At 38.2% G+C, this 72,089-nt stretch overlaps 1 protein-coding gene across 1 annotated transcript; it reads right to left on the minus strand.

Annotated features, from left to right (window-relative positions):
• Nucleotides 1-7,086: 7,086 nt before the first annotated feature.
• ZNF438 (zinc finger protein 438) lies at nucleotides 7,087-17,132 on the minus strand. Its single transcript, XM_069458726.1, has 3 exons — nucleotides 16,902-17,132; nucleotides 8,936-10,772; nucleotides 7,087-7,751 (listed from the first exon to the last, which is right to left on the minus strand). The coding sequence occupies exons 1-3, from the start codon at nucleotides 16,906-16,908 to the stop codon at nucleotides 7,136-7,138; spliced, it is 2,460 nt and encodes an 819-aa protein (XP_069314827.1). The 5' UTR covers nucleotides 16,909-17,132; the 3' UTR covers nucleotides 7,087-7,135.
• Nucleotides 17,133-72,089: the final 54,957 nt, after the last annotated feature.

The raw sequence follows: 72,089 nt of genomic DNA on the forward strand, positions 1-72,089 counted from the left end.
ACCCCGACAGCCTGCAGCCCCCACGCAGCCCCCATGCCCGGAAGAGCAGCTCTGGGGTGGCGACAGCGTCATTTCCTATTTACTGTCTCGACCCTTCAGTGAGTCGTTGGGTTTCCAGGCCCTGGGCTTTCTCCTCTGGGACTGTCAACAAGGAGGCCAATTAGTGTCCATTACAGCGATGGATTTTGTGATGTGGAAAGTTTTCCAATTGTAACTGGACCGAGATCCCCAATTAATCCCACAGGGTCCAGAAAAGCATCGAGTCCTTTGTGATAATAGCTAAGTTTGCAATAGTAAAGGCCCTCGGAGTTAGAACAATTATTATTGCTGGGATTATTTCCCGTATGAGACGAGGAGCCCGTTTGCGGTAGGGTCAGCACGCTGGCGCAACCAGCGCAAAGTGAAAACATCCAGCTACTGGTTAATATCGGCCACTCCTGCTGCCCTGGTGCGTTGGACTGTCACTGCAAGGGCCAACGATGTCCCGTGGACAAGCGCAGCTCCGCGGGAGCAGCTCGCGGGCAGACCCCCCGCCCGGGCGTCCGGGAGACTCCCCAGGCCAGGGCTGCTCTGTGCCGGGCTGGTTCTTCAGGTCAGTGACTCAAGTGCACACGCCGGGCGGCCCCGCGTGTAGCCTGAGGCCCAGGAGTGTGAGTTGATCTGGGACGATCCCTGGGGCATCTGTGAGTTGTTCCGTAAACGCTTTTTTGCCAACTTGGGACAGATTTAAGCTGCTATTAAAAGGGAAACCAGACCTATTTTCTTTAACCCACACATTAAAATTGAAAAAGAGGGGCCTCTGAGGAACACACACAGGAGCATGTGACTTCACCAGGTGTTGCCTTGAATGGCTTGGGCCAAGTGACAGCTACACGAAGAGCAGAGTTTCCTCTTCACAGTGGCACTGGGCATGTGGCGTAGGAGATGGCAGCAGCATTTGTTTGCCTCGATGAAAGACGCAGTCTGATTCCAGAACCACTCCCTGGAGACATGATGACGTTGGAGAGCCCTTTGCCGCGGCCACGTTCTGCCTTTGCAACCCGCAGGCCGGGCACGTGGCCGGGCGGGGAGTGAGGCTGCGAGCAGCGGGCAGAAAAGCCGGCCAGGCACGGGCTTCTCAGGGGAGCAGAGGAGACGGGAGAGCAGAGAGGAAAGGGGCTGGTTCCTCAGAGGGCTGGATCTCTGCCACATGTTTTTGTTTGAATTAGGGTGAGAAACGAGACGATTTCAAATCCAACACAAACCCGAAGAGCTGGTAACTCTAGTCAAGCAACACTTTGAAGAAGGGTTTCTAAACCCAGCCGCTTACTGGGGTGGCCCCAGACGGGCGGCACCATCTCCTGGCAATGGCCTTGCCCTTTGCGGAGGGGCAGCGGAGATCAGCTCAGGGTCTCACTGGGCGGCACCAAAAGGCCTTCCTGTTGGCCACAGGGTGTCCGGAATTCCCAGCATTCGTTACCCCTTTGGCTTGAGGCCACCCTTCCAAAGGCCCATGAAATGCGTATTTGTGGGGAGAGAGGAGAGTCACCCGCCAGGCTCCTGACAACAGGGATCTGCGGGACCGTGTGACAGCCCAGAAAGGCCATAATGAAGCAGGGGAGGGGCCAGAGAGTCACGTCTGTAGCCATATATTTCAGATTGTATTTGTTCATTGGTGGTTCATGAAATCAATCTGGTCCAAGGTAGCCAGCCTTTGAAAAATGAATTAGAACAGAACACATCAGATGCAATGTACATTATTACGTTTACTGTATTTTTATGAAAGCAAACCTTTTGTCTCGGTTGTGGGTATCTGTGCACGTGTACACACCCAGACAGACGTGTCTTTCTCGCCGTGGGTCATTGTCCTTGCAGGACTGTTACACAGCTAGGGCTCCAGTGAGAAAATGCTTCAGGGGCACCAAAGTTGAGAGGCTAAGGCAGATCTTCCGTCCTTCACAATTCTGCCCAGGCCAGCCCTAATGATAACAGCACGGCTACAGCTTAATCTGGTAAAGCCATTTTTCAACTGAAAAACTAAAATGCAGCAAAAACGTTCCAGAAGTGCGTTCTCCTTCCATAACTTTCTATGCATATACAAGCACATGTGCATTCTCCCTCCTCTTTAAAAAGCAAACGGGAGCGCGCTCTACAGTGCTCTGCACCTGGCTTTCCTCACACAACGCACACGGCAGCACGCAAAGTGTGCTTCAGCCTTCTTACGACAGCATGGCATTCCATCACAGGGTATACTCTAATCTTTTGTGCCCAGCTCTGATGGGCATTTGTGCCCAGTCTTTTGGCTATAAACAATGCTGCAGCGAACATCCTCACACATCCGTGTATCTGTGCAGTGGTGTCTATAGGGTAAATTCCTAGAAGTGGAGTTCTTGGGTCAAAAGGTCTGTGCGTGTTAGATTTTGGTAGATGCTGTCAAATTTCTCTCCATTGAGGTTGCACCGAAACATTACGGCATTCATTGTGCTACCTGAACACTGGAGCCAGGGTCCCCCACCCCGACAGGGCCCCACTGGGCCTTCTATCACCAGAAGGCTCCCCGTGCCACTTCCTGACATGGTACCCCTCTTGCTTCTGCCTCCCCACCCTTAACTTCAGAAACAATAAAGACTGTTTAACTTCCCTTGGGTATAACCGTTATCAAAAAGGTTTGGTTCAATGAATGTCTTATGAAAATCTGATGTGCTTTAATTTGGATTAGACTGGGGAAAGGTAGTGTGTTAGTTTCCTAAGAACATACTCTTAAATATCACTTTTAGAGACAGCCAGAGCTTTGGGATGGATTTCAACTCATGTGTTTGAGTCACCTGGATCTCGTCCATGGCCAAATGTTTGTAGTAAGATATGCAACTCGGGCAGTAAGCAGACCAAGTTCACTGCTGTCTCTGAAAACGCCCGTAGACTGCCCACTGGTCTCCTTGCAACTCCACGTAGAGATTAAACTCATATTTAATGAAAGAAGGCAAAATCTTTTTTTTTTTTTTTTTTGAGCTTAGTGGCAATTTATCAAAAACATGACCTATTATAATTCTAATAACTTGCAATTTTGTTTTTGGAACATACTAAAAAAGGCAAGTGTTGTCATCTTGTAAGTGAATTCTTTACTGCTAAGCTAACAGGGAGTGGGGCAATTTTGAAGACAGGAACAAATTTAATTTAAAGAAACTGGTTTAGCTTCACATCAAAATTAGAACAAGTAATCTCCACATTTCTTTTAGTTGTCACATTTGGTTTCCTTCAATGAACAGCATTTTTCCTATGCTTAAGCAACACATTGAAATATTTTCACACTTCAGTGTACGGAAAATGTGTCCTCCTAAGCCAATATCTGTATATTAGACACAAATTTAAAATATGCTTCAAAAATTGTGGCTATAGTTTTACTGTAGGGATAACTATGACCATGACCAACTGTGGGATACAATAAACATCTCACCCCAAAAGTTAACATTCCTGAAGAAGTGGAGGAATACATGTTAGATTGAACCACAAGCCCAGCTAAGCTGCTGATGGTCTAACGTTGCGAAGTCAGCATGAACGTGATGCTAAAAAGCTGTCCTGCTAAATCCCAGTTCATCCTTAACAGGACGTTTTTCTCAGAACTCAGTGAAAGGGGAGACTCTATAAAATATCTACCTAACAAAGCATGTCAGCGGCTCGAATAGAGCAAAGCAGTCCAGATCTGAGCATTCTAGGGAAGAAATGAAGTTGAGCATTTCCTGCCAACCACCCTATCGCTGGGGCCGTGGAAAGCCGGAGCCGCACAGCTGGCGAGGGGAGGAGTCCGCAGCCAGGGAAGGCGATGGAACGCACCCAGGGTGGATTATTTATGGCGTGCTGATGAAGAGACAACTTTCCATATGAGGAGCAGCTTAACAGAGGAACACTCGAGCTAAACTAGGAAGAGGTCCAAGTGAGAGACAGAGCAACAAAAGGGGACATGAATAAAAATGACAGGTAATAAAACAATACAAATGTAAAATGCTGTAACTTTCAGAAATAATTTAGGGCCAAAAGAAAAGAAAAAAAAAATCTAGTTTTGCTGGCATTGGGACAATTTTCCAAGAAGCAAAAGACATTAAGCAGAATGAATGTGCTGAATTTAAGACCACATTTGCCGCAGTGTCTTTCTAGCTACAAGTTTGGTTGCCTCCGAGGCTGGTTTATTCATAAAAAGGAAAGTGGCAATTTTTAGCTGTTTTCAACAAATACCTGCTGTGTACTATTCCACGTCAGGTACTGGACCCTCCAGGGCTCCGCGCTGACCCTCTGTTCACAGTCTCTGCCCTCAAGAGGCTTCCAGTCCGGTGTAGGAACCAGGAAGTTCACGGTCAGCGTCGGGACAGTGGGGTGACGGCTGTGACCAGGGCAGGGCAGGGGCTCGGGAGGGGCCGGGGGCGGCTGCCGGGAGGAGGTACTGCCGGGCCTGAGACCTGAGGAATATAAGCCCCAAAGTGGAGCCTGAAAGTGAAAGAATTTAATGAATTTTGCTTTCTATATTGATTGAATAGACACTTAGCAAGTCTCTGTGCAGTCCAAATCCCGGTTTTATTAGTGAAAAATTAAAATACACTTTGTATGTAAAGATGCAAATTTGTGTGGTTCTCAGTGGAGTTTTCACCCTTGAATTCTGGCGTAAGGTCTACCCGAGCTGTTCTGCGTCATCTTTATGTGGTGTGACACACCTCTTCTGCCAAGGCTGGCCAGAAGCAGGATGAACACCAGCCACCGGGCACTACATGGCCCAACACGCCAGACAGGTAATGCCTTTTTGACTCTTCACAATGACGCCTTGAGGTGGGGCCATCCCCACTCTCCACGGGAACGGAGGTCAGAGAGGGGACGCTCTTGAGGCCACACAGGAGTCTCAGGGCACTTCATCCTCACCACACGGCCTCCGGGTCAGGTATACAGGTCAGGACTGTGCCCGCGACACTGCTGCACACAAGGCAGGCTCTGAGCTGTTCCCAGAGTTACTGCAGCTAAATTGCTCCCTCTTGTCTCCCGCCCTCCCCGACAGCGTCCCCTCTTCCCACCGTTCTCACTGACGCAGAAACGCTTTCCCCTGGGTGGCACTGGGGCTGTTCCCACTGTAGTGCGGGGAGTGTTTCCAGAGGCTGAGGACTGTGCCGCTGTCTCACGAGTGAACCCACGAGCGTGGGCACCCAGCGAGGACCCCATGCACCCCAAGCTTCCTTCTCCCTCAAATGCTGTCTTAAAGATGAGTGCTGTGCACCACCCCCCCCACCTCCACGGATCGGCACGCTGATGAGTTGCCCTAATTTAGTCAGGACAGGGGCTGCTGCCGTTAAACGGATTCTGGAAGGGGATCCAGTCGGACACCCATGAGCCCAGCATGTGCTCTCCCTGCCTTCGCTCTTTTCCCCGTTCTTACCTGTATTTCTCCCCAGGGGCTGCCTGTGGTCTGGCCGGAAGCATATGAGGTTCAACACTGGCCACAGGCTGGCGCCCCACGACCCAGGGCTTCAGGCTTTCCGAAAGTGCTGAGTGGACGCCTTCTGTCCTCACACCTTCGTCTCCACGCACACTCCAGACCCACTACTCTGCCTGTCACCAGTATTCCCAAAATACCCCTTAGCATCTGAGGACTGGGCAGTCTATAAATTATTTCATAGTTTGAATTAAAATTTCTTGTTTTGAATTCAGGGAATACTCTTAGAACTCATTTGGTAACGTCTTGAAGACCAACCTTCCAAAACGAAAACTAGGAACTGCATTAAATCGTAAAGCTGCTTCATTACTAACCCAGAAAGTTCTAAAACTACCCAATAGCGGAGGTCTGATAGTCTCTTTTTGAAACTGGCTGCTCAATTGATAAATTATGGCACAATCTGTCAGAGATTTCCAACCCCACCCTCTTATTCTCAAATTTACAAATGATTTGCAAAAAGGCACGGATTAAGTTTTCCCTTTTTGTACTGTTTGAGCCAAATTGTGCCTATTGAATACTTGCTTTTAAAACTGGACATTTGAAAAGTTAAGACCCGCTAGCTTATCAATGAGAATTTCAGGTAACTTCCGTCAGCGCAGCACCGAGCGGTGAGATGGCCGGGCGCGCAGCAAGAGGGCTGGCCACGTGCACGGAGGCTTCACCACAGTCCGGATGCCAGCAGGGTGGGTGCTCAGCTCCCCCTTCTACGAAAATGCGTCTGCAGTCAGGATGGCCAAGGACGTCGAATGGCAACTTTACTGATTCAAGGAAATTTCCCGGGAATTTAAGAGGCCATCACTTACCCCTGACTGTCAGAGGGAACCTGCTGGAAAGGCACAGTTGCATCCAACACTGCTCAGCTGGCGACAGCCCTCTGAAGTCGCCTGGGAGAGAGGAAAGCCGCTGAGACGCTCACACACCTGGACCGAACTATCCAGCTCACTTTCCAGCTTGTAAATTCTCTGGCCCCCAAGACTATTTGAAAATAACTTTTTACCAAGAAGGTATATTTTTTTTTATTAGCTGAAGTACTATTTTCTTTTATCATTTTGACATGGAACACTGTAGCCACAAGACTTGCCAACAACTAATCTTCAAGGTAATGCACATTTAAGAAAATAGCAAAATTACAAAAACAAAACCACCTAAGTCCTGGGAACATGGATTTTAAATTACTGTAGATGACAACCTTATTAAAATACTACCCTACAGCATATTCAAATAAACCACAGTATTTAATGAATATCAACATTTACCATCTAACTTAACACTAAGGTTGAGACTAAAATGGTTTTGCCACCTGGGAATTTTTCACATTTGTTGATCTACATAAGCAGAAAACATCAGAACAAAAGGACACACACACACACACATACACAGACACACAATTTTTGCTGAAAACTGTATTTGAAAAACAGCCTAGAATCCTTTATATTTCACTCTCAAATTTTGGTCTTTTTATTTATTCTGAAATAAAGTCTAAATATTAAGAGTCAATACATAGAATTTTAAAATAAGACTGCATATGGCTAGAAAAATATGCATCACGAACATATATTTTATCTGGTAAGAAAATAAAACTATGTACAAAAATCACTTCTGTTCATTAATGCTGATCCTAACTAATTTGATCTAATTAAGCGCCATCATAAAGCACAAAACTGTCACGAAGCTTGTCTTGGTGTCTCATTTTTTAGTTTCACTGGCAAGTTCGATCACCCCCTGGTTGGAGAACGTATTTAAAATAGTCCACAGTTTGGAGGGGTCCTCACAGTTATGCTGGCGTTCCCAGTGCAGGAGGAGGTCCTCTTTCCTTCCCAGCATCTGTGCACACAGGAGGCAGTTAAAGCCCGAATGGGACCACAGGAGAACAGTGTGGAGGCCGGGACCCCGGGGGTCCTGGGGGCTTTCCCTGCGCTCTTTGGTTCCTGGTGAGGTGCCTTCATTTTCCGTGAGTATTTCCACACCATTCTGATGATGAAGGTAGAGTTGCCTTTTTAGTTTAGGAAATGCACGTAATTCCTCCTCAGAAGGACAATGCTTCGCCAGCTTTCTTCTTTCGGGATGCTGTTTGCAGTCAGGAGTGGCGTGTTTAACCGGTGCTTCCTGAGCCACCTTGCTCCCCGTTAAGATCCCCTCTTGTAGCCTGCCCTGAATTTCCTCTCCGTGAACATAAAGTAAATGAAACTTTATTTCAGCAAAAGACTGAGCCGTGATCTGACAGCGGCCACATTTGATTTGTAATTTGACTTCGTCTGCCTGGTTTAGAAGGAAGTCTTCTTCCAGGCTTGACTTACTTTCCCTGAAAAGGGCAAAAATAGGATATATAAGATTTCATGGAAAAACGTAACTGGAACTTACTGTTCCAGCTCTTAGTCTTCAGGTTCCTAAGCACACTCAGTGATGACGAGCACTGAGGATGGCGTGGATGGCGAGTCCGGGAAGACCTTCAGCGAACACGAACCATCAACCCACCATGGCTCTCCCTAACCTTGCGCACAGAATGCAGTACGGACATTATACCTAAGATTCAAAATCTAACTATAAGAAAACAAGAAGTGAGGTTTCTTTGTCCATTAACAGAAAGCACAGAAGTCTGAAAGAGGACAGAAATGCCTAAGAAAAGGAGGGAGATTATAGAAAAGCAAGGAAGAAACAGGATAGGCATCCTTATTTTTATCAGCTATGACAGAGTAAGCCAAAAGTGAATGGAAAGTATCTAGAGCAATCGGGGCAGTCATGAACAACAAAGCGCAGAGAATCGGAGCGCTGGAACAGGTTTGCTACTTCCAGTGCTGACGAGAACTGACGGCAGCGAGATGCCCTCATGCCACCTCAGCGGGCAGTGGACACACGGCCCAGACTGAGGGTGTTCCCGGGTGAATTGCTGCTCTAATGCCTGTCTGCCAGGCTTTCAAATACTTAGCTTATTTGTTTATAATATTAGGGAGCAGTACCTGCAAAAAGGAATGACAAGGAAAAAGTTAACGGAACCTGATGGGAAAAACGGGGCAAACGTAGAGGGTGGGGTCTGGGAGCTTGAGGGTAGGTCCACATGGCCGGCCCCTCCGAGTCCCCACCACGGGTCATGCCATGGCCGGGGCTAACGATGCTGTTTAGATATAAATTCGGTGGATGTGATTTTTTGGGGGAAATTAGTGTAAAGACGATCAGAACTGTATACAATAATTTACGATTTCATTTTCAGAAGCAAAAATAATCTTCTCCCACCTAGCTGTCCCCAGCACAACTGGAGCCGGCATGTGTGCTCTGGCTCGAGTAGGTTAGTGTAAGTGAACACGGTGACCGATCAGAAATCCAAGAGGAATGAGATCATTCTTCACAAAACAGGAGGAAGAGGTAGCTACCTTACGAATCCTAATCCAAGAAATGTTTTTACAAACGCTTCTTTCTGAATATGAGATCCTACCCTTGCCCCCAAATCACAACGGCTTCCTTGCCCGGCTCCCATTCCAGCGCACTCACCTCTCCGGCGCTCCCGCCGTCCCGCGCACGCCGGCCTCTCTGTTCTTCGGGGCGTCTCCGGGCTCACTGGGGGAGGGCTCGGTGCTGATCACAACCCTGTGCACTTCTTTCAGATGGCCAAAATAGACTCGGACGTGACCGAACACTTTGGCACAAAACTCACAGCACACGAGTTTCTTCAGACGGCTCTCGCCGTGGTGAAGTTTCATGTGTGTGCTCAGGCTGCCGGAACGAACGTAGGCCTTGCGACAGATCCGGCAACTGTACGGCCGTCTGTTGGTGTGCGTGTTCATGTGGTCTCGAAGGTGCTGTTTGAACTGGAAGTGGTGGTTACAGACGTGACATCTGTGCCACGGCTTCTTAATGCCAGAGAAGCCATTTCTGAGCACAGAGCTGGGCTTGGGGGAGGGGCTGCTGTCCTGCTTAGGGCCGAGATACTTGGGAGTGGCTGAATTATGTGACAGCGTGTCCTGTCCGAGGCCCCCGAGCGTTTGAGATTGTAGTGTAGCTGCAGGAGGAGCCAGGGGAGCCAGAGCGGGCACGACAATCACAGGTTTGGGCATAATGCTACGATACTTTTTCACAGCCCCAGGTTTTTGGTCTCTGGGTTCTTGGGAATCGGTTTTTACTCTTTCTTTACCATCTCTGCACTTATTAATGCTGCATTTTCTCCTTTTTCCCTGAAGTGCCAGAATCTCATCTGGTACCTTTCGTTTTCTTCCACTTCTCTTTGCTGCCCCACTGTTCAGTTTTGTTTTGTGGCTGGGATCTGGCTTGGTGGCCGTACAAAAGGCATTTTCACAGGGACCCTGCGGGGACACCTGTGAAACAGGTACCTTGCTGGCCACTTTGGTGGCTGCATCAAAGCATCCTGTGACGGGGGCTGTCTCACCGCAGCCTGCCCCGAGCCCCGGGGGAGCGAAGCCCGCAGCGTCAGCACTGGACTCCACTGTGCAGGCCGCCGCTGCCTTCATTCTCCAGTAGGGTACGATTGGCACTTTCCCTCTGGGGACTGCGGAGGCCAACTGGACCGCACGGCCAAAAATACCAGGTGACAACTTGGTCATGGCTTTTGCGAGGTCAATTTGTTCTTTAAGGTTTTCACTGGTGACGGCAGCAGGTTTGCTGGATGTATTCTTGCTTGCAAAGTTTGCTTTCCCTGAAATCTCTGGGCGGCCCTGCTCGGCAGAGGGCCCCTCTGGGGTGGATGAGGTTGGGGTGGCAGCAGGGCTCAGATGACCACAGCTGTTGGTCACTGGGGGTTTCGAGTCCCCATGGTCACAGCCACTGGTCTGTGTAGCCGTGCTGATGCTGGCTGGGGCTTGCTCTAGTGGTGGCACTTGTTCAAAGGGACTGGGCTTGTGCGGGAGTTCGGGGTGGTCAGGTGAGGAAAGGGACATCTGAGGACACACTTGGGTTTGGGCAGGAGGTTTGCTATAGCCACTCTCAGGAGGGCTCAGGATGGGTTTCTTTCTTGATTCTTTGTTATTTCTTGGGGGTTGATATCGAGGAATAGGCAGTTTCAGGTTTTCGGGCAGGGGCATTCTGGGCTTCTGAATTGGCTGAGCTGAGGCAACATTTGGCAAAGCAACAAGAGAAAATGTCCCCTCCTGGCCAGCAACCTGCATCAGAGCATAGTTCTGGGTGGACATCCCCAGGGGCTTGGAGTTGATGGAGGGTCCCAGATTCACCTGATCAGAGAGTGATGGTGAATGACACGGCAGCATTCTGGATGTTAGGACTTTGGGCACAATTTTCGGTGCAATGGTCCTAAACTGACTCCTATTCTTCAAACCTTTCCCACTTTGTATTTTTCCAGAAGGAATGTTTGATACACCTGCAAAGATAATACAACATAAAAAATCACTGTAGAGTAACTGTTATGTTTTGGAGAGTTCAAATAAGGACCTTATTTATTCTGCCTAGAACAGATCCCTTGGCCTACCCCTACCCTTCTTGGCAAACTTACGTGTCCTTCCTCACGAGCTTGAAGGTCAATTCCTGTCCACCTTCCCCAACGACTACTATTCTCTTCTAGGGTTCCATAGCCCCTGTTATAATGTTTACCGTTTTCTATAATAATTCAGGTATTTGTGTGTGTCTCTGCTACTAAACACAGCTTCTTGAGAGTGAGGACTCTGTCCTTCTCATCCTATACCCCACCTTCCTCTCCATTTCCCTGATTCTGACTCATTGTCACAAGCCAGGGAAACCCCATCTTTCCTGCTCTCCTGAGCTGCAAAGTCTTTCCTCTGGTATGTTCTGCTGTATATTTTATTTACTTTATATATATGTCCTGCTTTCCCTACTAAACTCAAGTTTTGTGACAGTAAAGCCTATATTTAATTCATCTTGATATTTCCCACTCTATCCTTGGTATGAAACAAATGTTTTTTGTATCAAACTCATTTTTCACTCAGTCTCAGGATACACCATTTGACCCACGGGCAGTGCAATTTGTTTTGCACAGGGGGTGAATTCCAGACTGAATGCTAGCTTTGTTGCCGTTTCCCCATGGGACTTGCGAATTTCTCCTCACACCTTTCAAACTGTTTATGTGTACTTTTGCAATTAAATCACCAGTATTAAAAAAGCTGATGTGACACCTTTAAAAAATTTGAACAAAACCAAAAAGATACCAAGTGATAAGTAAAGATACAAAGACAACATTAAAAATACTCGAATCACATAAAGAGCACCTTCTAGGTACGAACAGGAACGATTCTAACTGACAGAATAATAATACCCCATTCCTGGATTTATTAGCCTGACCGGAGACCAATTACTACTACCGTAAGAGAACAATTAGGGAAACACCTCGGTGCCCTGTTTCTAAGGACTGAATCATCCATTTTATTCCCTGAGGCCTCCAGGTCACAAGGCCTGGCTGTGGAAAAGTTTCTCATTTCTAAGTATCTCATATTAATCAAACCTCACATTTACTGGGCACCTACGTCATTCCAGGGATTGGCTGTTGCAAGCCCACAATCCCTTTTCTGAAACTTTTGGGACAAAATGTGCCTTGAAATTAATACTTTCAAATTTTAGAAACGTAGTAAGATACGTATTCCAAATGTTACACAGCACCCAGCCGAACCGTAGCGCACTCATCATTAAACCTATTACCACTTCCGTAGCAAAATATGTAAGTATTCGTATCAAATAGGGCAAATGAAGATTTTTGAATAGCTTTATTTCAGTTCAGCTTTTTCCTCCGAATGAGTTTGGCACTTAACTTTTGATAAACTTTTCTGTTTTCAGAGCTTTTGAGATTTTGGAGTTGTGGGTAAGGGGCTGAAGAACTACTTGTTTAGGGATCCAAAGGATAACGAGGTAGGCAGCTGACAGTCCAGTGACATAGGCAATTAAAAATTTAAAATCATTTCGATTTTAATGCCTACAGTGACAGGAATAACAATTTTAGCAGGAAGTTGATTCTTTCAGCAAAAATGACACTCCCCAAATAAATAAGTAGCATAGTATAATAGAAATAAGTTGAAATGTGAACTGACCAACTTATTTGAGAAGGTAATCAGTGTTCGGGCTGTTATGAAACTATTTCCCAAGGTAGCTTGGACTACAGTAAGAAGTAAAAGAATTAGTGCTGTGGTCTGGGAAAATCAGAGGATAATTTTCTTGTTTTCCTTCTTGGTTTTGCCAGCATGAATCCCATGGGTAAACTGAGTGGTCAATTACTTCACAGTAGTCACCTAAATGGATGGCTACATTTGCTTCTTCCTCCTACATAATTTTAAGTTTTACTTTCAGAGCCTTTCAATTTAAATGTTTTCCATTTCAAACCTCACTTTCTGATTTGTTTCTGGAAGAAGTACTAAAGTAAGTTGTAAAGAAATACATTAAATCAGGATGGAGAGACTTTGCAGCAAGCCTAAAATTACTGATGGCTTTTGATTACCTAGAGATTACAAGGTTTAGTAAATAATTACATTAACAATAATAATGGTCTTTGCATTTACACAACGGGTCTGGGGTAGGGCAGGGAAAGAAGAACGTTGGGTCATTTATCCCTAGCTCTTGCTCCTAATTGATTGAGCAGAAAATATTTACTGCAAAGAAGAGCTAGAACAAAGGCTATTTTGCCCTTTGTCAGTCATAAACCCTTCTGAAATACTGTGACAACACTATGTCACAGCCCAAGACCTATTACCTTACTTGTTTTCTCAACAGTGACTGTCCAGCGGCCCTTCATCTCACTGAGAGAAAAGCCACAGTCCTCACAATGGCCTAAAGGGCCTCATGCCATCTCTGACTTATTCCTCCACTCAACTTCCCTCTGGCCATGGGCCTCTTTGCTGTCCCTTACAGGTGCCAGATGGGTACCTCCTCAGAGCCTCTGTGCTTGCTGTGCCCACCACCCAGAACATTCTTCCTCCCATGAACCACCAGTACTTGCGTAACTTCCCTCAAGGTTTGCTCAAATGGCCTCTCCCAGTAAGAGTCTTCTCTGACTACCTCATTTAAAACTATCCCCCCATTCTGAACTCCCTACTCCCTTTTCCTGCTTTAATTTTCTCTAGAACACTTGCTCCATCTAATGCATTACATTTGTGGTCTGCCTCCCCTCACTGGGATAAATTCCTAGAGGGCAGGGAATTTGTCTATGTTTTCAGGGCCTAGAACAGTGTCGAGGATGCGGTGGGGATTCAGTAAATATTTGCTGAATATTTGTTAAGTGGTAATAAAGTGATCAAGGAGAGGAATAAAAAATTTACAGATTAAGCCTAGGAAATTTTCTAAAATACAGGGGGAAAAACGAATATAATTTAAAAGTGGTCTTTAACATTTCAAAATTTTAAAAATTAAAAAGGAAATGGAATATCTCTGGAATATTATTTTTTTCAATTTAATTTTATTCACTGGCAGAATAAGGAACTAGGTTAGCATCATGACACCATCCTTTAAAATAAAGGGGACAGGCGAGGCCAACGGAGAGCCACCTGGGGAAACAACAAGCGAGAACAGTAAATTACGCTGCTGGGGTACAGGCTGAGACAGTCCACCAAGCAAGCTCTGAAGAAGAGACTGCGCTACAGCAAACAGACACGTGCACAGAGGGAAGAGTGGGGGGATTAGGGTGAAGACGGAGGAACAACTGGGAATGGAAAACTGAACCTCAGAGGTGGAGCACAGTAATGTCAACACGAAGAGCAGAAATAACACAGAGCAGAAGACACGGCTGGAGCAACAGCAGTGGTCAAGGTCACCTCAAAGTCTCCAAAGACTTAAGCTGGGAAGGAGCTTCCTATTTTTTATGACCAAGTGTGAGAAGGCGACCTCTGACAGTTCAGGTTTGCAGAAATGAAACCAGATATATACCTCACAGAGCCATACCAAAAGGGAGAGAGCTAATTCTGATACATTTAAAGTGAATGTGCTTCCACTGATCTTCAAAAGTCTCTACGGTACAGTGGAAATAAAATCACACAGGAAGAGCAATGACGTTCAACGGGAAAGAGGCCAACTGTGGTCTGGGAGCACAGGACACTCCTGAGGGCAACAGGCTCTGTCCCAGCAGATGGGCGTGAGCAGTCTGGCAACCTGAAATGACAGAGGCCTAGATGACAGGGATGGCATCTGCCAAACTGAGTCTGTTCTCCTCAAGTTCCCTGCAATTTATTTAGTTATTTATTAGAGACAGGATCTTGCTTTGTCGCTCGCTCTGGAGTGCAGTGGCGTGATCACAGCTCACTGTAGCCTCACGTTCCCAGGCTCAAGTGCTCCTCCTGCCTCAGCCTCCTGAGTAGCTGGGACTATAGGTGCATGCCACTGTGCCCAGCTAATTTTTAAAAGAAAATTTTAAAGTTTCTTTGCAGAGATAAAGTCTCGCTATGTTGCCCAGGCTGGTCTTGAACTCATGGCCTCAAGTGATCCTCCCGCCCTGGCCTCCCAAAGTGCTGGGATTACAGGCAGGAGCTACCATACCCCGCCACTGCTGGCGATTTAAAGAGGTGGGTGCTGGGGTAGAAAAGTTGGCTTATGATCAATATCACAAGCTAATCACAAATCTGTGGCATAAAAAGATAAGGTCTTATTGAGTATATTTAACTTACTTATGCTTGCCTGGATCTATCAGAAATTTCATACAGGGTGAGGGTCTCCGTAAAGGTGGTGTTGAGTCTAACTGCCAAGAATCATTAAGTACAGAAAATGAAACCAATGAATTAGAAGAAATCCATGGCAGGAGAAAGAGAGCAAGGCCACAGAAAACAAAAGAGAAAAAAACCCTAGTAGTTACTTAAAAATGTCCATCAACAGGGTGCTAATAAAAAAATTATCTAACCACTCGATGCAATAGTATGCAGCAGTAGGAAAGAAGAATGAATTGGAGTGCTACGGAACACTTGCCAAGCTGTGAGATTCACGCTATACTATCTCTTGGATTTTAAAAAACGGAAGATGCACACACAAATATATTCCTGCATATATGTAGAATATCTCAGAAACCAGTGTTAGTGGTGGCCGTTGCTGGGCGGGGGGAGCTGGGGGAACTAGGAAGTCTGGAATGGGATAGGTGCTTATTTCCCACTGAACACCCTCTGTGCCCGGCACACAGGAGGTGCTCGTAAATAGCTGTTAAATGAATGAAAGGAAAATGAAACTTCCCCTATTGGGATCAATTTTCAAAAGCTGTATCTTTCGGGATATTAGTGATGAATATGTGTCTATACGTACATGACTATCTAGATATACACATGGAGAACGGCTCCTATATTTTTCTTGACCCCTTAATGACAAGAACTGCTAATGATCAGGGAAGCAATCTAGCAATTTCACGGGCAGTGCATAACTGCACCCAGAGTGAAGCACTGAGAAGTATTAGAGCTCATTACCTCCCAAGGACAACTGGAGTCCTGAGAATTGTTCCTGCAAACATTTGGCTCTTTAGGATAAAACAAGGCAATTTGCAGTAAAGGTCAGTTATGCTAGAATAACTACAGTTTTTTTTTTTTTTTTTTTAAGTAGACTGAACAATAGGAGTTCTTAGAGAAGTTGAAAATGCCATTAAGTTTTTTAAAACTCTAAAATACTAAGATAGTGTGATTGTAGAAAGTCTTTCTTGGCAATATAGTTACAACAGCGGTTTACTGCACTACACATTTACAAGGCCTTTCACAGATGGTGTGATCTAAGAACCCTCACCTGCACCTACTAAATTACAGATCTTATAGAATTGCGCACTAAATAATGAGAAGTAGAAATTTCCACTGACATTCATAATTTCTGGAAATCCTGCAAAATTACCCATAACACAGTTAAAGAGGCTCACAGGACTCTAAGGCACTAAACATGGACTTTTATTAACTGAAGACATAAAAGGCTCACTCAGTAAAATTAATTTTGCACAATTATTCAACAAGAATACTTAATATTAGGATTTTAAGTGTGGGCTGTTTTTAATATGTTAAGCATGTTAAAATAACTATTTTGAAAAGAGGCATTCTATAGTTAGTGAAAAACTGATCTAACTGTGATTAAAGGGAAACTAGGAGGTGTTGAGCCCTTGTTATGCTCTAGAATATGTGTTAGGTCTTTTAATTAAATCCGCACCCAAACTCTGCAAGTAAGTATTTCTGATCCCCTTTTGCAGATTTACAAAAGTTAGGCTTGAGGAAGTTAAAAAATATGCCGAAGTCTACACATCCCAGATCTGTCCATTACAATTTGAAGCCATGACCTTCCTCTCCTTCATTCTTCTCTCAAAGTGGGGGTGGGGGGAATTATATACAAAGTTGCCCTAATTAATCTCAAATTACAATACCATCTCTGAATCTTAAGGAGAAAATAAAAACAAAATAAAACTTGAAATAGAAATGGCTTGTCACATCCTAAAGTTTCTATTACCATTTAAATGATTCTTTCAGTCCACTTATTAGAGAGAATTCATGGAAAATTAATAGTCATTTGAAAGCAAAAGCAGATTTTTATATTTGAATTTGCCACTTACTATCCATAGGATTCTGACAAATCCAGAAAGGCTGCCGGACACTTGTCTGGAGAATGTGCAACGTGAGTCCTCCTCCTCCTGCTCCTCCATTCCCACCAAAGGATTGGATCTGACGGACATCGTTTGCAAGTTAGAGGCAGCAGAGGGAAGAACGGGGCTCAGTGGCACTAGGTGTCACTGTCTAACCCAGTGTTATCAAACTGTTTCACAGCGCAGCTAGCATAAGCAGTATTAAGAGACGAGTACATGAGACAATTCTCTAGATAGCTACAAACAACTCACTTCCTGATTTCCCCCGGCAGAACCAAGGCCTGCTTTGTTCCTTCTGAACAAAGTTGTTCCTGCTTGTCTGGTAGTTGGTTTGGGCAAAGTTCCATGACTCTGTCTGTTGGGGCCCACAGGCCTACTGCTAAGCGTGCAGGAGGGGCAGGCAGAGAAAGAGAGGAGTGTCCTTGTTCTTGAAACAGGCCCCCTGGATCCAGGCTCAGAATAGCTGCCAAGTCTTGGCCACTAGAGAGCCAAAACTTTTAGGTGTTGTTTAGGTTTTAACTTTATTAAACTGAAAAATCCTATTTTCAATTTTATTTGTTGCCATCCCTGTTCTCCTTCCCACTTGGCTTTCAAATAATAAATTCCAGTTGGGGTTCGAAATGTTTCCCAAGATGGTCTCTTGTTAAAATAAATATGGTAAAACCCTGGGGAAGTCTAGGATAAAAGAAATGTCTCATAACACAAGGGAGCTAAACTTAATTTTGTTGAAAACCTATAAACACGTTTAGCCGAGGCCTGCCATCTCCCCAAGCCACTGTCCGGGCTCTGCAGCCGCCAGAGCCAACAGGACTTTATTGAGCGTTGACTGCGGAGCATGCACTATACAATGTGCTGGCCGCGGAACAAGTGCGCTTTTGTTTCTACGGACTCAGGATGCCAAATAGCATTTCTATTCCGTGTATCTGCAGCACGGAGGCTTCCTAGATTCATCATATCTCTGCCTCAAATTTCAGGAAATTTGAGAGAATACAAAGGAAACAAGCACATTCCCCAGTGGGTACCTTCTATCCTGAGTCTAGTAGTTTGCCCATCATCCTGAGCACACCTGTCCTGTCCTGCTCAGCTATGCTCTGAGCGAACTCTGCCCCCTTCCTTAACAAAACCAGTGACAAGCAGGCACCTTCCCCTCGGTACAGGCCTTTGAGAGCTGTCCTGCCAAACAGGTCTTTCAGCACCTCGCTTAGCAGGGAAGGAAATTCTCATTTTCTGAGGAGCTGAACTTCTTTATCAATATTGTTTCTTTTAACGTTATCCTAATGATAGGTGGTATTTTATGTGTCAGGTACTGTCCAAAATACTGTACATGCGTTATCTCATTTAATCCCCACAGTAACCTGAGTTAGGAATTACCATTACATCTGTTTCACGGATAAAGATTTCTAAGCTGCTAAGTCACAGCGCTGGAACTCAAATCCTGGCCCAGCTGACTCCAGGGGCTCCTCCCACCTCTGCGTGCTGACTGTAAGCTGTCACCTCTGGGTACGGCACATACCAGAGTCTCCGGTACAAAGACCATGGGTTTGGGGTTTACGTAGACTTGGTTTCAACTTCTGGCTCTGTCATACACTTGGGGCTTTGGCAAATCACTCTCTGTGCCTAAATGTGATCGTCTATGAAACGGGCATAACGGTGTCTGGCAACGGGCATGGGCAGGACTAAACGAGAAAATTCCCCTGATGGTGCCGGGGTAGCTCCTACCACACCTTAGATGATCGGCAGATATTAGTTTTCCACTTTCTCTTACCAGGAAGTGAGGTTCGTGACGTGACATTTATTTTTGGTGGGGGAAAAAAGGCCCAGGTCTTGAATATTCATCACATGGAAACAGTTCTGAATCCTTAAACTGGTGTTTCTACTCTGAGAGGCAAGGAAAGGGAAGGGAGAAGAAATGGCTATTGCTTGTGCGGGAGCTCAGAAAGCGCTATCGAAAAATGAAGGCCTCTGAAGTAAGAGTTCCTCTCTGCCATTCTTCTGCCTTCCTGTCTCTGGCCACTCAATCTCTCTCGAGGCTAGGCATAGAAACTAGAATCCCTCTTCCCCAAGGTAAGTCACAGAGCCCAAAACCCCTTTTCCCTAAAGCCAACTATAAATCCTAAACATAATACTACCCCCAAGCCCTTTCTGTGTAAAAACTGGCCATGAAGAAATTATCTGACCTACCTTGTTTGACTGTAGGTCCTAAGGCCCCATCCCAGAGAGGGCCCTGCCCCACACTCAGAAGGAAGGACGCTGCACAGAGAGGCCGAGAGGGATCCAAACAGACAGGCCTGGCTGGGTTTCCCGACTCAGTCTGTTAGCATCAGATCAAACCCTTTTTGTCCAGTCATATTTCTACACGACTGTTGATGCCTTGTTGAACCTACGCATAAAACCAGTTCCCCTGTATCTTTGGGTCTTCATTCTGAAGGCTCTCGTGTCAGTTGCAAAACAACTGATTAGATGAAGTTGTATGCCTTTTCTCCTATTAATCTGTCTTTTGTCCGTTGATTTTCAGTGAACCTTCAGATAGTGAAGGGGAAGGTTTCACGATTCTGTTTTATGTGGACACTCCTTCTCTCTGTTGTTTAGACTGAGTAGTGAGGCCAGTTGTTGCTCCTGTCCCTAGCAGCAAAGTAACTACCCTAGTAGACTTTCAGGAAGTGGGGATGAGTGCAGATCTCGGTGGCCCTGTGAGGAGGGATGGGGCCTAGGGTGGAGCTAGGGACACGTGCCACGTCTCTGGAGGGCAGTGAGAGCAATGGCCATGTGGTTTCTCAATTTGAAGGGAAATATGGGGGCTCTCACAGCAGGTAGGGGCTGGGCAACCAGAACGTTGAAGGTACTTCCTTGTAGATTTTAGTATTTCACTGAGTAAATCATTAAGAAATAAGTTTAGGGTAGCTTACCTATAGAAAGAAAAATGGGTACCAAAAGGAAAACTGTAGTTCATAAAATTGAATAAATTAGATATGTAAATACAGTAGTCCTTCAGTATCCACGGGGTCTGGTTCCAGGACCTCCCACAGATATCAAAATCCACCGTGCTCAAATCCCTGATATAAAATGCCCTAGTATTTGCATATAACCTATGTACATCCTCCCTTATACTTTAAAGCAGTTCTAGATTGCTTATAATACCTAATACAGTGTAAGTGCTATGTAAATAGTTGTTATACTGCATTGTTCAGGGGATAATGACAAGAAAAAAAGTCTGTGCATGTTCAGTACAGATGCAATTTTTTTTAATATTTTCAGTCCACGGTTGGCTGAACCGATGGATATGGAGGGCTGACCAAACATCATGAAGGAAGAGGAAACAAGCATTCTTTATGAAAGAATTTAAAAGCCAATTACCTAAAATATTAATGGCAGTAAAAGAAAAAAATAACACAATGTGGTTTGTTAAATTCAAGTAACTAATTATTCTTGTGGAGCCATGTAATATCCCAAATGAAAAGTACATTTAAAAAGCTTTATTATTTAAAATACACTTTAATAAAAACTCTCAATTTCAATGAATTTCTTCTTCATTTTAATTATGCCCTTTTTATTAGTTCTTATTCTGGAAGAAATTGTTTTTGATTTGAAGTGCTTCTGATGAAAAACAGTTGAAAACCGTAAGAAATCCTTTTTTGTTTTAAATACATTTAGAAAGATAAAGTTAAGTTGCTTACCTTTTTGGCAAAAATGATCTGTCATATGCATAAGATTTTATTCATTATCACAAAACATTCAAGTCAGTTTTTTTACCCAAACCCAAGAGTGACTGAGAAGCATAAAGAGTTAACGAAAGAGCCAATGACTTCCCAAGGACACTAATCGAGAGAAATGGAAATTTCTGAGAGCTTTATTAACCTCATTCTCTCAATCTTTTTGTTGTTCATATTACTAGAATTGTTAACATTCAGTTGAGTCACATAGCTGAAATTTCGACCCTGATAACTAACTTCCACGTGGGAAAAGTGGCAGATTGTTTCGCTTGAGGGCCTACCCCATACAAGTACCTGTGCACACTGTCCTTCCGGGAGTCTCCGACATTTTCCGAGTCAGCTGTATCTCCACAGGACTGGTGAACACGGAGACATCTCCTGCAAAAGAGCTTTAGTGAGCCGCACAAATGTCTCATGGCAAGAAGACTTCCCCGAACAAATTAAAAATGGGCCCCCTTCTTCTTTTTAAATTTTGTTTTTCAATAGCAGTTGGAACAGTTAAGTAGCTGGGATGACTAACAAGATGACAGTTGGTGAAGAAAACCTTTTCCTTAGTGGGATAAACAGAAAGATAAGGTTTCAACATCAGAATGTGCAGTCAGTTGGAACAATTAAACTAGGACACATGCAGAAAGTTGGAAGTTTCTTGCTTTTGGTCAAAACACCATGATTATGAAACTAAAGTGGTAAAAATCACAATGTTTCAACAATAATACAGTTAAAAGTAAGGGGCTGGAATCACAAAGATATTATTTTTATACTGCAATTTCAAAAGTAGGTTTACTTTATACAGAAGAGGCATTTTTGAGGAGTGTGCAAACTTCATCTTAAAAAATGAATTAATTGTTCCATTACATTATAGTATAGTTCTACAGATGCTTTACCTTCACATCTGATTTATCTTCAACTCACAGTGATTTAGAATATTTTTTGCTGTAAGGTTTTCTATACCTCAGCTTTTATGTCCAACAGTACATGATTTGTAAGTACAAATGCAAAGGTTGGACAGCCATGGATCTCTAAGAAGGAAAATACTCCCTTCGTAGGTGGATAATCACTCCCTAACACTTCTGGCAATTCCTGACTGTTACTTATTTCTTTAATCAAGGCATGTCTTTCCTTAACACAGAGAGACCCCCCACAACACTGACACTCGGAGGGATTAAAGAAGGAGAACGTGAATCCCAGGCGCTGACGGTGCTGAGGTGGCTGATGTGCAGCAGTGCCCTTCGTGGAGCTCCCAGCCTGGCTGCACACCGGGTAACTGGCATCCACAGATGCTGGGGTGCGGCCAAGGCAACCAAGCTCTGACCTGAGCTAGCACAAGGGGCAAAGCCATTGGCCTTTGAAAGCTGTGGGGACCACTGTGGATTCTTTTTCCTTTCAATTCTGCTGGGCTTCTCCATCACCATCTTTATTGTCCTCTGACGATAACTACAAAACCTGAAGACACCATCTACTCTCATCTACGGGTTAGGAACGTGTGGAAGTCAAGGCTCCATTTTCCCTGAAGAGGTGGAGTGATTGCAGAGCCCGCCTGCCTGGAGGCCATGCGTGCTTACGTGTGCTCACATGTCTGTGTTCTTAGGCGGACACTCCACCTTCCAGAACCAGCCTCAAGGCTATCGGAGGTTCACCCATGGCCGTTTTCCTCCAGAACCTTCCCCAGCCCTGTGCCTGATCCCTAGTGCTGGACAAATCCAACCCCTGAGAACAATGGACAATGTTATAACTTTAAGGTTTCCAGTCTCAAAACCTATTCCACGATCCACTTACTTGTCCCTAACAGACTCCCTTCAGATCCTCACGGGGTAGCCTAGGTTTCTCCCTGCTCTTCGGAGGCCCTCTCCCTCTACCCCACCCCTGCCTAGCCCCGGGGCCATCTTTTTCTTGCCAGTGATTTTTGACCTTGATTTTATGGAAAAGAGAGGCCATGATGTGGGAACTCATTCACTGTCCCTTCTTGCTACTTCTAAACTCTCCTTTTGTCTTTGATTATACCACACAAATACATTTATTAAAAACCCTTTCTGGGGTGAGGGGAATGGAGGGAGAAGCACTATCACTCTCAATATACGACTCATCCACCTCAAGTCCTGAAACACTAAAATGCAAAAAAAGGTACATCTTAGAATAAGGAAATGGAGTATTCCCCACCCTGTTCTGGACCCCACACTTCTCTCCAGGCCCCTCGAGCTGTGTCAGGGATCCTGCACCATCAGTGGCTCCCACGCTCCTCGGGAGGCCCTCCCTGGCCAATATATCTAAAAGGAGCTGCTCAGCCCCATGTGATCACTTGCTGTTTTCTTTTTCTGCTTTAAGTGTCCTTTGTAGTACTTATCTTTATAATATATATTATTATGCGTCTCCTCCCAGTAGAATGTAAGCTCCAAGAAAGCAGGGGTTTGTTTTGTTCACTGCCAGGACCTCAGTCTCTAGATCTGGCATATAACATTTTTTTTTTAACCAAATGAGCGAACTCTTTACTCTTAACCATACTGACTTGTTCTCTCCTATGCTTTTACTGAACACAAAAATATAAAAAGAGTAGCGACAGCAATAAAGCGTCCTTGAGTCCTATCTCTTTCTTTTTCTGCATGAGAAAATTTACTATAGATGTGTATATGTTCCCTGTCTCTACTCATCAATTTCTGTTCTTCCCCAAACCTGTAGAATCCTCAGACTCCATTACGAAGGACCAAAATGCCCGTCATTCAGGAGTCAGACTGAATGCTTAATCAACTATCTCACTTAATCCTCCACCAACTCTTGACATTAACATCTCACAAAGCTGGTGAGAGCTGGATTTGAACCCAGGTCTGTCCGGCGCTAAGGCTGTTCTCCCTCCATTCCAACACAGTGAACTTACTGAGGTGCTTCGCAGCTTATCTGTTTACATGTCAGTCTCCTCCTCTGGCTAGTGAGCGCCACATAATCCATCTCAATGTTGAGAAAATAAAGATCTTTTTGACTAACCTTTTTCTAATCAGGAAGTGTGACTGTTAGGAGAGAGAGCGTTTCCTTCTAACAGAAACCTACAGCATGTTGCTGGGGAGGTAGTTAACGGGATGCACACAGAGCAGTTAGCAATGCCCTAGTACTTAAAAGCCAGCTTCTTGTATCAGTGGCCTTTTACAGAGCTTCTGGTGACCAAATGAAGCTTACCCCCAGAATGTAACTTTTTAAAAGCAACAATTGCACAATAAATTTAACGACACTTTTTAAAGCACTGACAAAGTAGTTTTTTGATGAGAAAAAGTGAAGGGAAAAAATAATTACTAAGGTCTTTTATAATTTTAAAAACAATGAAAATTTCTTAAATACTTCCCAATTCCATACCACTTACTTCTAAAATTGAGGTCACTAAAGAACATTGGGACTGAAAGAAGAGTCTAAAAATGCCAAAAGGGAATTTCTATATTCCTCATGTGGCAAGTCCTACTCCTTTAGTAAACTTGATTAAAAAAATAATCGGTGCTGTGGTATATGGTTTGGATCTGAGGAATTTTCCTTTTTGGGGGAGAGTGAGAGAGGAGTTTCTCAGAGAAAATAAGACAAACTGCATTACATGTAAGGCAGGGAGCAGAGGTCTGGATTTGGTTCTTCTGTTTACTACTGAAATGAATTTGAGCAAAATAGTAATCCTTTATCCTTACTGGCCATAGTTTCTTTCCTTTAGCAAGAGAGGATTAACTTAGATCACAGTTTCTCAAAGTATGGTCTGCACAACCTTGGGGAGGGTCCCATCATTCTCTTTTCATACTGATACTACGCTTTCCTTCTGTTTTTCCATTGTGTTAACATTTGCACAGGGCAAACGAGATTATGGGTAAAATTCTCGCACAGTAGCCTGAATGAAGGCAGTGACGGCAAACTGTCCAAGCAGTCGTATTCTTCACCATGGCACTCTCACAGTAGAACAAAAAAGCAGTGCAAAATTTTAGTTTTATGAAATCTTGATCCCTGAGGACATTCCTTTTTAATATCCAGTGTGATAAAATGGCTCACACTCTTAGTAAACGTCTGCTGCATATGGAAGCATGACCGTTGCCTTGAGAAAGAGCATTCAGTTCAGTTGCGGAGCTGAACTACTTGCTTTTTTCATGGAATACCATTTTTACTTGAAAGAACATCTGACAGATGTATGTTGAAATATGTTGAAAAAACATAGTTAGACTTGGGTATCTGGCAGACATTTTCTCACAAGTGAAAGAACGGAACTTGTCATTACAAGAAAAAACTTCTAACAATCTTTGTTGTCAATGATAAAAATTATTCCTTCCAGTGGCAATTAGAATTTTGGAAAATTTGAATTTACCACCAAGAGCTTGAAGCTTCCCAGTACTTAATGAGTTTTCAGATGAGATTGGTAGTTATGTTAATAAATGCAATTCTTAAAATATTGTACAATGAAGTAGACGGAAGATCGGGATAACTCTGTGAACTAATGCTTTCTAAATGACTAATGCATGATGACACACGAATGTGTAAAAGACTCATTCAGGTATAAGACAGACCAAAATGTAACAGAATACAAAAAGTACATTGATATGGTTTCAAATTTCACATTACAACTAAACTTTAAGTAGTTACCATCTGACAAGTTTTGGTGTAGTATCAAAGAAACATATCCACAATTATTTGAAATCCTCCCTTCCTTTCTAGCTGTTGTAAAGCTGGATTTTCTTCAAATACTTCAACATAAACAGTATCACAATGGGATACCTGAATGCAGGACCAGGTATGAGATTCAATCTGTCTTCAATGAAGCCAAACTTTAAAGATATTTGCAGAAAATCTCATCTTCTCACTAATTTTTTGTTTTGCAAAATATAGTCTATTTCATTAAACTATGTCATTCATGTTAAGATGTAATTAGCTTATGGTTATTTTTAAATGAATTCATACATATATATCTTTCTGGTTATAAACATTAGATATGATAAATACTGATAGATATAACCCAAATAAACACATGCTGTTCAGCATCCTCAATAATTTTTGAGAGTATAATGGAATCCTGAAACTAAAAAGTTTGAGAACTGTTGAACTAGATGAAATCTAACTTCCCATCTCTTTTGAGATTCTGTGATTATGTGTGTGTATGTGTGTGAGAGAGAGAGAGAGAGAGAGAGAATGAGAATAGAAAATCAAATACAGAAACATTTTGCTTTTTGTTGTTAGGTTTTTATTCCCTTCACCTTTGTTTCTTTGAGAATAATATGGCAGATCTATAGGAGAGAGTTTTGATAATAAAGTGTTAAATGGTAACTCAGTCTAATAAAAATATTAATTATTTTTAAAATATCACTAGTTGACAATGTTAGAATACAGATTAAATAATAAAATGCTTAACAAAAATCTTACAAATACACAATGCTTTAGAAGCTTCTTTTACATAAATTGAGTTTATGCTTATGGAATATCCCATAAATTCAAACTGATGACATTTATATTTTTTCCTCCAATTTTAAGAAATACCAACACAAGATTCTTTTTGTATTTTATAATCTTAAAAAAAAAAACAGAGCACTGTTTGTAAAGGATTTTAACAAAAAGCATTCAAAATCATTTAAAAGTATTTTATCAAAACCAAAATAATCATAAGTTGCTCTTTCTAATTAATATAAGTTGGATGCTAGAATTTCTATAAATGTTTTTAGGATTTTGATTCCAATCAATTTAAAGACGGGAACAGTATGTCTACCCTATTAAAAGCATTACTAGATTTATGAATTTCACTATTACTATTAGACTTTTAGAAACAAAAAAATGCTTAGCCTGTATTTTTCGCTTGCATAACATACTAAACACCCTGTCAAACAACTTTGCTTTTATCCCTGCTCAACTCATCGCACCAACCATCTGCATAAATAAAGATGTAAGCATCTGCTCTATTGCAAATGGTCTCAAGGGCAGATGTTTCCATCCTTGTGTTCCTGTCACCGGGGCTGGAGACATTATTTGAACAGATGTACACAATCTGAAAGTGCTGTGTCCCACAGTGAAATGTCTCCCACTGCTTTCTATCAAAGTACATAAATGCTATTTGCACCTGCATTTATGTTAATGATACAAAGGCAGCAGGGGTTCTGACAATGTGCGATGCGATGTTATGAAATATATTTACATGGTTAATTGGAATTTCTGAGAGACTCTGCTGCCAAAGGGCTACACTGACACTTATACATACCCAAGCAAATTATGTGATTACCAGACTGCTTTTTAAGCAGTACAAATATGGCCATTTCAAACAACAAAAATACTCATAATCTGAATTTACTAATAAGAATACTTTGAACTCTAATATTTTATCCCAAAATAAGAAAGCAACTTCCATATAAGGTTGACTTAATAAGTTTTAGGCCACCCAGGTCATTTCCATTTCATCCTACAAGGATTTTTTTATAGGTATGAGTGTGTTTTACATTTGTTCTTCTGTCAACAGCATAACATACTAATAACACACAATGGTATTTTGCAGAAGTTATTACATCGGAAAGTTCCAATTTCCAACATTAAGGAGTTAACCAAAACCAGCTTGAAATGTCAATCTGTACTTAGTCTGCAGCATAAAACGGTACCAAAAGTCCAAGAATGGCATTTACACCGCTTGTTTAGATCAAAATGTTTCCATATGAATTTCATATATTTGGAAACATAATATTTTGGTAATATATAAGGAGTGATTTTTTCCCCCAATAATGAGGTCACAAAGCAATGTTAACCACTAAAGGCAAAGCATCATATTACAGTGGTTCTCTTTGCTAGTGTGTTTTAAGTATGCGGCCTGAAGAGTCAAAGAAGTTGCAATAGTAGTTTTCTTTGTAGCTTTATTGAGCTAGGAACTTATGGTCACTTTCAAATAATGTATTTATTACTTTATTCTTTTTTTTTCTTTTTTTTTTTAGGGTGCCGCTGCCACCCTAGGCCGGGCGCAGCGTTGCCTACTTTATTAACTTGAAATTTATAATATCAATTATGCACAAAGTCATTATATTTGAGTTAAATGTCATCCAAACTAACTTCCATTCTACAAATTATACTGAGACTTCTGTGTTTTAAAAGAGTTTTTATATTCATACACAGTAGATTCTCATTGTTTTCAGGTTCTACATTTGCAAATTTGCCTACTTGCTTAAACTTAAATTTGTAACCCCAAAATCAGTACTCAGTGCTTTTATGGTCACTCACGGACATGTGCAGAGTGGGGCGAATCTGACCCACCTGACACGTGCGTTCCCAGCTGAGGCTGAACAAGGTGATGCCCTGTTCTCTTGTTTCAGCTCTCATAATTTAAATATGTACCCTTTTCATGGTCTATTTTGTGCCTTGTTTTTTGCATTTTTGAGCTTTTTCTGGGTGATTTCACTGTTTAGCATGGCCTTCAAGCATAGTGCTGAAGTGTTTGCCCGTGTTCTAAGTGCAAAAAGACTGTGAGGTGCTTTATGGAAAAAATATTTGTGTTAGGTAAGTTTTGTTCAGGCATAAATTATAGTGCTGTGTCTCTGAGTTCAATGTTAAAGAGTTAATAATATATATAAGGTATCTTTAAACAGAAACACCTATGAAACAAGGTTATGTATTAATCCTTGACAAAAATGTAATGACCAGAGGCCCACAGGAACCTAACCTTGCGAGTCTCCTAGGAGCGATGGTTCAGTATTCACTAATTCAGTGTTCTCAGTGACTTTATAGAACACAACTGCTGCAAATAACAAGGATTCATGGTAACTTATCTCATTGGACTGTTACAGGGCAAGAAATTATTATCCCTACTGCAAAAATGAAGGGACTGGGGTTTACTGATTTAGCCAAGATCACAGAGCCTAAAAAGGACATAAAAATGACTCAGCTGTCCACCTTAGTGTTCTTTCATCAGATGGAGACGAGAGGAGGATGGATCTTGGGGGAGGGGAAAAAGAAAAAATAGGAAGGGAGCTTAATAGGTTTCATATCATGTTCAAAAGAGTGAAACTATGGTTAGATAACAAGATAATAAAACACTTTTAGGCTAAATCCCCATAAAAGTAAACTGTTGCTTGAATAGGCAGCCCAGTGTTATTAATTAAAACAGCTGCCAGGGAACAGAGCTTAGTTTAGTTTTATTTTTCCCCCCTCTGTTCCTTGTTCATCGCTTCTTAAAAGGCAATAAATATTTGTTAAACAAACATTTGCTTTCATTAACCTTAGAATTTCATCTAGGTTGCTGTTACATGAAAAAACAAAAAAAGATTAACATGTTTTCAGCATCAGATGTGATTTATAAAAAAATGCTTGAGAGTTTAAAACATTTTTGACATAGTTTAATATATACTTGAGAGCCCACTATATGCCAGGGTGCTTTAAACCCTGCTAAAGATAGAACATTCATCAAGAACCTTATGAAAGACATAACTGACACTAAGAATCCAAAATAAGTAAGATATTTCTTCTAAACTTTTAAAAAGATAAGCATATTACCTAGCTACTCCCAAATGCTCCTTACTTGAGTTCTAAAATACTATATTCACTAATACCAAAATGTTTGTGTCTGTAAGAAGTATATACTTATATGTCTGTAAGACATAAGAATATATTTTTAGACAGTACCACACTATTTATTTTTAAAGTATTTTACTGAATCAGAAAATACAGGTTTTTGTTTTAAGATCCAAATATGAATTCACATAATTGACATGATAGTAATTGCTGTGGTTCTGCAGTCAAATAATGCACAGATTTTGAAAATTACCAGTAGGTGTACAGCTCACATGCAGCTAACTGCAGTGGTTCTGGACGGGGCCATTCGTGTGTCTTTGCTTCAAAGCATTTCCTCCCTCCTTACCACCACTTCTCATTACTGTCATTACATAGACTCAGCACTCACAATTTGAAAACCACGTTTAAACAATGCAAATGTAGGGGAGAGTTGAGAAAAGTGGTAGAAGATTATGTAAGGAGATCTTTCCTTCTACCTGCAGCAGACTTGCCTAGCAAACGGCAAAACTGCACCGTAGAGCTGGCAGATGACTAAGAATTACGAGTGACTGCAGTAAAACAGACCCTCACGTGACTTAACTAAAGACTCCTTCCTGACCAACGAACAGTGTGATTTGTTTAAATGAATTGTGTAGGGACTTGAAATTCATCCTGCCCTATCCAAGATAGAAACTTTAGTCATCAAGTGGCATAACCACGGTGAACATTGTCTTCTTAGCACCCAGAAAACATGAATTATCTCTGTCACAGCACCATTTGGCAATGGTGCTCACCTGTGTCAGTTTTCTTATCTGGCAAGTAAATAAATTCACTGAATTTCTAATCATTGTTGTGGTTTTGTCTTTCCTTCAACAAATCTAAAGTGGAAGTTACAACTGTAGTTGGCCTTATGTTGTTTTCATGCCTTTTTTTTTCTTTGAAAAACACAATTTAGTTCATCATAAAAATATAAAAGGAAAAAAGAAAGTTATGGGAAAACAGTAAATCCTATCCCAAAATCTGGAATGAATGGGATAGAAAATTATGACAAAATAAGTCTCATGAACTTCTGAAGCTTCTATAACTGATATTCTCACACAGAAAGGAATAATGATGACACTAAATTATAACAACCTAAAATACAGCATAAATTATCATTTTCAAGTGATATTACAATGTTAAATATCTCTACCCAAAATTAGAAAACATTTAAATAGAAGAAACTAGACTTTCTCATTAGTTTTCTGTTTGTGATGCTGCCAGTTCTTCCTAGTTTAAACCCACATCCCTTGGCCCCTAATTCCACCTGGTTCACTTCTACACATATGCTCAAATCCTGAGCAAATGCCGTTTGTTCCGTTGCGTTTCCTGACCAGCCTCAAAATCTGTCTTACCCAACTGCTCTTTCATTCTGGTTTTCAAGGTATATCGTACTCACTTCTAGTACAGCATTTGCCATGCTTTACTCCAGTTAATTATGGACACGTGTGGTGTTCCAATAGGATTCTGTGTTTCCCACAAGCTTAGGCTCTGATTCACCTTTGGGCTCCTCATAGCATCTGACATAGTTCCTGATGTGAATCACCTTGGTGATCCCTGAACCTGCTTCCGCCGTGTGAAGTGGTGTTAGGGGCAGTATGCTGGCGCAGCAGATTTTCCTTCAGCCCCATACCTCTGTTGGTGATGTCTTACCTGCATTTCATACGTAAAGGTATATAATATGTGCGTGTGTTTATAAATCAGAAATTCAAAAGTACCATAATTTATAGTCATCAATGGTTGTTAAATAAATCAATCAGCATTTAATTAATAATGACATGTGCCCAGCGAACTTATGTCACATAAGTGATATTTGATGACAAATATAAACAGAATCATAATTAATAAATGATATTTTTGTTTGCTAAAAAATATTAGTGTAATCCAGGATACATAGAAAGGATTTGAATAAATTAATGAGAAAATTAATGAATAACTGGGCAATTTTTAGGCCTCATGCACACTGTGTATATTATTTTTCCTTAATGATGTAATTTTCCATAAGTTATAATTTCTGCCTACTTTGGTTTAAAATGGCTTTAAACATTCATATATGTAATTAAGCATAATATGTTTGATCAGAGAAGACAAAGAGGGATGACAAAAATTATTAGAATATTCTTTATAAATTTACAGTATGATACTAGGGACAATAGTGAGCTTTGAATTTGATGGATCTGGGTTCACATCTTGAGTCAGTCACTTACTGGTTGGTGATCTTCGCAAAAGTACCTAATCTTCCTGAATCTTTAAAATAAAGATTGCATCCAATTTATTGTGAGGATCAAATAAAATAAATGATGTAAAGTTGTAGTAGAGTGGCCGTCACACTGGAGGCACTTGACCAATTGAGCTTTTAGCTATTATATCTCTTTCTCTGTTAAATTCCAGGTTTGGGGCTTAAGCATCTTTGGTCTTAGAAAAGACTGATGAGGAAGTTTGTCAGAGCTCTAGGTAGGCTCAACGGGTCTTCTTTTCTGGCCAAGTCAATGGAGGTACTAAGCTTACACAACAGGCGAGAAAGGTAGACATAAAAACAAAACAGAACAAATCCTGATGAGAAGCTTTATTTCCCTCTCTCAGCCAGAGCCAAGCACCATTGCTTACTCATAGACTCATAACCTCTTAGAGCTTGAAAGGAATATCTAGTGATTCTGCATTTTTGAATAGGGAAACTGAAGCTTAGGGGCAAAATAACTTGTCTGAAGTTCCACAGCTGGTTGCAGGCAGGTCTGGAAAAGGAGTCTAGCTTTCCATTATTCTTTCTTCCAAGCAATTATGCCTCTCCTTTCTTGGTCGGGTAAGTGAAGGTGACACCAGATAGGACACTGAATTTCCAAACCCTTGATCAGGTACCTACTACGGTACTAACCTTCCCAAGGATATATACCAGAGAGCATTCACAGGGGAGCCGGGCTCTGTATTTCTAGCTGGGGTTTGCCCCCCTCCCTCTATTCCCATCTCCTTTCTTGCCCTAGTGTTCCGGACTGGATTCTGCGTGAGTCTCAAGGACTCTTACTCTGCCCTTGCCCTGTGCCTGGGCGAGACCCAGCCAAGAGGTGTGTTCCCTGCTTACCTCCTATGGGTCCCCCTGGGATCATGCTTGGCCTTCTGAGGCTATTAGGCATCCTGAGCAAGAGGCAGCCTCGTGCCTATCTCACTGGCCAGCCTCCAAAGATGGAGAGAACCCAGACATTAACAACAACCATTAAGAGCAATAGTTACTATCATCTTACAAGTGCCTACTCTGCAATTGACAGTATGATCAATGATTTACACATATTATGTCCTTTAGACTCCACATATCCTATAGGGTGGGACTTATTATCTTCATTTTCTAGATTTACAGATGAGGAAGCTAAGTCAAGTGATGTACCTAAGGTTATACAATTAAGTGGCAGAATTCAGTTTCAAACTCACATTCCTTGCTCTTAAGAGTTATGATACTACCTTTCTCACTGGAGAGATACCAAAGAGTGTTTGCTCTATTTAAGGGATCTTTATAGCAAATTCCCTTCTTTCACTAAAAGCTACATCCTCCACTAAAGCAGCCCAATTTTGTATCATTAAAGATACAATTTTTCTCACACACATGTCAAAACTTCTCTTCCATGTGGAAGAGACTAGGTAGGGGCAGGTAGAGACTTGTATTTCTCCTGCGGGTTAGAGTGTATCTTTTATAGTGAGGACAATTTAATTATTCTTTATTAATAAGGAATTCTACCTCTCCCTGTAAACTGTTCTTCTGGAAGCTCCAGAAGTTCCTGCTAAAGAACTCATGATTTTATTTTTTATAAATGTACAGAGGGGAAATGATTTTTCTATTTCTTTTTAAATGGTTATGGGAAGAAACAGGTCAAAGAAATGTATAAGCAAATACTGTATGTATCCCCTCTTTCTACACTGATGTGCACATATGCATGTATAAATATAAATGTATATATTCTTGTACTTACTAAAATACCTGTGTCATTTTGCTTCAATAGAATCAATACTTTGTAATTCCATGGACATATATTAGTACTAGCTAATTGCCAGCTCACAGGCTGGCCTCTGTGAGTTTTGGCTGGAATGAGATGGCCCCGCCCTCAAGGAGCTATTAGCCTAGTAAAGGAGACGTTCTTGTAACTTAGGAATCCATGTACAATCAAGTAATTTACCAAAGGAAATGAAATTTCATATATAATTTTTTTTAATTCTAGGAAATAAGTCACCTTCTGATTAGAAGGCAGTGACATGGAATGTATCAGTTAAAATTATATATATCATACACATTACCGTTCTCCTCAGATAGCTTATCTTACCTTGATCTTTTGGTGGTACTGATAAAGAATTCTGCATTATGATGTATTTGACTTGAATAGTAACTTTCCTAAAAATAAACAAGCACAAATAACAATTAGAAAATAATTGAGATGTCTTGTTGATGCACACCTATCCTAAGAAAATGCTCTACCTGACAATTGTTTCATATATTCTGTTGAAGAAAAAATAACTAAAATTCTCAATAATATAAAAGTAATGTAACTGCAACATATTCATTTGATGAAATATAATCCAGTCATTAAAATGCGATTGTGAAGATTATGTAGCAACATAAAAATGCTGATGACACAATGAACATATGAAATGGCATACACTAGCTTTATAGCTACATAAAAAATAAAGGCATACAAAACACATGGCAGAAAATATGTCAATGTCAATACGTATATTTGCATTGTGTTCAGTGATAGAATTTTAAGTGTTTTTTCCCCCAATTTTAGCTACTTTCCAAATTGTCTCTAATGTGGGGCTCCATATTAATAAAATATTTGAATATAAAAATAAGACAATTAAAATCCTTGAAAACTACAGGTAAATATTTTAATAAGCTTTCAAACATAGAAATATTTCTAAGCACGATACCAAACACAGAAATCATTAAGGTAAAGATTGATATTTTTCCATTTAAAATTTTAAGTATGTTTTAAACAATAAAAAAAATGAGCAAAATTAAAAAGCATGACTTCTACTTCTAGCCAAGACGGAGTAACAGTGAGACCAGATTCACCCTTCTGCCTGAAGCAACCAAAACATAGACAAAATATATGAAACAATGTTTTCAAAACATTGGACATCAGGTCCTGAAAAACTGATCCCTGAGAGACATGAAACAATTGAGATGAGCCCAATGAGAGAAAACACTCTGGTGGAGATTCCCAGAGTACTGGAGAAAAGAAAGCTACACAGAAAGAGCACAACAGAAAGGGGCCCCATCTAGAATTTACCTTTGTAATGATCAGGCGCATGCAAGTGAGGAAACTCCTTAAGGCCGAGGAAAAGAAAGGTCCAAGGTGATCAACACTCACAGAGGGACAGGAATGTTGCCTGTTCTCACTAGCTAGACTGAAAAAATACTCCTAATTCACAGGGCATTGGGTAGAGTACACAGACGGGCCTCGCCTTATCAGTGGGCAGTAATTAGCCCTAGACTGTGCATTTCTCTAGTTTCACATAACCATCTTAAAGCAAGACATAAAAGGATCAAACTGTCTCCAAGTATTTTAACTATGTATCAGAACACAGCTCACAAGTATTTATAGAAATACAAAAATATATATCACCCAACAAAGTAAAATTCTTAATAACTGATATCTAATAAAAAATTATCAAGCATGCAAAGCTGCAGAAGAATATAGTCCATAATGTAGAAAATAATCAAAACTGGCCCAGGATTGCCACAGATGTTAGAATTAGCAGACAAGGACATTAAGTGTATATATATATTTAATATGTTCAAAAAATTAAGTACAGGCAGAATAGATATAAAAAAAACCCACATAAAATAGAAATTTTAGAACTACAGATGAAAACTACAATATATAAGATGAAAGATATACTGGATGGGATTAATGGGATATTAGACATATCAGAAGAAAATAATAGCAAACCTGAATTGAGGGCGTAGCAAAAGAGACTATCCAGAATGAAACTCAGGGAGAAGAGAGTTTAAAAACAAAAACAAAAACAAAAACAAAAACAGAGCATCAGTGAACTAAAGGACAACCAAGAAGCTTAATATACCAGTAATTGGAAAGGAGAGAGATGGAAGGACAGAAAAATTATTTTAATATATAATGGCAGAAGATTTTCCAAATTTGATAAAGTTATAAACATTCAAATCTAAACATCTCAAAAAACTGATGCACAAGAAACATGAAAACCATACCAACATATGTCATTATCAAATTTCTTGAAACTAGTGATAAAAAGAAAATTTTAAAGGCTGTCAGGGAAGAAGACACGTTGTATATAGGGGAACAATAACATAAATGACAGCAGATTTCTTCCTGGAAACAATGCAAGTGAGGAGATAGTCATCAACATCTTTAAAGTACTGAAAAACAACATCACCAACAACAACCACCCTGCAATCTAGAATTTTATGTTCCTCAAAGAAAACTCTAGGCCCACCTGGCTTCCCCGGTGACTTCTAGTGAATATTTAAGGTAAATATACCACCAATTCCAGAAAATTGAAAAGGAAGGAATCCTTACTATCTAAGAAGTCAGCATTATCTAGATATCAAAACCAGAGAAAGGTATTATAAGAAATCTATAGCCCAATATGCCTCATAAACACAGACGCAAAAGTTATAAACAAAATTCTAGAAAATCAAATCTAATAATAGTATAATACATACACACTAGGTTTAACACTCAAAATTAATATAATTCACCATTACACTACAAAACTAACTAAAAAAGAAAACGGCATGCCTATTTTAATAGCTACAGAAAATATATTTTAAAAATTCCAACATCCATTCCTGATAAAAACTTTTAGAAAACTAAAACTAGAAGGGAACTCCCTCACCCTGGTAAAGGACATCTTTGAGAAACCTCAAGCTAATGTCATGCTAAAGCTGAATGCTTTCTCTCCAAGTTCACAAACATGAGAAGGATATCCTCTCTCACTACTTCTATTCAAAATTGTATTGGAAGTTCTAGTCAGTGAAATGAAGCAAATACATAAAATGCATCCAGATTGGGAAGCAAGACACAAAATTGTCTTTATTTGCAGATGACATGATTGTCTATGTGGAAAACTCAATGGAATCTACAGAAAAGCTCCTCAAACTAATAACTGAGTTTAGCAAGTCAGAAGCAAGTTAGCAATTGTAGAATACAAGATCAATATACAAAAAATAAATTATATTTCTATATACTAGCAACAATCAGAATCTCAGATAATACATCAGAAATCAAAATTTAAAATACCATTTGTAACAACAAAAAAATTAAATAATTAAGGATAAACCTGGCAAAAGATGTGAAAGACCTACACACTGAAAACAAAAATCACTCATGAAAGAAATTTAAAAAGATCTAAATAAATAGAGAAATATACCATGTTCGAAGGGCAGAAGACTAAATGATGGCAATTCTCTCCCAACTAGGTCTATAGATTAGAATACCAAATAATACTAATCAAAATCCCAGTAGAATTTTTATAGAAAATAGCCAACTTATTCTAAAATTCACATGAAAATGGAAAGAACTTAGAATAACCAAAATTGTTTTTAAAAAGAAGAAAGAAGTTGAAGGACTAATACTACTTTAGTTTCCAAGAAAGACAGACAAATACATCCACGCAACAGAACAGATAAACCAGAAATAAATCCATTTATGGCCAACTGATTTTTTATGAAAAGCCAAAGGGAAATCAGTTGAATACAGATGGTTACTTCAACAAATAGTGACAGGACCATTGGATATCCACATGCAAGGACAACAATAAAAAAGAACTGTGAGCCATATCTCACACCAGATACATAATCTGAAATGTAAAACCTAAAACTATAAAACTTCTAATAGGAAACACTGTGATCTTGACTCAGGCAAACAAATCTTAGACATGGCATCTGAAGCACAATCCATAGAATAACAAACTAATATGCTGGACTTCATCTAGTCTTTTCAAAAGACGTCATTAAGAGAATGAAAAGACAAGTCATACAATGGGTGAAAAATACCTGTAAATAATAACTGTGATAAAAAATGTATCCAAAATTAAAAACTCTCAAAATTCAGTAAGAAAATAAACTCCTCAATTTACAAAACAGGCAAAAGATGTGAATGTATACTTCACCAAGAAAGACATATGGCTTGGAAATAAGGACACAAAAAGATGCTCAACATCATTAGTTATTAAGGAAACACAAATTAAAACTACAATGAGGTAACATCACACACCTATTAGAATGGCTAAAAAATAAAAAAAATTGACTACACCAAGTGTTGGCAAGGATAATAGAAGACATGGAAGTCTTATACACTGCTAGTGATAGTGTAAAATGGTAGTAATTTTGAGAAATAGTTTGGTATTTTCTTCAAAAGTTGACGATATACCTACCAAAGGATCCAGCTAATTACGACCTACTGACCCAAGAGAAAAGGAAGCTTATGTTCCTATGAAGACTTGTACAAAGAATGTTCTCAGCAGCTTTATTTGTAGTAGCTCCAAACTAGAAACAAGCCAATCGTTCATCAACAGGTGGAACATATAAACAAGGAACATACCATTCATGCACATTACAACAGAAGAGAATCTGCAAAAACATTAAGCTATATGAAAGAAGACAGACAAAAAAGAGTACGTACTGTATGATTCTACTTATATCAGATTTTAGAAAAAGCAAACTATCGTGACAGAAAGCAGATCAATGGTTGCTTGGGGAAAGAGGAAACCGGGAGGGTTGGGAAAAGAGCCTACAAGTGGACATGAGGAACTTATATCCATCAACTGGGGTGAAGGATATATTCATTATCTTGACTGTGGTAAAGGTTTCAAGGATGTATACATATATCAAAATTCATCAGATTGTACTTTAAAGATATATAATTTATTATATGCCAATTACATTACAACATAGCTGTTAAAAATTAAAAGGCAAATATTGGAAAAAAATTAAAAACTTAAAATAGACATATAGACATACATTTATTCGTTTATTAATAACAAATGGTGTTTGAGGTGCTACTGTGTACTCTGGAAAGATAAACTAGACATGGTTGAAATTATTATAATAAGGATGAGAAAACACTCCAGTATAAAAATTAGTAAAGACTGAAAGAAGACATTAAACTAGTAATCATTAGAAAGAATGTTAAGACTTACTAAAAGCCAAGAATTGCAAATTTCTAAAATACTACTACTGTTGCTTGCCTATGAATTGGCAACAAAATAAATAAAATAATAAAAACTTTGGGAAGGTCTGAGGAAAGGGGCATGCTCATTTACTTTGTGTAGTATCACTGGTACCAAGTCTTTGGGAAGTACTTTGGCAACGTGCATCCTGAGCCTTAAAATTCTGCGCTCCTTTGTGTCCAGACCTTCCTCCCACTTCTAGGAATTTATCTCAGAAAATCATCATGGTAATGTGTAAAGCTATACATCACTATTGTCAATATCGCCATCCTTATTACTTTTAAAAACATTTTCAGGGTGCCATCAAAATACACAACAAATGTACAACTCCTAAGTAAATTAGGGTGTATTTTATCATTTTTATAAATTATAAAATTGTATTTATATAATTTGTAATTATGTAAATTTATAATTTAAATATGTTTTTTAAAAATGTTTAAAATGTATTGAAAATTATAAAATTTATATTTTAAAAAGTTTAAAAATATTTAAAAATATGAAAAATGCTTATGTTTGTATATTTCATAGGGTTGGTTAAAGAGGAGTATGGTTTTTTTTTCATAAATTCATGAGAAAAACTATCAAATATTAAAAATGACTATCTCTGTGTGGGGCATTAAATTGCTACCTACTTTCTTCTTTATGCTTATGGATGTATTACAAAGCTTATGGATATATTACAAAGCTTCCCTAATGAACAAATACTGCGTTTGCAATCAGAAAAAAAAAAAAATAACGCAAGTTTTTATTTTGGAATACTATGTTAGAAAAGGAGTGCCATAAAAATAATTTTAACCATACTCCCCAATCTTGGTATTTTAAAGTAGAAAACTCACTCAAACAAAATGGTATTGTCTTTTGCTGCCACACAGTACTGCTGTATTTATTGTAATTATGAAAAATGAATAAATTGTGCAATAAATACACCTAACATTAAAAAACATTTGAATAGTTACAATATCGCATCTTCTGACTAGACTGGATAACAGTGTATCATATAAATATGCTAGAGGAAAAGATGCATTAAGTGGTCACATAAAATCTAGCATTATTTTACAAACTTCACATAAGGAAAGTCAATGTGCATTTTGTACTCAAGGCACCATGGTATAGCACTGCAGCCATTGTGTCCTTCATAGTATATAAGAATTTCTGAATATTATAACCTGACTTTTCTTCCATGAATTGCAGAAAAGTAAATTAGGCAGAAACATCTATCAGAAAGAAACAAAAGTTAAAGAACACAAACAGCAAATGCCATCAATTATGGAAGACTTAATACAATGTGTTTTATAAACCACTCTTACGTGATTACTTTTCATTTTAGTTAATAGGCCATATTTAGACAGACTTGATTAAAAATGAAAATGAGGTGAATTGGTTACTTGAGAAAGTGATAGCCTGACGGTGCTGGAAGTGGAAATTTTGTATTTATTCCTTATTTAGGAAACCTAAGGCAGATATTGCCTTGTCTTTGCTATGCTGCCTTGCAAAGATTTCTAAACATAAATTAATTGATTTTTTAAAATTTCAATATATTTAGGAAGTACAAATGTGTTGTTACATGGATGAATTGCATTGTTGTGGAGTCAGGGCTTTTAGTGTACCCATCACCTGAATAATGTACATTGTACCCGAGAGGTAATTTTTCATTCTTCAACTGCCTCCCACTAGTCCCCTTCTGAGTCTCCAATGTCCATTATACCACTCTTTGTGACCATTTATACCCACTGTATAGCTCCCACTTATAAGTGAAAACGTGGTATTTGTTTTTCCGTTCCTGAGATACATCACTTAGGATAATGGTGTCTAGTTCCATCCAACTGTTGCAAAAGACATTATTTTCTTTTTTATGGCTCAGTAGTATTCCATGGTGTATTTTTATATACCACATTTTCTTTACCCACTCATCAGTTGATGAGTACTTGGTTGATTCCATATCTTTGGAACTGTGAATTGTGCTGCTATAAATAAACAATTACAGGTGTCTTTCTGATAGAAAGACTTTTCCTTTGGGTAAACACTCACTAGAAGGATTGCTGGATCAACAGGTAGGTCTACCTTTGAGGAATCTCCATACTGTTTTCTATAGAGGTAGTACTAGTTTACATTCCCACCAACTGTACATAAGCATTCTCTTTTCACCTTAGCTGCGCCAACATCTACTGTTTTTGGACTTTTTAACGATGACCGGCTGTTCTGACTGGGGTAAGGTGGTTCTTAATGTGGTTTTAATTTGCATTTCCCTGATGATTAGTGATGTTGAGCATATTTTCATACGTTTGTTGGCCATTTGTCTATCTTCTTTTGAAAAAATTCTGTTCATGTCTTTTGTCTACTTTTTGATGGGGTTATTTTTATTTTTATTTTTTGCTGATTTGTCTGAGTTCTTTGTAGATTATGGATGTCAGCCCTTTGTCAGATGTATAGTTTGCAAATATTTTCTCCCATTCTGTAGGTCATATGATTACTTTGTTGATTATTTCCTTTGCTGTGCAGAAACTTTTTAGTTTAATTAAGTCCCATTTATTTATTTTTATTGTTGCTGTATTTGCTTCTGGGGTCTTAGTCATAAAATCTTTGCCTAGGGCAATGTTCAGAAGAGTTTTTTGTAAGTTTCCTTTTAGAATTTTTACGGTTTCAGGTCTTACATTTAAGTCTTTAATCCATCTTGATTTAATTTTTGTATATGGTGAGAGAGAGATAGGGATCTAGTTTCATTCTTTTGCATGTGGCTAATTTTCCTGGCACCATTTATTAGGGCATCCTTTCCCCAGAGTATGTTTTGGTCTGCTTTATTGAGGATCAGTTGGTTGTAGGTATATGGTTTTATTTCTGGGTTCTGTATTCTGTTCCACTGATCTATGTGTCTCTTTTATACCAATACCATGATGTTTTGGTCACTATAGACTTGTAGTATAATTTGAAGTCAGGTAACGTGATGCCTCCAGATTTGTTCTTTTTGCCTAAGATTGTTTTGGCTATTCAAGCTCTTTTTTGATTCCATATGAAACATAATATTTTTTTCTAACTCTGTGAAAAATGACATTGGTATTTTGATGGGAATTGCATTGAGTTTTTAAATCACCTAGTATGGACATTTTAACGATATCGATTCTTCCAATCCATAAGCATGGGATGTTTTCCATTTGTTTGTGTCATCTATGATTTCTCTCATCAGTGTTTGGTAGTTCTCCTTGTAGAGATCTTTCACCTCCTTGGTTATGTATATTTCTAGGGTTTTTTTTTTTTTTGTAGCTATTGTGAATGGTACTGAATTCTTGATTTGATTCTCACCTTTGCTGTTGCTAGTATATAGAAATGCTACTGATTTGTGTACATTAATTTTATAACTTGAAACTTCACTGAATATATTTATCAATTCTAGGAGTCTTTTGGAGGAGTCTTTAGGGTTTTTAGATATCAGATCAAATCCCTGGCAAACAGGGATAGTTTGACCTCCTCTTTTCCAATTTGGATGCTCTTTATTTCTTTCTCTTGCCTGATTGCTCTGGCTAGGACTTCCAGTACTATTTTGAATAGAAGTGCTGAAAGTAGGCATCCTTGGCTTGTTCCAGTTCTTAGGGGGAATGCTTTCAACTTTTCCTCATTCAGTATGATGTTGTGGGTTTGTCATACATGGCTTTTATTATTTTGAGGTATTTTCCTTCTATGCCTAGTTTGTTGAGGGTTTTTATCATAAAGAGGTGCTGGATTTTATCGAATGTTTTTTCTGCATCTATTGAAATGATTATATGGTTTTCATTTTTAATTGTTTATGTGGCAAATAAACATAAATTTAGATGAACTTAGAGAATAAAAGAAAGTCATTTGCCCCATGCTCAACAAACTGATTAACACTAACCCTTGTTGTGAATATATAAGTGCATGTTCTGTCTGTATATCCAAGTAACAATCACAGAGTTGCAATGTAGATTATTATTTCTAGGAAACTATTTCCTATGAAATAAACAAGTCATATATCACTTGACATACTGTCTTTCAGATAAATATCATAACAAATTTGGCCAAAACTACTTGAAATAGTAATATATTAAAAAGAAGGTAATGAATCTTTTGCTATTTTTCAACTGATAATTTAAAACAGGTTCTTATTTATACACTGAAATAATGCTACTAACCTACAGGCAGCTGCTCTTTTGACAGGCCTTCCTCTAGTTTTGATTCTACTGTGATCTTGTGTTTCTTGATTTTAAAGCATAACATGTTGATAGTTCTGCAAGACTTTAGGTTTGAGGTTAGAACCAGTAAGTGAATCCACAGATGACAGCTTCACCTGGATTGCATTCTACACTGTAGCTCTATTGCAATGAATGCTACTATGTGCTAGGCCCACTACTAGGTAATTTACATACACTTACTTCTCCTTACATGAGGATATGCATTGTTATCATCACGTTAAGGAATTGAGGCTCAAAAAAAAAAAAATTAAGTAAGTTGTTCAAGGTCACTCAGCTGAGCCAGAATTCATCCCAGGTGTGTCTGAATTCTAAGTCCCCATGAATGCTCATGCTCTCCTGCATGTAGATTCTTTCTCCCCCACCATCCTTCTTCCCTTTTTCTTTCTCATGCATATGTGTACATATATAGAAGTGTGTACCAAGTCAATGGAAATCTATACAGGATGCCTATGTGCTGAATACTAGAATTAAACAGAAGTCAGTGAAACAAAGAATGGGAAGAGCAAGTAATAGGAAAAAGTGATTTCAAAAAGCTGGGAAAGGAGTGATCCTGATAAAGGAGTGGTCCTGGGAAATAAATTCAGGGGAAAATGAAAGCCACCTTTAAATAGCTGAAGAGTTGTTACTTGGAAGCAGGATTAGAGGAATTCTGAATAGCTCCAGTGGACAGTACTAGGACCAGTGAGGAAGAAAAAATTATGAAAAAACGAATTAAACTGGATTTAATGATTACTGATATTCTACTATGGGTTAGATATGAACTCCACCACTGAAAATGTTGAAGCAGAGCTGATTGAAGCTTTTTATTTTCATCCCTAAGAATAAATACACATTAGTATACCTTAAGGACATGGCAGGAAAGAACTCCAAAATGTTGTATAACTTCAGACATCATATAACTGAAAAAGCCACTGTTCTTTTCTTTTGTCACCTTTCTATTGCTGTTATTAGGGAAATGAAAATGGTCATGGCACAGACAAGGAAAAACAGAACTCTCCAGATGAACTTGTAATTCTAAAGTATTCAATTCTGTTCTTTGCCTTTTCTATATGTGGGTACTGTTTGAAAAATTTTAACGCACTTGAGGATGAATTTTCCTGGCTTGTTTTAAGTAATTTCATGTGCCCATTATAGGTGCTCCTTGACTTATGCTGGGGTCACATCCTGATAAATTTATTGTAAGTTGGAAATATTATAATTCAAAAATGCTTTTAATATGCCTAACTTACTGAACATCATAGCTTAGACTAGCCTATCTTAAACAAACACTTACAGTAGCCTGAAGTTGGACAAAATCATCTAACACAAATCTTATTTTATAATAAAGTGTTGAATATCTCATAATTTATTGAATATTCTACTGAAAGTGAAAAACAGAAAGGTTGTATGGGTACTCAAACTAAGATTTCTATTGAATACATGTGGCTTTTGCACCATCATAAAGTCGAAAAATTGTAAGTTGAACCATCGTAAGTTAGAAACTGTCAGTACATTTAATTTTTTTTAACTTTTAAAATTAACTTTATTAAAGTATAATACATACAACAAAATGTACCCCACACCCCATTTTAAGTGTACAGTTAGATGAGTTTTGACAAATGTACATACCTGTGTATTGATCACTGTATTAAATATTGTTTTTTTTTTTTATTTTTGTCTATATTTTATGATGCTTTTGACATTTTGGGGGCCTTGCCAGCTAGGAAGAGACTGCCCCTCTCAGAGCTAGCTAATTCCTAGAGATTGCAAATGACTCCCCAGTGAGCATGTCTTTTACATGCAAAAACCCAATCCAAAGCCCACATTGTCAACCACCTCCTTTATCACACACCAAGCCAATATTTCCCCTGGGCTAAATCACCCCAGAGCCAGGTATCACTAAGCACTATCCTACAGACCAGAGCCCACTGAAATCATTCAAACTAGCCAATCATAAACTGCTTACCCTGTCCTGCCCTGTCTTGTCTTTCCCAGGAAACTACAACAAAGGTTCTAGGCCATGCTTTCTTCTTGTTTCTGCCTGATAACCCAGGTGCTTCCCCATGTGGCCCTTTGAGGCATGGTGAGCCTCCTCCTCTTGGGAATTTTAAGTAATAAACTCTCAAAGGCAGCTGTCTCCAGGCCTGTCACCTTACCATACCTGATTAAAACAAACCCAAGTACATTTCAAGATAATCACCCTAATGAAAATATGTATCATCTCGAAAAGTTCCCCTGTGCCCTTCGGTACTCAATCCTCACCCCTCGCCCCTGGCCGCAGGTAATCACTGATGCTTTCTGTCACTATACATTAGTTTTGCTTGTTCCAGAATTTTGTATCATTTCATATAAATCAAACAGTAAATATTCTTTTACTATGTGTATCAGTAGATCATGCCTTTCTGTTGCTGAATGGTATTTCATGTGAATATAACACTAATTTTTTAATCCATTCAACCAGTGATGGACATTTGAGTTGTTGCCAGTTTTTGGTTATTTCCAATTGGCTATCACCAAACTGTTCCTGCCTCCAAGCGTGCTCCTCCTCTGAAGTATTTTTCAAAGCGTTTCCTCTGTCCTATTCCCATCACTACTGCCTTGGGTCAGGTCCTCACTGTTTCTTGCCTGTACTACAATAGCCTCCCAAATTGTCCTCCTGCCTCCAGTCTTACATCCTTGCAATCTATTCTCTCTGACACAGCTAGAATTATTTTTCCCTTTTTTTAATTAAGAAAATTTAAATAAAAGTTACATTAAATATGTCTGTACAGCTTATTACTTTAAAAATGCAGTCATCAAGTCCTTTCCCTCCAACATATATACTCTCTACTCTTAGAGCCGATTCTTCTAGCCTGTATACCTCCATTACTGTCAATAACATGCTTATAATCTCATTTGTATTTTGGGGGGGAGGTTAGGGATGGGGTCTCACTATGTTGCCCAGGCTGATCATGAACTCCTGGCCTCAACTAATCTTTCCACCTCATCCTCCAGAGTAGATGGCATTACAGGCATGAGCCACCGTGCCAGGCCATCACTTGTTGATTGTTTAGTTTTAGACATCATCTGTTGATGTTGCACTACAGAGAATAAATGAAGATTTACTATTCCTCTATCTCTCATCAACAAAAATGTTGATTAATAATTTTTTCTGAGTATAGAATTCCAGACTGAAATTTAAAAGCATTGCTCTACTATCTTCTGGTTTCCGATGCCAGTGTGAAGAAATTTAAAACCACTGTGATTTTTTTTCTCTATGGAAATGATGTTTATAAATTTCACAAAGAAGTGTCTTAGCCTATTTTAATCCATCTGCCAAGAGTTTGGGGGGCCTTTCAATCTGGAAATTTGTCCATTTCAGCTCCTGTGATAGTTTCTTCAATTATTTTTCTGAGATTTCCTCATTTACTTTGCTCTCTTTTTTCTCCCCTTGAACTTCTATTATTGAGATGATTAACTTCCCTGGATGGTTATACTATTTTTTTTCCTTTACTATGTTTTATCTCTCTCTCTTTTTTTTTTATTTTGCTCTTTCTGAAAAAATTCCTTAACTTTACCTTCCAGTGTTTTAATGTGTTCAATCTGTGATTTTTAAAATTTGAAGCAATGTCTTACTAATTTTGCCATTAATATACTTTTCCATAACTAAAAGTGGCAGATAATTTGAAGTATAAATTTCCTTTGATTCGTATGGATTGCCTGGTTGTGTTTTTGGAAGAACTGCAGAACTCCTAATATGATTTAAAAGTTACTTTATGTAAATGTAAAAAATGTCCTAGTTTTTTGAATTTCTCTACTGTCAGGCTTGGGGGCTTTTCAGATATATCAATATTGTTTTAGGTTTCATCACCTATAAATAACTAGTCCTAGGAAACAATGATTTCCAACATTATCTATGAATGCAATACACTGATAATGCTGCTCTCTTGCTAGAGGTCTTGGTGCATTTTAGTTAAGTCTAAAAAGATGGAAGTTTTAGGCAAGTTTTAACAAACAGGCATCCTTCTGTTTCTTATTTGTTTAAACGTCTGGGATATAGATACAAAAAAAATATTCGGTTCTTTCCACATCAAGCAGAACATCTTGAACTTTCCAGCCTGGATTCCCAGTGCTAAGAGAAGGAAGACATTTCAGGCCCATGAGGCTGCCACCATGATGAAGACGGAAGCATTTCAAAAAGGATTTGCATCATTTGGTAATGGGAGATACTCAGCAGCAAATAAACTCCATAAAGTAAAGAGGCTGCCATTTACACTTCTGTGATATAGATACATGTTGTGAAATTGTTCATTATTTTGATCCCCTCAAGAAGTCTGGCTGGTAGTGTTTTAATCAATCTTTGGATTTAATTCATTACTTTTGAAATGATTACATTTCCACCATTTTTGCTCTTCTCTGGTCTATATTCAGTGCCAAAATCATCTTTACACTAAACAAATTTACAGAAAATTGTTTATTTTGGATTCCTCCTATTCCTTTGCTCTCTGAAATCTTACCTTTTGCCAAGGACGATTCGAGTTTTGGCTTCATCACCATAGACCAATCAGTGTATTTTCAATAAATTGCATTTCCACCTCTTCACTCTCTTCCGTCCTGACCTACAATATTGCTGGTTCCACTCATTTCTCTCTCAGTTTTTGCCACCTCTAAGCTTTTTCCTTCTGTACAGTTTCTGCCTTAAATTAAAATCCCATCAATTAGCTTTACAATGACTATTCAATTAAAAAAACCTGCTCCTGCGCTCCATTTCTGGCTAACTTCAGCCATGCTTTATATTTTCTCGTGTTCTTCTGAGTGTGTGAACTGCTACTTAATAAATTATTCTGGCGATTTTTCCTCTTTTAAAATAATAATTTAAACTTCCATCTTTTCCCTGGAGTACTCTAATCACAGATTTACCTCTTCAGCATTACTTAAACATTTTTTATCCCCTGATCCCAAAGGCTTTTGTTTGACACTTAGGTTATTATAAAATAATTATTTCCAAAATGGAGAAAGCTAAATAAAATGAACAAGCATGAGAAACAAACAGAGGACAAACGGCTGTCAGGTTAGAAGGACACATTCTGGAATTCTCTCTGCTTTCATTTTTCAAAAAACAGCTCTTATTGTACATTATAATAATGTCAAAACATTTCTGGAAGATGAACACTTATATAACTGTGGCAATATTTAGATAACTAATACATATTATCTAAAACACATATATGTCATGGCACTTTAGAACTAGAGAAACCTGGTACTTTATATTTTCCACTAATAACATATTACCTTATTACTGAATTTGCAACAAACAAAATTCACAATTCTAACAGTCTAACACAAATATTATTAATATTTTAGTATACTGACTTCTAATTTCTTTCTATGCTTTTTTGTTTTGGTTTGCGTAACACCTGTAATTGTAGTGCATATATCATTTTTTACTCTGCTTTAAAAATGTACATTAGTTGCTCTTACTCATGGGAGAATACATTCCAAGACCACCCCTGGATGTCTGAAACCACAGACAGTACCAAACCCTATATATCCCATACATACATACCTATGATAAAGTTTAATTTATAAATTAGGCACATAAGAGATTAACAGCAACAACTAATAATAAAATAGAATAATTACAACAATATGCTATAATAAAAGTTACATGAATGTGGTGTCTCTCTTTCTCTAAAAATATCTTACTGTACTGTATGTCAGGTAACTGAAAATGGGGTGGGGGCAGAGAACCCATGGAAAAGGCAGGACTACTGTATTTGATACAGTCTTCAAAAACTATTTTTATAATACCATATTAGCATTTCAATTTAAAAATGTAAGTACAAGCAAAAAGAAGAAGTTCAAACAGTAAAAAATAAAGGAGTATACTGAAAAATAAGCCTGATCTCATTCTAATCCAATTCCCCTCCTCAGAAGCAACAACTATTTGCACCATTGTGAAGTCCCTTTCAGAAACAGGTTGTGTGTACGTATGTAAGTTAATGTGTAGAAATATGTTCTGTACCCCTCCTCCCCTCTCCAAACTGAAGCAGATTATACCTGCTGCTCTTTTTTTACTTAATATATTTTTGAGAGTTCTCCATATCAGCACTTATCAAACATCTTCATTCTTTTTAAAGGTTGCATAGTATTTTAACGCATGGAACCATTATTTACTAACTCACTGACAATCAGATTATTCTCAGCCTTTTGTTCTTACAGAGGTGCAGTGTGCTTCCTTATACATACATCTTTGCTAACATGTGGAAGTCTATCTGCAAGATAAAGTCACAGTAAGAAATTTATGTGTCTATTTAAACTGTTTATGTATATTGCTAAATTCTCCTTCAAAGAAGTTGTACCAACTTATCCAACAATGTATGAAAGTGCCTCAAAACCACTACTTGCATAAAGTGCCACAGGAATTTATTTATTTATTTTTTTGAGACAGAGCCTCACTCTGTTGCCCAGGCTAGAGTGCCGTGGCATCAGCCTAGCTCACAGCAACCTCAAACTCCTGGGCTCAAGCGATCCTCCTGCCTCAGCCTCCCGAGTAGCTGGGACTACAGGCATGCACCACCATGACTGGCTAATTTTTTCTATATATATTTATATATATATATATATAGAATATAATTGTCCTTATAATTTCTTTCTATTTTTAGTAGAGACGGGGTCTCGCTCTTGCTCAGGCTGGTCTCGAATTCCTGAGCTCAAACAATTCGCCTGCCTCGGCCTCCCAGAGTGCTAGGATTATAGGAATGAGCCACTGTGCCCAGCCCCACAGGAATTTTTTAATTAACTACCCAAAAGCTTTAAAGATTCTAACATGGCCTACATATTTTTCTCAACTTTAGCTGAATATGCAAATACTGCATTTTGTTGAAATATATAAACCCTGACAATAAAATGAAAACCAAGCTTCACATCTCAAGGATTTAGAAGACTGATGTTTATGGGCAGTCCCACTGACAAACTAGAAAAGAGAAAAGGAGTCAGTTGTAAGAGACAGTGTGCTGACCAACAGCACCAAAAGTGGCTCTTGTGTTCATAGAGCAAGACCCATTGGTTGTTATCAATACATTCTTGCTATGAAAATGAAAACACAAATGGATTTCCTAATTGAAAAAAAACAAACCAGTTACGATAGGAGGAAAGAAATCCTACATATTTGAAAAAATAGCCTTTAAAATTTTTTTTTCTTTTTAAGACATTACAAGTACAGTTTCATGATAATTTTATAGTGTAAAAATCGTGCTCCTTTGTCTAACATGAAATGGTGTCTTGACTGAGGTGCTACCAGCTGAGGATCAGGTGAACCCAATTAACCCAATTTGTAACTTGTCCACACTAAGTGGTTTATTTTAGATGTACACTACTCCCTAAATCCTTTAGGGTACAACATGGAAAAAAACCATAAACAGGCTATAAAGGTCATAACATTAATTTTGCTGTCATTTTCATGCCTTAAGAAGGCATAAAAACTAGAAAAACCTTATCCTCTGGGAAGGAAGGCAAATCTGAAGCTAATTATGGTAGTTATTATCATAATACTGTTAAATTAAACACTGTGACCCTGGCTAAATTTATTTTGGTGCCTTTTGTTAATGAGTAAAACTACTCAAGTAAGATTACTGCACCCTTGCATAGAGCAAAATGGTTCATCAGAAGACTAGCAGAAGTAACCACTCAAAAACCTGAATTTTCATTAACCTAAGGTTTAACTGGAAAGTTTAATGTATTAATAAGCATCCATGAATTCTTTTGGAAGAAAATGTTGTATTTGTTACAAAGTTTTATTTAAGAAGTAAAAAATTAACATACATAGAATAACCATTACTATTTATTTAAACCTAAAAGAAAATAAAGGGGGAATATATCTCAGTAGCTTCTTTTTCTGCATAAGTTTTTAAGAATCGAACTGCTTCGGGTGTTTGGAGAACAAGATGGTCCAGAGGCTACATCCAAGCTTAATGATTTCCTGCTAGTTCAGGTTCCTCTGCCGCCTCACCAACACCTGGCCTGAGCACCAAGTGGGAGAGGAAGCTGCCTGATCTGCCACGTGGGAAGTATTTGCTGTTTGTTCTCTAGTGTCCTGAAACCGGAATCATACTCACAAGGGCTCTGATGGGTTCATTTTAATCCTTATAAATGCTGGAAGACAGAAATGGGAGCTCAGGACAGTGAATGATGAGTCTGAGTGGGTGGGGAAGGAAAATTAGGCAAGGAGAAGTATATCAACATCTGGGTGGCATTAATGAGCAGGGGAAAGATGAGTAAGGAGCAATTACAAAAGAAAGAAAAAAGGAGTGGGAGGAAAAAAGGAACAATGGTAACATTATTTTATAAGGAGAAATACTAGGTTATTAAGTATGGAATGTCCGATTTCCTTAAGTACTAAGTTTGACAGTTGATATCTCTGACATTTCACTTTGATATTTCTTTTTTTTTTTTTCTTTTTTCATTGTGAAGGTACATTCTCATTCTTTCAAATGCACATTTTGGCTTGTGATTATCTTTCAAATATTTTTTTAGAGCAATTTTTGTGAAACCATGGATAAGTAAAAAATTTGTGTCATTTTCAAATTTGAGTTCTGTTACAGAACCAGTGCAGCACAGACAGCTCGAAGTATCAACGGAGTATTTGGGAAGGATGTGGCTAATGAACACACAGTATGTTAATGATTTGAGAAGTTCTATCCTGGTGATTTTAATCTTGAAAATGAGCCACGTGGGTGACCTGAGACCAAGGTGGGTAATGATGAGCTGAAGCTGCAGTGGAAGTGAATCCATCTCAACCTACATGTGAATTAGCATCAAGGTTTGACGTTACTATGCCAACATATTGGACCATCTGAAATAAATCAGCAAGGTCAAGAAGCTGGACAGATGCTTACCACATAAATTAAGTGAGCATCAGAAGAGAAATCATCTTGAAGCTTGCCTTTCTTTGCTCTCATGACATAAAGGCGAACCATTTCTACACCATGTTATTACATGTGATGAAAAATGGATTCTTTTTGACAATTACAAGTGTTTGGACACAGTTGAATAAAGATGAAGTGCAGAAACACAGTCCAAAACCAAGTATTCATCAAAAAAAGCTAATGGTGTGTTTGGTAGTCTAGTGCTGGTATTCTCCATTACAGCTTCATGAAACCTGATCACCCAATTACAGTGGACGTCTAGTGTAACCAATTGGAAGAAATGATAAGGATTCTTGTGATTAAGCAGCCGAGATTGGTCAATAGACATAGGCCAATGCTCTTGCAAGACAACGCTTGACCACATGTCGCACACACAACGCTGCTCAAGCTACAGAGGCTGGACTTAGAAACTCTCTGTCATCCATTGTGTTCACCAGACCTTGCACCAACTGACCACCACTCCTTCCAGGCTTTGGACCACTTCTTGCAAGGAAAAATACTCAATTCTCAACAAGCTGTGGAAAACACCTTTCATGATTTCATTGCCACTTGCTCTTCAGGCTTCTTTGCTGTTGGCATAAAGAAGCTACCGTTAAGATGACTAAACTGTGTCAACAGTTTAGGCTCATACTTTCATTAATTAATTGTATTGCTTCTTGTCTGAGGTATCATAAACTACACATTTGATTTGAAATCGGACATTTCATATTTAATGCCCTAAAAGCATGTGTCTATGTTTTGACTTTTATGCACTGTATATTTGTGTATTTTTTTGAGGAACATATTTTATAAAAAGTAAATACTGCCTACAAACAAGAAGTACTAGCCCAGGGCTCTTCAGGCCATGCAGGCTATCAACATAGCCACCCTGCAGATTCAATCTGGTTAAATTTCTTTCTACATCCCTCAAGTATTTATCACTCTGTGTTTTCTGGTGAGTTTATCAGAAAGGCAGGGGGTTTCCAAGTAATCTTGTTCATAGGGCTACCTTAATATTAGCAGCTTACAAAAACCCAGTGTTACAGAGAAAGCTTCAATGAATAACATCTCCTTAGCTTTGGGATGGTCCCTATCCCCCCCCTTCAAGGCACTCCCATCCCGGCCACCACCCTACTCACCAGACTCTAGCACTATCAGAGTTGAGTTGAGGAAACCAAGTTAACCCAAGTGGTTCCAGATTAAAATACGGCATCACAGAGATTAGCTGTAAACCCCTAAATTAGCTTTGAGATAAAGCAAGGCCATTTCTTCCTGGGCTCCCCTCGACCTGGGTCTATTCTCACAAGGACAGTGAGACAAGCAGACAGGCACCAGGGCAGGTGAAATGCGGCACTCTGGGGCTCAGGGCGCTCAGGGCCTTGGGGGGGGTGCTTTTCTTGAAACATTCAGTTACACTTAAAGGTTCTAAAGTGCTGACAAAGATTGTTCACCTACAGATTGTATTCATCACACAGCATGAAACCAGAACTTGAAATGCAACTAACAGGAAATCTTTTCTTATTTTGGTATACAATCTTAAACACCAATATTATAAAATCAATAGGTTGCTACTATAAATTCACTAAGCATTTGGTTTTCCTGTGAATGACTGGGTTGGGGGTTGTTTTAGTCTAAGTAAAAGACTAAAATATATAAAATATATAATATAAAAATAACGGGATTATTTCAAAAGACAAGGAACTTCTAAGGGTGGTAGCCTCTGGGAAGTCCATTTGGGAAGAAAAATGACTTTCCACTGTACACTCTTTTGTAAACCCTCTGCTGGTTTACTTATGGATGTACAACTTCAACATTATTAAGAAGAAGAATGAAGTAGATCTAGAGACAGGTGAGGGAAATATGTCCATGAAATAATCTTAAGTGAAACAAGTTGTGGAACAGTAGGTATACTCTGATCCCATTTGTCTTTAAAAGAAAAAAAAATTTGTATTCCCACAAAGAAACATCAAATGGTTTGGGGGCTTGGGTTGCTGGCACTTCTCCCCTTCTTTCGTATAATATACATATACACATGTATACACACATATAACAATATTGTATATATTTAACTATATATAATATATATGTAATAACCATCTATTATTTTACTAAAAATAAATAACTATTCTAAAAGGGAAAAATGCTAGTTAGAATCTACTTTAAAAATACATTTCTGTTCAAGAACAAGCAGATATTTTGATTTTCAAGTAGTAACTAACTAAATGCTAGTCCTTTTTCACTTTTTATATTTTCCTCATTCCAATCTGACAGTGACCATTACACTGAATGAATAATTTCCTGGAAAAATCAAATGCACAGGGTCCATCCATCAACCACTTAGTAGATTGTGCCTGTATGAATAAAAAGGATACTTTATGCTATTTCTTAAAATCCCTGTTTCAATAGTTTTTCTAAACGCAAAATAATTTCAACTTAGTAACAGGACTTTAGTTAAGGATAGGTTTTCAAAATTAGCACAAATTAAAAAAATTTTTTTCCAAAGAAACAATATTCTCTGCCTTCCTCAGATTAGATAAGGTCTTATTATTCTACATTCTCTTTGTATAATTCAATTATCCTTTCCCAACACTAACCATACTTACATTAATTTAATCTCTATCTTCCTCAACAAACTCAAAACTCTACAAGGGCAGAGTCCAAGTCTGTCTTTGTTCCCACTCGCCCTAGAGACTTGGAGAGAAATCTTTCAAAAGTATTGATGAATTTACTTTGAAAGACATAAATTTTGAAAAAAAGAAGTTACAAGATTTTACAGATATTCAAGGGCAAAACAAATGCTAACTAAAGATTATGTAACCAACCAAGCAAAAAAGATCCACATCAAACTTAAAAATAGCATAAGGCTAGAAGAAAAGGTTATTTGCCTAAATGACTAGTGTGAGAAAATTAAAGCATATGTTCTCCAAGTACAATTGCTAAAAGCCTCCAGAGTTTTAGGGTACCTTGTAAATATTAGGCTCTAAGTCACAAAGCCAAAGCCTTTAAAGAAACAACCACAAGTAATTTATGAGATGAGATTATAATACTATACTCTCAATGTATATATCATTGAAAAATTCATCTTATTAACAGACTATTTCAGAATTCATTATATTTCAAGTATCTTTTAAAAAGAATTATGGGATGGCAAGTATCCTTAAGACACGCAGAGTCAGACTTGAGTCTTGACAATTCTTCAGAGTAATCCAAATCTTAATACTCTTTAGTGAATATGTATAGTTTTGGGCACGCTTATACAATCTACTAGAGTTGAATTAACTCTGCTCATGAACTTGTATGTCAGTTTCCAGAGAATTTTAACTAAAGTGGAAAGTTATACTTTTTATAAATCAAAACAAAAGTTTTCTGGCCACAAGGATAAATAAAGTCACATGCTTTCTTATATGAGTGTATATCTTTTGTTAAAGTAAGATAATGTAAAAGGCAGAAGTTCATTCATTTAATCAACGTAACTAATAAACCCACAAAGGAGACATTAGAAAACTTTTTCTTTTTATGTAAAGGCCCAGACAGTAAGTATTTTCAGTTCTGTGGGCCCTACAGGCTAGGCTCTGTCACAACTATCCTATTCTACTGGTGTAGCGAGAAAGTAGCCACAGGCAATATAAATGATATTTATATAGTTCCAATAAAACTTTATTTATGGATGCCAGAATGGAATTTTGTATCATTTTCATGTGTCACAAAATATTATCTTCTTTTATTTTTTTCCCAATCATTTAGAAACGTAAAAATCATTCTTAGCTTGCAGGTTGTACAAACCCAGGCCCAACCTGGCCTGCAAAATTATAGTTTGCTAATCCCTGCCCTAAGTCAATGGTTAGTAAATTTGGTTATACCACTTACTAGCCATGTAATCTTGTCCTTACTCCACCCAAAATATCCCAAACAGCAAAGAAAACCACAAACAAGAACCATAACTGAATTAACCTCTAAATTTTCAAGTAGGACTTAGTTATTTTATTGGAATAATGACAGCAATAGCAACACTTGCACTTCAAGTATATGCTAATTTATTTAATTCTCATTAATTAGAGAATTAGTTTTTGGGATGACTATTTTATGATCCCCATTGTACGTAGAAGGAAACTCAGGCACAGACAGTTCAGTAACTTATCTAAGCTCACACAGCTAGTAAATGTGAAGCTGGGTTTGAAGGCAGGTACTGGGCTCTGTCCTCTAACCTCAAAAATTTCCCCATTCCTAAAGTTTGCATTTCAAACGACAATTCTCACAAATTAAAATGCACACTAGAATAAGTACATACAGAAAACAATGGAATATAGTTAAATGCTCATCAATAACAGTTACACTTTAGATTGAATCTATATTGAGAAATGGAATTTTCATTCAAAGGGATGTGAGCTTCAGCGACCTCATGGAAAAAGTAGAAACAATGGTCCCTGACTTCTCCTTCCTGAGTGTGCTGGTTCGTGAGAACAAATGTTAGTGAAAATGCCCCAGGAGAGGGCTGCAAAAGGTAGATCACTATGATTTTCTCTAAATGACTCCTTTGATTCTCCTGATATAAATTTGCCTGTGGCATTTACAGATTTATAATGTTTGTCCATTATTGATATATTAGCAATAAAACACTAATAACCAGGGAGATGCCTTTCTTATAACAGTTACAGTATAACTTAAACCATAACCCATTTGCACCCTGTTTTCTTCACAGGGTCTCTACCTGTCAGGTGGTTCTGTGTGCTAGTATTTCAAACCTAAGTGTATGCCTCATAAACAACACTTCAGGGGTCATCTGAAGAATTTTTTAGGGTATAAATTAAAATTTATTCCAGTAAATTGTTGAACTGTCAAAGGGGCTTTTAGAAGTTACAAGAAAACGCTATCACTTCTACATAACTGCAGAATAAAAACACCACTAAAGAATTTGACATTTTAAGACTTTGGCTGGCCAAGGAAATAAGAAATTGCTAAAACTGAATTCATGCCAGATAGTCCTCGTTGGAAGGTTGTTACTTGCCAGAAAATTATTTCAGAGCCTATTTTCATTACTTACATCAAAATGAGGAAATTTAAACAACAGATGATCTCTACAGCACTAGGGATAACCAGCAAGGTCAAATACATTATAAAAGACACTGAGGATATAGCCTTGTAGCCTACGACAAAAGAGACTCCCAGAGCAAAATTCACCTGGCAAATATAACAAAATTTGTCTAATTGTCTCAAATTTGTACTCTCCCCAAATATTTGCTATCAATAAATCGCATAATTCTGTATTACATGTGATTGCCTCGGTAAGAAAGAGCTATTTCTCAACAGAAACAAGAATCCATTCATGTCACTTGAAGTTGTTCATGACAAGTATATTTTCAAGGAAAATGTTTAGAAATAGCCCTCCAAACCCATTCACTTACAAAAGTCCAGTCTAGGAGCCATGGCTCACAGCTCTCCCCCTCACTTCCTCTGTCTTGCCTTTCACCAAGTTGTGTCAATTTTATTTCCTAAAAAGCCCTTGGGTATGTCCACTTCTCCTTGTCTCCACTGCCAACTACCTGGCGCAAGTTGCTCTATTATCCTCTGCCTAGACCATAATCCTCTTAACTGGCCTCCCCAGCTTCTACTCCTGCCCTTCTAGCCAACACAGCCACAGGGATGTTTATAAAACACACATTAGAACCCATCATGCCAGACTGAAAACCCTTCGAAGCTATGACACACTGCTGAGGCTTTGCACAGTCTAGTCTGGACCTGCTTCTTGGCTTCACCCTGCACCCCTCGCCCCTGAATTTCTGCAGCCAAGCCACAGTGGCCTTTCTTCAGTTTCCTGAACACACTGTGGTTCTCTCAACAGTCTTTACACATGTTGGCCCCCATCTCTGTAATGCTTCTTAGGCCTTTTTGCCTCGATAACTTGGATTCATCCTTTAGATTTCAAGGCGAAATCACCTCCTTGGGAGAACTGTCTCTGACCTAGTCTGGTTTGGACAACCCTGTCAATAGTCACAGTAGATCCTGTACTTTTCCCTCACAGTACTTACCACAATTGTAATGGCCTGGACCCTGAGCAGAAAAGAAGCTCCAGAAGGGCAAGTTTCACACCCCTTTGTGTTCACATGTACCCCAAGCATCTGGCATAGTGACAGACCACCTAGGAGGAGCTATTTGTGATATAATTCGCTTGCCCTAAAATTCACCTTTTAAAGTGTTAAGCCCAAGAATGGAATAGATTTTCCATATAAGTATAGGCTGGGTCACAGGGTAGCTCTATGTTTAAACTCTTGAGGAGCTGCCAGACTGTTTTCCAAAGAAATTTCCCATTTACATTCCCATCAGTAACATGTGAAGTTTCCAATTTTCACATACCCTAACACTTGTCTTTGCCCATTTTTTAATTACAGCTATTCCAATAGGCATGAAGTAGTATCTCATTGTGGCTACTCCCTAATGACTAATAATGTTGAATATCTCTTCATGTGCTTCTTGGCAATTTGTAGATCTTCTTGGGAAAATTATCTATTAAATTCTTTTGCCCAGTTTTTAATTGGGTGATTTTTCTTTTTATGATTTAGTTGTAAGAGTTGTTTATATATTCTGGATACGAGTACCTTATCAGATATACCATTTGCAGTATTTTCTCCCATTCTGTGGGTTGTCTTTTTACTTTCTTGATGGTGTCTTTTTGTGCTTCAGCATAAAAATTTTTAATTTTGATGAAGTCCAACTTACCTATTTTTCTTTAGTTGTTTTGTGCTTTTGGGATTCATTTAAGAAACCATTGCCTGATGCAAGTTCATAAAGATTTCGACCCTTGTTTCCTCTAAGAATTTTATATAGTTTTATCTCTTAAATTTAATTATTTGATCCATTTTTAGTTAATTTTTATCTATTGAATGAGGTAAAAGTCCTTTTTCACTCTCTGACATGTGGATATCTAGTTATCCCAAGACTACTGGTTGAAAAGACTATTTTTGCTCCATTGAATTGTCTTGGCAGCCTTGTTGAAAATCAGTGGACCATAAATGTAACAGTTTGTTTTTAGATCCTTAATTCTATTCCACTGATCTATCTGTCAGTCCTTACGCCAGCACCACACTATCTTGTTTATTGCAGCTTTGTAGTACGTCTTTTTTTTTTTTTTTTTTTTTTGAGACAGAGTCTCACTCTGTTGCCCAGGCTAGAGTGAGTGCCGTGGCGTCAGCCTAGCTCACAGCAACCTCAAACTCCTGAACTCAAGCGATCCTCCTGTCTCAGCCTCCCGAGTAGCTGGGATTACAGGCATGCGCCACCATGCCCGGCTAATTTTTTCTATATATATTTTTAGCTGTCCATATAATTTCTTTCTATTTTTAGTAGAGATGGGGTCTCGCTCTTGCTCAGGCTGGTCTCGAACTCCTGAGCTCAAACGATCCACCCACCTCGGCCTCCCAGAGTGCTAGGATTACAGGCGTGAGCCACCGCGCCCGGCCATGTAGTACGTCTTGAAATTGAGAAGTGGGAGTCTTCCAACTTTTTCTTTTTTAATACTGTTTTGGCTATTATGGGTTCCTTGCATTTCCATGTAAATTTTAGCATCAGCTTGTCAATTTCTACAAAAAGAAGAATCTTGGATTTTCATAGAGATTGCACTGAATCTGTAGATCAATTTGGGAAGTATTGCCGCCATGTTAACAATGTTAAATCTTCCAATTCAGTAACATAGATGTCCTTCCATTTATTTAGGTCTTTCATTTCTCACAACAATGTTTTTCAGTTTTTGGTGTACAAATGTTATACTTTTGTTAAATTTATTTCTGGGTATTTATTCTTTTTGATGCTACTGTAAATGTAATTGTTTTCTTAATTTCACTTTCAGATTGTTCATTGCTAGTGTGTATGAATACAATCTATATTTATAGTGATTCTGTATCTTTCAACTTGCTGAACTCACGTATTAGTTCTAACAGTTTTTTAGTGGATTCCTTAATATTTTTTCATACAAGATCATGTCATCTACAAATACAGTTTTACTTCTTCCTTTCCAATCTGGATGCTTTTTAACGTCTTTTTCTTGCCTACTTGTCCTCATTAGAACCTCCAACACAATGTTGAATAGAAATGGTAAGAGAATATATTCTTGTCTTTTTCCTGAATTTAGTGGGAAAGCTTTCAGTCTTTCACTATTAAGTATGATGTTAGCTGTGAGGTTTTCATAGATTCCCTTTATCAGGGTGAGGAAGTTCCCTTCTATTCCTACTTTGTTCAGTGTTTTTATGATAAAAGAGGGTTAGAATTATTTGTCAAATGCTTTTTGTGTCTATTAAGATGATCGTGTGGCTTTTGTTTGTTATTCTATTGAGACGTATTACACTGATTTATTTTCATGCACTGAACCAATCCTACATTCCTGAGATTTATCCCATTTGGTCTTGGTTTATCATCCTTTTTATATGTTAACAGATTAGGTTTTCTAGTATTTTGTTGAGGATTTTTACATCTATATTCATAAAATACATTGGTGTGTTATTTTCTCATATTGTCTTCATCTGGTTTTATCAGGGTAATACTGGCCTCATGGAATGAACTGGGAATTATTCTCTCACAATTTTTTGGAAGAGTTTGTGAAGGACTGGTGTTAATTCTTCTTTAAATCTTTGGTAGATTTCACCATGAAGCTATCGCTAGGCCTGGGCTGTTTTGTTTTTGTGTGTAGGAAGTTTTTTGTTTAAAAATTATAATTCAATTGCTTTACTTGTTACAGGTTCAGATTTTCTATTTCTTCTTGAGTCAGTTTTGGTAGTTTTTGTCTTTTAGGAATTTGTCTATTTCATCTAAGTCACCTAATATTTTGGCATATAATTATTCCCAGTATTCCTTTATAATCCTTTTTTATTTCTGTAGAGTCATTACTGATTTTAGTAATTTGAGTGTTCTCTTTTTTCTTGGTCAGTCTAGCTAAAGGTTCATTAATTTTGTTGATCTCTTCAAAGAACAAACTTTTGCTTTTATTGATTTTTTCTATTGATTTTTATTCTCTATTTCATTTATTTGTGTTTTAATCTTTATTATTTTATTCCTTCTGCTTGCTTAGATTTAGTTTGCTCTTCTTTTTCTTGGTTCTTAAGGTGGAAGTTTATCAATTTGAGATCTTTCTTTTTAAAAATTAAGCATTCTAGTTATCAGCCCTTTATCGGATGTGTAGCATGCAAATATTTTCTCCCATTCTGTAGGTTATCTGCTTGCTCTCGTAATAGTTTCTTTGGCTGTGCAGAAGCTTTTTAATTTGATCAGGTCCCATTTATTTATTTTTGTTGTTGCTGTGATTGCCTTTGGAGTCTTCATAAATTATTTGCCTAGGGCAATGTCTAGAAGAGTATTTACAACATTTTCCTCTAGAATTCTTATAGTTCCACGCCTTAGGTTTAAGTCTGTTATCCACTGTGAGTTGATTTTTGTAAGAACTCAGGAAAATCAGCAAGAAAAATCAAACAACTCTATCAAAAAGTGGGCAAAGGACATGAATAGGAACTTTTCAAAAGGAGACAGAAGAATGGCCAACAAACATATAAAAAAATGCTCAACATCTCTAATCATCAGGGAAATGCAAATCAAAACCACAATGAGATATCGCTTAGCTCCAATGAGAATGGCCTTTATCCAAAAGTCCCAAAATAATAAATGTTGGCATGGATGGGGAGAGATAGGAACACTAATACACTGCTGGTGGGACTGCAAACTAGTGCAACCCCTGTGGAAGCAATATGGAGGCACCTTAAACAGATACAAGTAGATCTACCATTTGATCTAGCAATCCCATTACTGGGCATGCTGGATCAAAAGAACAAAAGACATTCTATAAAAAAGACATCTATACTCCAATGTTTATGGCGGCACAATTCACAATTGCAAAAATGTGGAAACAACCCAAGTGCCCATCAATACATGAGTGGATTAATAAAATGTGGTATATGTATACCATGGAGTACTATTCAGTTATAAGAAACAATGGTGATATAGCACCTCTTGTATTTTCCTGGAGAGAGTTGGAACCCATTCTACTAAGTGAAGTATCCCAAGAATGGAAAAATAAGCACCACATGTACTCACCATCAAATTGGTTTCACTGATCAACACTTAAGTGCACATACAGGAATAACATTTATTGGGCATCGGGCAGATGGGAGGGGAGAGGAGGAGAGGGGTATATACATACATAATGAGTGTGATGCGCACAGTCTGGGGGATGGACACGCTTGTAGTTCTGACTCAGGTGGGGCAAGGGCAATATATGTAACCTAAACATTTGTACCCCCATAATAAGCTGAAATAAAAAAAAATTAAGCATTTATATGTAAATTTCTCTAAACACTGCTTTTTTAAGTTGCAGGCCATCTATTTTGGTATGTAGTGTTTTAGGTTAATTTATCTCAAGGTATTTTCTAATTTCTCCTGTGCCTGCCTTGACTCTATTTATTTAGGAGTGTATTATTTAATTTCCACATATTTGTACATTTCATAAATTCCCTTTTGTTACTTATTTCTAAATGTAGTCTATAGTGGTCAGAGAACATACTTTGTAAAATATCAATCCTTTTTGTAAGCACTGAGGCTTGTTTTATGGCCTAATGGTATATCTTGGAGAATGTTCCATATATACTTGAAAAGAATGTATATTCTGCTCTTTTTGAGTGGACTGTTCTATAGATGTTTGTGAGGGGTAGTTGGTTTATAGTGTTGGATCTGGGAATAGAGCCTGAGCTATTCCGGCATATTCAAGATGCTGCTCACCTTTTTAAGTGCTCATCATGCCACGTAATATCACCCTAATGGTAAGAAGGGGTATGCACAGTAAGACACTCAGTTTGGATTTGCTCTTAAACACATCTATTCTGAAGAACTCTAAGGAAAGCAAAGTAGTCAGTGAACGTTGCCGTCCTATTTTTCCTGATTAATTTCATATCTATCTCATGGGCCTGTTTTAAATAAATGACTGTAAAGTACTCTGCTTATGAAAAAATGTACACAAGTATACAGTGAAAATAATGTTATTTAAAACCACTAATGCTGAAACTTAGTCTGCTCAAGTAATTTTTAAAGAAAGAAATTAAGACAACTACATCACTGTGCAAAAAGTATCTAACAAAATACCTCTCACTAGTCTTGCCTGAGGTTTGTGGTTATTTCTGTCAAAATGTCCAGAAGATAAAATTTACTCACTTTCTTCAACATGCCTAGAAAAGAAAACTGAATTTTCAAACTTTTAGGAGAAAACTACAAAACAATATTATTTGCATATCATTAAGGCCACATCTACATTTTTTGAAAAAAAAAATGACAGAGTATTCAGGATCTTAAGCAAAATCCACAAAGGTATTTGCCTTATCCTACTATATAATATAAAAGTTTACCATTTTAGTAAAGTATAAAGATTTCTTAAAACATACATGGATATGACTTAAATACTATTGATTTATATGAAGTTACAAATCCAAAGAAATACTTAAATTTTGTGTCTGATTATTATGTGATCAACACTCAGCACCTTCACATATAGTTTCCATGACCTGGTACTAAATCATTGCCATTTTTACTTGGGCAACAGGAAAATTACATAACTCTCCAAATATATCAAAACTTTCTAACTGAATAAAATGTAGAGCTCCTTATTCCAGGCTGAGATTTTATATTTCTAAAAAATAGAATCTAAAATCCAAATATAACACCTGAAGTAATAAATTTCAGGAAGTAACTTTTTACTTTAACTTTCTTTTACTAGTCCTCATTCCTAATCTACTCTCCATCCCGAACAGCTATCCCATGTGTCCTCTTGTTGAACACAATAAAAACATTTTATTTTTTAATTCTGCATGGTGAATCATTTTCAAACTTGCAAGACACAGTGTTAGTGATAAAAAGGTGCTTCCATCTCAAATTAATTACACTAACTGCGTAAGCTAACCAAGTCAGAAAAAGTTAAGTATGGTAAAGGTATTTCAGAAGCAGCCATGGCTTATGCAATCATGGTAACCACCACGGAGCACAGGCCTGAATCTAAAAATACACTTTCAAGCTGGTATGTCATGCCTTCTTCCAATTTTGATAACCACAAAATATCCACACAAGTATGGTACATACAGAGATGCAAAGAGATCTTTTAATTATCTTCATGACCAAAGTAACAGTCATGGCAGGAATTTATTCTTTCCATGGTTTGCCTGGCCAGATCTTCCTTTACTGACGCTCCCTAGGTTCAGCTGGGCACTTTGTAAGAAGCAAGGTCCCCAAGCTCTCGGCATTCTGCCCATGTCTTGGACAGTCTGGATGCGTAAAGACTTAAGGCTTTCCTGGGGGTCTAGAGTACAATTACCATGTGTGGGAGTGGGGAAGAAGAGTCATCTGAGGGAATAACTGATGGGTGCTTACTAAGGAAGAGAAAAGAGCACTATGCTTTAGCAAATGTTTAGATTCCTGTAGTAGTTCAGTCTATGTCCAGAAGGATCTGGTAAGACAGGACATCTTTTCCTCCACTCCCAGGATAAGTGTCCTATAGCCACAGGTGGGCAAAGAGACAAAGATATAGTAGAAAAAGGCTGTGGGCAAGTTCCAGATCTGATAAGAACAGGAAAAAATATATATATTCAGTATGAAAGATTCTTAGCAAGGGTTTGGTAGCATGAAGGATAGAGACATAATCTTACAGAGAGAGCAGAAAACACTTTCATCAGTTATTACTTTTGAAGACTATTGGTTTAAACAGATTCTTTATTGGTATATTGGCAAAAAATACTTATATCTATAGAAACACATTATCTTTTTATCTAGAGCATTCTTGATAAAAATGGTAAAAATATTTAGTATGTTTTTTAAGATTGTTGTGCAAATATTCTGTTGATCCTAGGCCAACTCTAAATTAATAGAGTTAAAATTAAAGCTATCATAGTCAATGTATGTTTTCTATCAAAAATCAAGACTAAAATTTTATGTATTCTAGAATAGAAAACGTCAGGAGAATCACTACAAAAAGTATCTATACCTTATAGCAATGTGGTTTAAGCGAACAGAAATTTTCATATTTAAAAAAATATGAAAAAAGAAATACATATATGCTTCATTTATGACTCACACTTCTCAAGTTACATTAAATAAAAATTTTAATTGGGTAAGGGAAAATAATTCTCTGGGAACATTAAAGAGAAGATGGAGGTCATTTTTAATTCAAATGAGAACATCTATCTATTTAGTGAAGGTTTCTAAAAAAGTATAAAGTTTTAGTCAAAGGTCCTTTGACCAAATAAAATGTATCCTGCAGTACTAGTAGAGTTGCAATATCCAGCATTTTTCTCACCATTTATTAGGGAATACCTGTGGGACAAACACTCAGCAAGATAACATGGGATGTACCAGATGACTTCTTCAATTAAAGAATTTAAATCACTACAAATGTTTGCTTTTTAAAAATGTGTTTAAAATTTTCCACGGTATAACACCTCATGCCTTCTTTGTCTTTCTCTGCTTTAATACTGACTTCGTCCTCAGAAGAAATGGACACACAACTGGAGAGCTGCATCTAGAGCAGCCCAGGTCCTTCTTAGTGTCCTATAAATTCTCCTCTTCTCAAGCAGCTGCCCAGAGTAGGGTATCTGTGGTCCATTAAGAAGCCCATTGCCCAGATTATTTCTGGATTCACAAGGGGCAGCCTCCTCCTTCTTTCCTTAACTCCTCAAACCCCAGTATTGCACTCCTCTTCACGCTCTCTCTCCAGACCACCTCACCCCCATTCTGGAGAAAGCAGAAGTTATGGGATGGAAAGTCACTCACCTTCACACTCTCACACATTACCTACCTAGGTGCCTCCAGTCCTTCCTACTCCTGACGCAATACAGTAGAGGGGTGCCCTCCGCCTTCTCAAGGCCAGGCCCTCTGCCTAGGATTCAGATTCCATTCTCTCCCGTTTTCCCAACAATGTGAAAATATTATTCCTTCTTTTGTTTATATAGTCAACTGCTTTTTAAAGCAGATATTTTGCATTGGCTTTTAAACAAAACCTAATTTTCTTCCATTAAAACAACAGCAAAAACAAAACCTTCTGGCCCCACATTTCCTCCCAGCTTCTCTACAGAGTTGCCTAAATGTTTTTACTTCATTTCCTCATCTCCTGTTCCCTCCCCATATAGTCCTAATGCCCAACATGCCACTCCTCCAAGGCTGCTTCTGCCAAAGTCATCCACAGACGCTGTGCGGTCATCTTACCTGACATCTTAGCAGCAAAACAACTGTTGTTCATTGTCTCCTTAACACCCTCTCTTCTCAAACCTTACATGAACCAGAAGCCCTTGGTTTTCCTTTCTGCCTTTCTGGCCATCAAATACCTAGAGCACCTCAAGGTAAAGATCATGTCTTACTTTATATTCTCTTCCTAGGCTATCTCATCCATATCCACATCTTTATCAGATCAACGCAGATAAAAACAAAAATTTGTTTATATTTTTAATTTCTAGTCCAGACCTCTTCTCTGAGCTCCAGACCTATGCATCTGTAGACCTGTATCTGTCTACACTGGCAGTGTACAGAGTGCTAAGGAGCACGGGCTCTGGAGGTGGAATGCCTGGGTCCAAATCTTGTTTCTTCCATATACTATTTATTTACATTTACTGATTAAATCTGTCCTGTTTTCTGTATCTCTTCTACCATCACTGTACCCCAAGCTCCATCCTGCCCCACGCAGAAAAATGTGGCCTCCCAACAAGTCAACATATTCTCTACCCCAAAGCACATTCCACACTGCAGCCAAAATGATCTTTTCATACTGCAAATCTAGTCAAGTCAATTTCATGATTAAAACCTTTTATTGGCTTCTTATTGGCCTTAGTATAAGCTCAAATCTTGATAAATATATCAAGGTCTCTGCCTCCCTCTCCAGTATAATTTCATACCATGTATTCTCTTGGTTCTCTCAGCCCATTCTACACTGGCTTTATTCCAATTCCGCATGCTTGCTTTGCTCCTTCCTACCACAGGATCTTTGCACATGCCCTTTCCTCTCTTTAAAATGTGATTTCCTCCTCCTCTTCTCCTAGTTAAATCCTATTCATGTTTCATATTTCTGCTTAAATATAACCTCCTTAGGAAAGCCTTTCCTGGCTTCCCAAATGAGGCCAAATATTTTTATTATAGGTATTCATTGCTCCATAACTTTCCTTCAGGGCAGAGAAAGGGAAAGTACGTTAGGAAGGGAGTGGGGAGGAGAAGAGAAGTATTTCTGAATTTAAAGAAGACACAATCATTTAGCTGAAAGAGCAAACACAGGCACAAGGGTGAGGAGCGTTACTTGGGTAACAATAGGCTGTATGAATAGAGCTTGTTGAATAATCACAGGGTGTATAAAGGGAAAAACCGAATAGCAAATCTGTTGGAATCAGGACAAGACCCTGTCTTGCATGTCCAACCTTGCAGTTTTTATTAGAATGAGTTAAGGAATAAAATGCTCTTTTCTTCTTCCTACTGGAAATATATTTTCAGTATACAGGTGATGATTTATCTGGTCTCAGTATGTTAAGTCACAGACATATCCAATCTAAATGACTAAAATGACAAAAAAGGTATCTATGATTTTAATTAATAGGTTAACTTTGATGTCTTTTAAGTTGATATTTTACATATCTTCACATTTTATGTGAGTAAATTAAAAATCAAAAAAGATTTTGATGAAATAATATTCAACAATAAAAAAGAACTAATTATTGATACATACAGCTTGGATGAATCTCAAGGAAATTATCCTGAATGAAAAAGTCAAATCCAAAAGGTTCCATCTCTAAGGTTCCATTTAAATAACATTACTAAAAAATTATGGAAATAGAGAACAGATTAGCAATTGCGAGACGTGAGGGACCAGGTTGGGGGGTGGGAAGGTAGGTGAGTGTGGTTATACAAGGCCAACATGAGGATACCTTTGTGACGGAGATGTTCATTTTGACTGTGGTAGATATGAGAAGCTACACATATGATAAAAATTGGACAGGACTAAACATACATATTAATATGTACCAACGAGCTCAAGAAAAACCACAGAAATCTGAATAATCCAGATTGCATCAATGTTAATGTCCTGGATGTTACCTTTGGGGGGAAACTGTGTAAGTGATACATGTGTATTATTTCTTATAACTGCATGTGAATTTATAATTATCCCAAACTTAAAAGTAATTAAAAAGTAGCTTTAAACTGCTTTTACTATATTTTCAAAGATAGTTATTATATTACTTAACCCTAACTACAGATTTCCAATTTTTTAAAAGAAGTCTTCCTCCAGTTTCTCTATGTTCTATCTTTCTTGGTGTCAGACAATGGACAAAGGGAGATTTAGGCAGAGAAATGTCTTGAGGTTGTAATGAACATAATAAAAAAGTAATATTTTAAAGTGCAAATCTTGAAATGTACTTGAAAGTTTGAGATCATAATTACATAAACAACTATTTATGACCTAAGAAAATCTGCCTCCTTTGGTACTTTGAAGCATTAAAAAAACCACAGATTTAAATTACAAAGCTCACACACTTGTTTATGCAGCTGGTCTTTTTTAAAATTGAGGAACTTTAAACCTACAACTCTAATAGGCTTACTGGTGACACCCAGATCCTTTGAAAAAGAAATGAAATATCATAAATCATTTGACAGTTCTTAAGCTTAGATTTTTATCATCACTCAGACTCCTTAAAAATACAAAGCACTATGAAAGGATAGGATCTTGTTTTGTGCCCTATAAAGTTTAAGCTAGAAAATAAATCATACTATTAAATGTCATTTAGAACCCTAACTTCAATACTTAGGATTAAATTGGCATAATATTCATGGTCATTCCTATGAGAATTCATGCAAGTAGGGTAGCTTTTCTTACAAAATATTGCAGAACTCTGGCATTTCCTGTGACAAATGAAGCAATAAGGCTTTAGAATTGCAACTGTGTATATTTAAATACTTCATATAAGCAACCAGACTGTCATCTTGCTGGATATCTAGCCCTGTGAATTTATTACAAAGAGTAAAAGTTTGGGGTAAACCCTTTTAATTTTAAGCTACAGATTTGGGACTACATTGTAGCTACAGAGTTCAACCCTTATTTTCTGGCAAGTTGATTTAATGAAAAATATACATAGATTTTGCAGGAAATATTGAGATAAAAAGTCTATAAATACCTTGAAAATGTTTAGGATTCAAGAGAAGAACAGTTAAGATCTAGGTGTTAGCCACAGCATCTTGAGAATCTTTATCATAGTTAAGTTTCAAGAAAATGAATTATGGGATACATTCTCCATGACCTTGTCATCAGGTAACTTCAATGATGGGCCAAAAATCAGTTCAATTCATAAAAATGTGCCTTCAGAAGTCATCTGCACCAGCATTAGGGGAGGGATGTCAGAGCTGGGCCCTCCTGGTTGCCTGGACCATCATACTTCAAAAGCATGCTACTGAAGGAGACTCATTCCAAGAGCTTCTGTCTTTCCTGATGGTTTCATTCACCCTTCACGTGAGTGAAAATCCATAATTTTCCTCCTAATGCAACAGTAGCACAACTTCTGAGAAATAAGTCTCGGAAGATTGATATTGTACCTATATAAATTGTAACCATTTTGGATTTCAGTAGTTTCTCTAATTCATTTTTAAAATACAGCTACCAAAACTGTGGCCTCCACATAAGAGCTCAACTAATGTCACATCCATATCAGCCTAGGCATCTGATAGACACTTGAACGAATGACCACATTAAAGACATCAGAGAGCCTACTTCTAACGTTTTATGTATCATATTGTTGGTACTGAAGTACGTTTAAAGATTATTTAATTTTAAAATGTACATTTTCTTAAGAAATTATTAAATACTGAATACACACCAAACAATATTTTCAACATATGTGTTAAATTATAAAGAAAAATAATAAAATGAACACCTGTTTTCCCACTAGCCAATTTATAGAACATTACTCACTACTTTGAAGTCCTCTTTATGGCCTTGCCCATTCCAATTCCAATCCTTCTCCCCAACTATCTTAATTTTTTTCCTTTGCTGTCCTTTATAGTGTTACCACATGTATCCCTCATCAATATATGGTTTAATTTTATAAGATTTTGGATTGGAATTATATTTGTTTAAATCATAACAGAAGTACTCTTCTGTTACTTGCTTGTATCATTCAACATTCTGTTCCTAAGATTCGTCCATGATGATATGCTTGAATATAACACAATTTATGTCTTCTCCTGTTGATGGATATCTGAGTTGTTTCCAGTTTTCTGGAACATTCTTATATATGTTTCTCCTTGCAAATTTGCAAGAGTTTCTATGCCTCAGAGTAGAACTGCTAGGCTGATATATGCACAACTTATTAGATAATGACAAGTTGTTTTATATGGCTGACCTAATTTATACAAACACTACCAAGGTAAGACAGTGTAGGATGCTCCACTTCCTTGTCAAAATTTTTGCCACTCTGATGGATATAAAATAGTACCTCCTTGTGGTATTTCTTAAAGCTTTTATTCTTTCTTGAGGTAAAATTTACATCAAAGGAAATGCACAAATCTTAAGTGTACCATTCCATGAGTTTTTACAAATGCATATACCTTGTAATTCAAATCATTACCATCACCCCAAAGTTAGTTCCTTCATAACTTTCCCAGGCAATCTCTGTCCCATCCCCTGGAAGAAATCACTGTTCTGATCCTTTTCCCTCACAAATAAATTCTGCTTGCTTTTTAACTCCATAAAAATGGAGTATGCATTCTTTTGTATCAGACTTTCAGTTAGTATAATGAGGTTCATCTATGTTTTTGCAGGTATCAGTATTTGTTCCTTTTTATTGCTTAGTATTTCATTTTATGAATAACCATAGTCTGTTTATCCATGCCCTTACTGATGGACACCTGGCTGTTCCAGCTTCTGAATAAATATGAATAAAGCCATTATGTATAACAATAAGTATGAATAAAGCCATTATGTATACATACTATCTATGGACATAGCATCTTTTTTTGGTAGACTTATATTTTGATTTCTCTTGGCTAAATACCTAAGAAGAATTTCTGAGTTACTGGGGGTGGGTGGGGGTGAGTAAGTGTATGTTTAACTTTGTAAGAAACTTCCAGATCTTTTTTCTAAAGTAGTTGTACCATTTAACACTCCCAATACAATTTATAAGAATTGCAGTTGCTCAAGATCCTAACTAATAATCTATTTAATGTTAGCCCTTCTGGTGGGTTACTTATTGTTGTTTTAACTTGCATTTCCCAGATGACAAATGATGCTGAGCATATGGTTCCTGAAGATCTTCTGTTGTGGAGTGTCTGTGTTATAAAGCACCTTTTCAAATCATTTGTCCCCTCCTCCCATTTTTTGTTTCTGATTCATCTTTCTGTTACAGAGTTATATAAATTCTTTATGTATTTCTTTGACAAAACATATTTTGCAAATATTTTTCCCAGTCTGTGGCTTGTCTTTTTGTGTTCTTAATGGTATCTTTTGATGAACACAAGTTTTTTTTTATGAAGTCTAATTTGTAAACCTTTTCTCTTATTGTGATCACTTTCTACGTCTTAAATCTTTGCCTTCCTTTAAGTCATACAGATATTCTCTGATGTTTTCTTCTAAAATCCTTATGGTTTTAGCTTTACATCCAGTAATATGATCCATCTCAAACTGATTTATGTGCATGGTGCAAGGTAGGAATTGAGATTTATTTTTTTCCATATGCGTATCCAGTTGTTCCAGCACCATTTATTGCAAAGCTTCCCTTTCCCTACTGGGTTGCTTCGGATTTCTGTTAGAAATCAAGTAAGTGTGGATGTACTCTGGCTTCTATTCAGATGCATCGGTCTATCTGTTGATCCCTGGGGCGGCACTATGCTGTCTTGGTTACTGCAGATTTATAGTTATGGTACAAAGGCAAGCCTTCCAACTATATTTTTAAGATAGTTTTGAATATTCTCATTCTTTTACATTTCCATATGATTTTTAGAATTGGCTTGCCAATTTTACAAAAAAAGGCTGTGAAATTATGGTAGGGATTATGTTGAATCTATAGATCAATTTGGGGAGAAATGTCATTTAATTGAGTCTTCCAACCCATGAACATGGCATCTCTCTTCATTTATTTAGATCTTCTTTAATTTTTCTCAGTACTGTTTTGTTGTTTTCAATGTAGACATTTTGCATGTCTTTTGTTAAATTTATTCCTAAATGCGCTACTTTCATTAAAAATAGAAAATAAGTTTACTAATGATAATTTCAATTAAAATGCTCATTTCTTAGGGCTTCTCCATCATATTAAATATTTTCTCTCTTTGGAAATATTAAATACATCAAAATTGTGAATAATTTTGTTTACTAGTTCACAGTACATTCTCTATTGTAAATAAGATAAGAATTTTGAAAAATGGGACAAGGACTCTACAACTTGGCAGTAAAATAAAGGAATGGATAAAGTCTAACAACATACATGCTGGAAATGGGATCAGGAAATCTTTATAATCCACTTATACTTTATGTATATTCTATGATGGAGCAAGAAGATTGTTGACTATATGATCACTTCAGTCTGCAGTTGCACTGGGACTTTAGGCATGTTACCTAACTGCTCCAAAGCCAATTCTTTTTTGAACTCTGGCCCACTTAGTTTTGACCTGGGGTTTCAAGAAGAGAAGAGCGGGAAGTATTATTAGCTTTGACTTTTG

The sequence above is a fragment of the Eulemur rufifrons genome, chromosome 25, assembly GCF_041146395.1.
Source record: "Eulemur rufifrons isolate Redbay chromosome 25, OSU_ERuf_1, whole genome shotgun sequence".
Classification (NCBI taxonomy): Eukaryota; Metazoa; Chordata; class Mammalia; order Primates; family Lemuridae; genus Eulemur; species Eulemur rufifrons.

What these genes read in the sequence shown, in the direction of transcription:
- ZNF438 (XM_069458726.1), bottom strand. An exon ending in ACGGCGGGAGCGCCGGAGAG is followed by an intron (nt 7,752 to 8,935) that starts GTGAGTGCGCTG and finishes TGCCCTTTTCAG; the next exon opens with GGAAAGTAAGTCAAGCCTGG.